Source organism: Balaenoptera acutorostrata, chromosome 1, assembly GCF_949987535.1.
Source record: "Balaenoptera acutorostrata chromosome 1, mBalAcu1.1, whole genome shotgun sequence".
Taxonomy (NCBI): Eukaryota; Metazoa; Chordata; class Mammalia; order Artiodactyla; family Balaenopteridae; genus Balaenoptera; species Balaenoptera acutorostrata.
In genome coordinates this window covers 197,098,361-197,164,892 of record NC_080064.1, presented here as the reverse complement: position 1 = coordinate 197,164,892, position 66,532 = coordinate 197,098,361, and the positions used below count along the sequence as shown (strand labels likewise).

Sequence of the window (66,532 nt, the reverse complement as noted above, 5' to 3'; positions counted from 1 at the left end):
TGGGGCCCTGGCTTGTTCATTTGTGGAGCCCAGTGTCCACCCACATATGGTGAATGGATGGAGGAAGAGATCTTTCTCACCCAGCCTGTCTGGTACGGGATTTGATCATCTGAACATCACATATTGACGGGGAGGGAAAATAAAGCAAAACCATTACATTATAGCTGTACTAGCCTGTAGAGTCAAAGCACTGAATCAACCCCAAACAACGGAAACTAGAAGAACAACTTTGATCTTGAAAGGTCGAGATGTTCGCCTCACTCATGTGACATCCGTGTGAGCACCGGGTCTGACTGATGACCAGTCTTTCTACCGCGAGGCTCATCCGTCCTTCCGTGAATCCAACTCACACGCAGCGAGCACAGAGCCTAGGGCAGGTAGTGACTGTTGTCAGGGTCATAACTGGCAACAGGGCAGGTGCTCCAGGTCTTCAGAGACCAGGGAGAGAGAAAGTAAACACATTAAGCCAATGAATAGATAGATACTAATATACAGATAGAGGTATGCACATGTACACACTTAGACACACACATGTGGAATGTGGGAGCCATGGCTGGGTGGGCACCCAGAGTGAACAGGGGTCCACAGAGGAGGAGCGTGGAGCTGCCGGGAGCAGAGGGAATGCAGGGCAGGGAGGTTGGTGCGATCCGGGGCCTGAAGGAGCCAGGCAAGAGGAGGTGGGAGAGGAGTCGGGGAGGCCGGCAGGGTCCTGGGGGCCGGGGCAAGGGGGTCGATTTTCCTCTGAGTGTGATGGGAAGTCACAGAGGGTTTCAGGCAGGAGGACACACTTTGGTTTACGTTTCAAAAAAGATCACTTTGGCGGTGAAGCTGCCAGAAGGCACGTGGGGAGACAGGTGGGAGGCTGTTACCATGGCGACAGTGGGGCAGCAGGTGGGGCAGGTGAGGTCCTGGCTGGGGGTGGAGGAGATGAAGAGATGGGGTCTGAGATCTGTTGGTGTAGAATCTTGTAGCGAGAGTGCCCTGCAGGTTGCTTTGTTTCCAGTGCGCAGGTTCTGATCCGCTCCCCAGCCCCGCCTCACCTGGTCCTTCCAGCATCACCCCAGACCCGGGAGCACCTGGTGGGAAGAGCAGTCTGCCGCCCGAGGGACATGCCCCCAGACCCGGCTGCTCTGAACCAGAGCTGCTCAGAGACACACCACAGCGAGATGGGGATTTGCCCCAGGAGTTGAGCCCGTGCAGGTTCCTTCACCAGGAAAGTCTTGCTACAGGAGAAAAACACACGCAGTTGGGCTCAGCCGTGGGCTCTGGGATGCAGCCATCCTGCGTTCTGCCATGAGGGCTCCTGTGGCCCAGGACTGGAAACAGTGCCCGCACTCCCACCACTGCTGCTCTAGCCACAGTCAGGGTGCCTGGCACCCCGGCTTCCTGCCACGATCAGGGCCTGCGAGGCCTCTACCCTGGGCGCGTCCTCTGTGGGGCAGACCACACCACCTGTGTGTACCCCGGACACCCCCAGACCCAGGAGAGGGCCCAGGGGTGACTGCGTGTGGCCGGTGGGGCTTGGGGGAGCTTGGACGGGGGGCTGTGATGGGGCTCAAGGTCCTCCCAGAGTCAGAGGAGATGGGGTGGAAGAAACAGGTTGGGCCACTGGCCAGGGCCTCGGCTACCACGGCTAGGGAGGCCTGGCCTTTCCAGGGCTTCTCCCGTCCACGGAGGCCGAGGTGCGCGTAGGGCGCTGTGGGACCAGCTGCAGGGGACAGGATGGGGAGGGCTTACCGTAAGCTCTAGAAAGGCTCAAAGTAGCTACCCCTCCCCCAGGGCAAGAGAAGGCGGTTTGGGGGGCTTGACTGTGGAAAGCTGGGGGGCTGGGAGCGTGGGGACCCGGGGCGCAGTTTAGTGTCCCTGAAGAGAAGTGGGTGCATCACAGCATGGCCCAGAGCTGCAGTCCGGCGAGTCTGCCGCTTGGACTGTCCCCTCCACGACCCGCCTCTCGGGCGCCCTCCGGCCCCTCTGAGCCTGCGGACGATGAAGCAGAGGACCCGATGGAGCCTCTACGTGGAGGGGAGGGGAATGGCCTGATACCCACGGGACGAGGTAAGAGCTGCCGTCTCCTTTCCCTGGCCCACCTCCACGAGTGAGGTCCGCGTGGAAAGAGGCATGGGGGATGGCAGAGCGCAGGCCTGTCCCCCCAAGTCTATGCGTGCTGGCGGAGGGGAAGGCGGGGAGCTGGGAGTTGAATATGAAGCTGGCGTTTGAGGTGGATGAGGATGGAGTCTTCATAACTAAGATGTGACAGTTGAAAGAACCAACACGGCTAAGTTCGGGGCCTTGACCCACCACCCTGCAGGGAAGGGGCTTCCCTGGGGCACGGCTGTGGCCGTTACTGAGATAAAAATGAGACTTTCATAAGGAAACCTCATCTCCTGGAGGTGGGCATCCCTGGCACAAAGGCTAACCCCTCTGTGCCCTCCCCTCCCCGTGGCACTTCCGGCCCCTTTCCTGTTTTATTATTCATTGTCTGCATACTGTGTGTTTTCAGTTTATCTTGTTTTTCTTCTGTCTCTCTCCATTCACTGTAAGCTCTAAGAGACCCAGGATTTGTCTTTTTTGCCGAATTCCCATCTGAATCCCCAGCATCAAGGGTGTGGCTGGCACACAAAGTGTGCAGTAACTATTTGTTGAATGAATGAATGAATGAATGAATGACTGTTTATCTCCAGGGACTTGAGGCTTGGCACTGGACGGGCCGCCCATCCCCAGTGCTCTAAAAAGGTCAGAGAGAATCTTGCTGCTGGGAAAGTAGCAGAGAGATTCGTGGCCCTGGGGCCAGGGCAGTTGGATATTTGACACTCAGAAGAATTTATCACTGGAAGGGAATTCACAGAGTTTTCAGCTGGTGGCAATGGAGAGGCCAGGGCTGCAGGGCCCTGAGTGAATGGTTGGGGGGGACCAGTAGGAAAGGAGATTTTTCCCAGGAAGGAGATTGGGCTGCCTTGCCGGCCGACAGTGGGACCGTTGTTCTGGCCATCAGACCCCATCCTGCACCTGCTGGGCTGGGGCTGGGCCGGGGAGGGGGGCAGGTGGGGAGTGGGGAGCCCATGGGTGCCCCGGAGCCCGTTGTTAAGAGCACAGCCTCTGAAGCCACCCGCCCTGGATTAGTCCCAGTTCTATCACAGACTTGCTAAGTGCCCTTCCTGTGCCTCCGTTTCTTCGTCTGTAAAACGGGGTGACGTGACCACTGGGTCACTGTGAGGATGAAACGAGCTTATTTAGATGTGAGAGCTCGGAGCAGCGCCTGGCACACGGGGCAGGCCTGGGAGTGTCTGCTGGCAGCTCGGATACTGTGTGTGTCCCCTGTCCTTCTCCTTCCCGGGGGTGCCCAGCCCCCCTCTGCCTCCCCTCAGATTCCCCCAGCTTAGGCTCCCCTCACCCAGCCCAGGGCACAGGGCGGGCCTTGGCCGCCCTTCCTTCCTGCCCTCTCCTTCCTGAGTCAAGCCTGGGACCGCTGGTCATGGGAAGACGGGCCCACCCTGCCCTGCCCTGCAGCCCCCAGCCGCGGGGGAGCTGACGGCACTCCCCTCTTCCGAGGAATTAGGGCTTACCTGGGTGGGGTCCCCAGGCCTTGTGAGTGAATTACTGTCACCCTCCCTGTGGGGCCCGGGGCAGACTTGGCCGGCTGCTCGGCCTTGGCGTCCACCTTCTGGGCCTCCTCTGGGCCTCCCACCCCGTGCCCGCTTCAAGTCCGGGCCCCCAAAGGGCTCGTTGTCAGGCTCTCCCCACTTTCCTATTATTCTGCAGCCCCAGCTCTGCTTCCTGGTATCTTTTCCCTCCGGTCTCCCCTCTCTCGTAGGTCTGCTCTTCCAGGGAGCCTTCCTGGACTGGCTAGGACCTCGCTGCTAAGTGTGGTCCACAGACGGGCGGCAGGAGCACCCTCGGGGGCTGGCGGAAACGCAGCTCAGAGCCTGCATTTTAACCAGATTCCAAGGGGCCACACGCACGTTACAGCTTGGGAATTACTGAGCGAGGTCACTCTTGCTGTTCCAACCCCGACAAGATGGAGATTCTGGGAATCTGGGTCAGCTGGTCAGGCTGACTGGGGACAGAGGAGGGGGCGTCTCAAATTCTGTAAATAACGACGCAGGTCTGCTCGGGCCCCATCCTGAATCCACCTTTGACAGCAGCCTGCCCACCAGCCTCTCCTGTTGGCTGAAACCTGGACACACCAACTCCCCTGGGAGGCCGCCCCCGTGGGACCCGCTCAGCTGAGGCAGAGGCCCCCTCAGGCCATGCCCGGCTGGTCTGCCACTAACGTGCTCCAGGGGGATGTCTGCCTGGGGCCCCAGAATCCCCCTTCACCTGGGCTCAGGCAGACTGTGGCCCAGACTGGCTCCCTGCAGGGAGACAAGGTGGGGGCGGGGGTCTCACGTCACCTCCACCCTCTTTCTCGCTCTCTCTGCTCCCACGTGTGTAAGCACTTAAAGCTTCTGGGAGTCCTGAGTGAAGAACGCTAACTGCTTAACCTCATTTAGCCCAGAGTCTCCAAAACTTAGACTTCCTTTGTCACTTAGCACCTAAGAACGTCCTGTGGGAATAACTTAGGGAAATGCTAATCTGATTCCTTTCTACAGACATGCACACATGCATATGCACGCACATGCAACAATGCACACATGCACATGCACACCCACGCACACATGCACATGCACCCACATGCCCATGCACACACACGCACATGCACACCCACGCACACATGCAACAATGCACACATGCACACACACGCAGGCACACACACACACACGTATGCACATACACCAGTTACGAAGGCTTTCATGTGAGGCTCTCTGGCGCTCAGGAACCCTTGCACCCTCGGGAGGTAGGAAGCTGACTCCGGGGGAGCTTCTCCCCACCGCCCTCTGGACAGCGGCCGTGGGGTGGAGGTGACGTCGCCTTGCCCAGGGTCTGTGGGGCAGGTTGTCCTCACCAGCTTTTGTTTTGAGTCCCAAATGCGATGGTTCTCTCAAATCCACCAGCCTGGCCTGGAGCTGGCATCCCTGCTGGTTGTAATAGGGCGGAGGGAAGCACCCTGTCTCACCCACCTGTAGGGTGGGTGGCAGCCTGGGCTTCTGCTGACACTGTGGTTGGATAGAGGTAGAGCTGGCAGGGCCAGTCCTCACCGTCTGGCTTGCCAGCTGTATCGGCCGGGTCTCCCGCCTCGGGCAGACGTTGAGGCGGGAGGCTGTAGGGTCCGGGCACCAACCCTGGGTACCCCCCCTCCTGCCTGGCCAGGAGCTGGGGTGGGCGGGGGCCAAGGTTCGGGCTCACACAGTCCCTGGAGGGCAGTGTGGGAGTTGGCCTGACTGTGGGCAACTGCTGTCTAGATGCAGCTAAAGGGGGGAAGAGTGGGAACCTGGGCCTCAGACCACGTTCAAATTCCAAGTCTGCCACCTACTAGCTGTGTGATCTTGAACAAGTTACTCAGCCTCTCTGAACCGTAGTTTCTTTATCTGTGAACTGGGAGTGGTCATGCCTACCTTGTGGCATTGATATAAAGATGTAGGTGATTAACGTGTGGTCATTGCTCTGTACGTCTACCTGTCCCCACGGCCCAGCTGTCCCCCAGGACAACTTCAGGCCCCAGAATGCAGGGGTGAGAGGCTGGGGAGGTCCAGAACAACACACTAGGCTCAGCGGGGGTCCCCTTGGTCATGGAGACCCAGGTGAAGTTTTCTTTCTGAGAGAGGTGCAGAGGGTGGGATTTTAATGGCCTTAAAAGTGGAAAGGGTGGCATTTATGGCCCAGAGATTCAGAACCACTTGATAAATGCCAAAGTGCTTTTTTATTAATTCACCAGTCATGAAACTTCCGAATGGTTGGCTAAAGGGCATGAAGTCCTTTCTTACATGGGGTCCCTGTTGATCCACCCTCAGGGGGCTCGTCGGCATTGACGTGCGTCCCCGAGAGGGCTGACATGCTGGTCGGTGACATTAGTCCTCTGCTGAGCCAGTGGCAGTTTCCGAAGGATGACCAGTTAGGCTGGGGGACGCTGGCTGGGGTCATTGAGGCCTATTTTGCCCCGTGGCCTCGCTCTCATTAGCCCCATATTCTAACCAAGCTAACCGGCCGGCACCAGATGGGGTGATCTTCACAGTATTTCTGGGATCTGATCTTCCAAGGATCAGGACTTTCTCTTCACCAGCACGTCGGCCCAGCAGCCCTGGCGCCAGACGTGAGATCCTAGGAGGCCTCAGGCAGCACGAGCGCCCGAATCACTGAAGCTTGAATGACACACAGCGGAGCCCCCGTGTCCGGCCGTTCACGGGGTCCTCAGCTCTGACACTGGGATGTCCCCGTGGGCTGGGCCCCGGGAGGCCGGGTCCCGCCCCGCTTGTGTCGCGGCCGTGCCGTGTGGCTCTGGGCCAGCCTCCCTGGGCCTGTTTCCTCGTCTATGAAGTGGGCGTTAGTGCCCTGAGCTCTGCCTGCCTCACCAGGGGAAGAAAACGAACACCCTAAGGCTTTGCAAGGTAACAGGGTTATTTTGTGGTCCCTCAAGTAAAAAGCCTGTGGCTAGGATGAATAAGTTCCGTTCACTCTTTCTCTGGGGGTGCTGGGCGGCAGAACGCCCTGTGTGCTAAGAGGTGATGAGTGAGGCCTGCAGGGTCTCCAGGGCAGCCTGGGCTCTAGGAAGAAACGGCGTCACTGCTCGGGGCGGACGGGCTGTGGGCAACCTGGACCTGGGGTCTGGGAGACTCAGGCTCAGGACTCAGGAGACCCCTCCTCACAGTTCAGGCTCGCAGCGGCTCCTGGCGCCCCCGCTCTGCGCTCCCTCTGCCCTGGGACCCCCGAGGCCTCCCACTCCCATCTGCAAATCCTCTGAGGGGCCAGAAGGGGCTGCGCCCTCTTGACCAGGGACGGCTAGATCACGTCCCTTCAGCACCTGTACACGCTAAATGCACCACTGACCATACAGGTCGGAGTTCTTTACCGTCAGTTATACTTTCTCTGTCACCACATCACCTTTGGGGACGACTGGGCAGGGAGACAACGAATCCACACGTGGTTTCCACGTTCGTAAACGCTGGACGTGAGGACGGTGGGGACGGAACATTGTATTTTGCATTGTAGGGTCGTCGCGAAAGGGCTGCTTCACGGCAGTGACCGTGACTCGGATCAGCAGGGGACGAGCCCCAAGAACATTAGCTGCGGGGAGGGCAGAAGGGTGTTCCGACTCCGTTTATAAGAAGCGCAGGTCAGTCAGGACAGGGGCTGACCTGGAGAGCAGGACAGGCACAAGCGGGGCCTGAGGGCCACTGGGAGCCGGTCACTTTCTGTTCCTGATCTGGGGGCTGGCGCTCTGCGCTCGGCTGGCAGAGATTCAGAGCCGCCCGCGCTGAAGCCGTGCGCTTTCCTGTGCGTACGCTCTGGTTAAGTGACAGCTTACCAATTCAACGCTTATTGATTTTTTTTTTCTAATTAAGCAGCCATTTTTTAAAAAAATAATTAATTTATTTTTGGGTGCGTTGGGTCTTCGTTGCTGTGCGCAGGCTTTCTCTAGTTGCGGCGAGCGGGGGCTACTCTTCGTTGCGGTACGCGGGCTTATTGCAGTGGCTTCTCTTGTTATGGAGCACGGGCTCTAGGTGCGCGGGCTTCAGTAGTTGTGGCTCGCGGGCTCAAGAGCACAGGCTCAGTAGTTGTGGCGCATGGGCTTAGTAGCTCCTTGGCATGTGGGATCTTCCCAGACCAGGGCTTGAACCCGTGTCCCCTGCATTGGCTGGAGGATTCTTTTTTTTTTTTTTTTTTTTAAACATCTTTATTGAAGTATAATTGCTTCACAATGGTGTGTTAGTTTCTGCTTTATAACAAAGTGAATCAGCTACACATATACACACGTTCCCATATCTCCTCCCTCCCGCATCTCCCTCCCTCCCACCCTCCCCATCTCACCCCTCTAGGTGGTCACAAAGCACCGAGCTGATCTCCCTGTGCTATGCGGCTGCTTCCCACTAGTTATCTATTTTACATTTGATAGTGTATATATGTCCATGACACTCTCTCACCCTGTCACATCTCACCCCTCCCCCTCCCCATATCCTCAAGTCCATTCTCTAGTAGGTCTGTGTCTTTATTCCCATCTTGCCACTAGGTTCTTCATGACCTTTTTTTTCCCCTTAGATTCCATATATATGTGTTAGCATACTGTATTTGTTTTTCTCTTTCTGACTTACTTCACTCTGTATGACAGACTCTAACTCCATCCACCTCATTACAAATACCGGCTGGAGGATTCTTAACCACTGCGGCACCAGTGAAGTCCAAATGCTTATTGATTTTGAATCTGCAGTTTGATCTCACATTTTGGAGGCCCCAGACCTGGTGTATCAACAATCTGGGCCACAGATAGGCCGTCTTTCTCCCGCTAGGCTGAGGCAGAGCCCTCCTCCCTGGCCTTCCTGACCGTCACCAACTGAGGGATGACCCAGAGGTCAGGGCCATGGGCTCTACAGAGAGGTCACTGCCCTCCCAGGCTGAGAAGGGTCCTTTCCAGCCTCCTCCATCTGGAAGCCCACAGCCATACGTCTGACCACCACTTGGGAGCTTATGCCCTGTGACTTAGAAAGTTCCATGTGCCTGTCGTGTCTCTTACGAGCCTCTTGAGGCAGGGGGCCCCAGCCTGTCCTGCAGGACCCAGGGAGAATATGCTTTCAGTAAACGCGCGAGCTCCTTCTATAGCCCTGAAGCTCACGTCCCCCAGGTGCCTGCCTGGACACGTTCCCCTGGGGGTGGCTTTCCCTTTACGAGCTGTGGGACATTGGGCTTGTCTATCCCCTCCCTAAGCCCCGCGTGACTTATCTGTAAGGTTAGGGCGGCCACACCAGTGTCCTGGAGATGAGGACGGAATGTGGGACTCGGAGCGGGTGCTGCCCCCCCATGGTGACCCCAGTCCTTGCCTGGCGCAGGGTCAGTGAGGGGGAATCCCTCGAGGAAGTGAGAAGCCCCTCGGTCCTCAGCAGCTCCCCCAGTAATCCACTGCTCGAAAATGTTCAAAGAAAGGCCAGCAATTTATTGATTTCCTGTATTTCCAAAAAAAGCAAGTGCATAGTGTACCCCCCAGGGAAACGGGCCTGGCCAGCACTTGGTTCCTCCGCAAACTTGGAGCGGGGTGGGACGGGCTGCAGAGCGCCCCACCCTCCCTCCCTGCCCATCCAGAGCCCCTTCCTCACTGTCCCAGCTGCCCCCGCCTCAGCCAGGCTCCAGGGTGGATGGGAGCAGCTCCGCCTCTGCGTCCCGGGACCAGCTGGGTCTGCGCTGCTAGGCCGGCCCCGCTGCACTGGCTGCTGGTGGCCAGTGTGACCAGGTCTGTGTTAAGCGCAGGAGGCCCTGGGTCGGGGCAGCGACAGGGAGGACAGGGTCCTCCCCCACTCGGCGTTGGACTGTCCTGTTCCGGGTGTTGAGCCCGGCGGCGCACGGCCGACGTGTACTTCACATCCTGAGCTGGGCCTCAGCAGACCCCGTGCTCCTTCTGTAGGAAATTTATCCACAGGCCCCTCCAAGGTCTGCCTCTTCCAAAGTGACAGGCCCAGCTGGCTGGCCTCAGAAGTCATGAGAGAGGTGACCAAAACCAGGCCCGGCCTGACTGTCCACCTGGCCCACGGGGGTCTGAAAAGCTGCCCATCCCCAGTGCAGAAGCCGGGCCCCGGCTCCTCACCCTGCGGGGGAAGGAAAGCCGAGGGAAGGGGCACCTCCAAAGGGTCATCGGCTAGTTCCCTCTTGCCCTGACTGGACGGTCCTCTCACACTGGGGACGCCTAAAGCCAGGGACCCCAGGGCCCCTCTTTCCTCCAGGAGAACGTGAGACAGGGGTGTGGCCTCTCCGTTCACTGATGTATCCAGAGTTCTTACAACACTGCCTGGCTCTGCACGTGTTTCTTTGAGGAACCAGTTCCTCTGGGCCCTGAGGGCTGGCAGAGGGGACAGTCTACTGGGACCAGCTCCCCACGGGCCCTGAGAGAGAGGCAAGCCGCCACCACGCGGGGCAGGGAGGACGCAGCACAGACCCAGCAGCGGAGCACGCCTGGCTGCGGGGCCCGTCATCTCGGGTCTGTTGCCCACCCCTCCCCAGTCCCGTCCTGCTGCCACATCTCTCATCAGGAGGGTCCTCAGTGCAGAGGCTCTGACTGCTGGGGTGAGCGGCGGGGCTGGACGGGGCGTGGGGGGAACTCCAGGCGGGGAGGAGGGAGGAGGGAGGACCAGAGCGCCAGCTCCCCTTGATCACCACCAGTGCCGCTCGGCGGGGACGCTGTGTCCTGCCCTGTCCTACAGTGCAGACCAAGGACCATTTACACAGCCCTTCTCCGGAGGCCCCTCCTCTACTTCTCATCTGAAATGCACAGGCGCCTGGGGTCTGGGGTGGCCAGTGTCCCTGGGGGGCCTCTTATCACATGCCCTGCGGTTTGCACAAAGTACAGACAGAGGGCTGGGGTCGGGGAAGAAGCGAGCGGCCTCTGGCTGGGACGGGGGCGGCTCCCCTTCCTGGTCTATCCAAATTCCCTTCCTGCAAGTCTCCTGGGACCCAAAACACTCCCTCGCTTGGATCTTGGCAGGCGCACTGGGCAGGACCTTCCTGGCTGACTCCCTGCCCAGCCCAGCCTGCCCCTCCGCTGGGAATACGAGGACCAAGCTGCCATTCCCTGCACAGCTCCTGGGCTTTGAGCACCGTTCTGCCTTCTTTCTCCTGCAACAAGTGGATTCCAAGCCCCCGGAAGACAGGAGCTCCCCAGGCTGAGACTGCTCTGACGGGTACGCAGCCCGCGACAGTGGCCAGCCCCCTCTCTGGCACCTACCCTCGGGACAGCCCTCACACAGCAAAGCCGGTGTGCCCGTCCCGGCCCATCTTGCAGACGGCCCCGTGGCACCGCGGGCTGGGCCACACAAGTGTACAACTACATCTTCCCAGGAGATACACCAAAGCCCACCAACCTCCCTTCCTGCAGAGCTGCCTCTTAGCGGGGGTTGAGCCCCCGGGCCCAGGTACTCCCCACCGCGCCCCTCCCCCTGCAGCGGTCCCCGTGGGCCTGGCGCTGGCGTGGCCCCTGCCCTGGCACACACAGCTCAGGACGACGGGGATGCTAAACCCAAAGCACACAGCGTCCGCGCCCGTGAGAGCGGGTCCCTCCACCACCGCGAGCTGCAGTCCGGCAGCTCACACAGCTCTTTGCAGTTTGAGGTCCTGCTTTCAGCACATGCACACGCACGCGTGCGCGGCAATACACACACACACACACACACACACACACACACACTATACACATGTATATGTACCGTTTCTCGGCAAAAGAAGTATTGACATCAGACGTAAGCTCCCTTAACTCAAGAAAGTCCCCCCAACCCTCCCCAACCCCCATTGCCTGTCAGTTCCCCCAAGGAAAAAAAAAAAGAATCTAAAAGTATTTTTGTCGTCCACGGCGTCCCGGATTGCTCTCAGCTGTGGTTAAACCTTTCCCAATACTGTGCAGCTGGACAGAATACCCCTCCAGCAAGGCCCAAGTCTTCTCAGCTGGATCGTATCACGTCTGCAAAAGGACAAGGCCTCTAGTGAGTGCCCACAGGGGGAGAGCCACGCCGCCGGTCTCGCCAGGGCTGTCCCCCTCTCACCACGTCCGCACAGATGCGCCCAGGCCTGAGCCCGGGGTCAGGGTCACCCTCGACACATTCATAGGTCGCTCCTGTTGGGTCAGAGCTGCCCCCCACCCCGGGGGCCAGCGCAGCACCGAACGCCGTGACTGCGCGCGTCAGGCATCTGCTGGTTTTGGTCTCCTCTCCTTTCCTGTCCTCATATTGTTGGAGCCCATTTGCCAGGAGTGGGTGTCTGAGGTCTAAGGGAACCTTCATCTGGACTGAAGTTATAGCCCCTCCCCCACCAGGACCCTCCCCGGGTGCTGGGATTGGGGTCCTGGCGATAGCCGGGGCACTAGGAAGTCCCCTTCAGCTCAGAAGACCCTGTCCTCACCCCTGGCTCTTTGCAGATGGCTCTACCCCAGGGCTGCCTCTGCCGACCCTCGAGGGTTGACGAGGTCTGGTTTGAGCATCTAAGCGTGGTCCTGGGCTCATCTGCATCAGAATCACTTTGGATGCTTGTTTAACAATGTATTTTCCTGGACCCCACTCCGGAGCCGCTGAGTCGGAACTGCTGGGGCTGGGACCAGGAGTGTGCAGTTTAGCAAGCGCCCCAGGTGAGTCTAATGAAGGCTAAGGCTCATGAGCCTTTGTCACAGATACTGGATCTGAGGCTTTGGTCCCTAGAATCATCAGCTGGAAACAAGCCTGTCCACGCTAGGCATGCTGCAGAGACTGGAAGGTGGATTATAAAAAGGAGAAGAAGGTGAGCTGTAGAAGCCCAAACCCAAAACGACACATGGTGTCACTGCAGGGGCGTCGTTCACACTGCAGTCCACGTGAATGGTACCACCTGGGCCGTGCAGCGTGCAACGCACACGGCTGCACCCGGCAGCTCTGCCCAGACCTCTGGCCTGTCGGTGCTACCAGGACATTGCACACCCCTAACGTCCTGTGTGGGATGGTCACCGGCCGGGCAGTCTACACGGCTGTCCTCACAGACAGCCTCACCGTGCGTCAGCTGGACTGAAGGATGCTTCTGCATCCCTGGGGAGCACCGCCCGGCTCCCTTCTCCGGGACTGGCTGAGGCCGCGGTAGGGGTCCTGGGGCGCCCCCTGCCCTGGATGGGCCGCCTCTTACCTGCAAGCCGAACTTGCTTGGGCAGCCTCTGCTTAGAATCGGGAGGTGAAGCTCCGGAGGCTGCTGGTCCCAGCTAAGGTTCCCAGCATGTTCCGATCCAAACCTTGCTGTGGACGAGAAGCACCAGGTACGGGAAACATCACCGGACGGACCAGTGTGGGCATCCACGCGGTCAGGGGCTGCCCCCAAGCATCCCTGAGCTCGCGCCAAGCTCTCTGGACACACTCTGCACGTGTGTCGGGGCTAAAGCCGGCCTGATTAAACGTGTGACCAAGCATGAGGTCACTGACACTCACGAGTGAGTGAGATGCGTCTGGCCTTCCGCACAGTGGAACATCCTACTTGCCATCACAGAAATCTGAATCAAGGCGTGAGGGTTTAGCTAGTGCTTGTCGCTCTAGAAACAGAGCAGCCACCGAAATCAGATTAGAAAAATCGTCTGTTTCTTCCTCTGACTGGCCCCGCTTTTTAAAAAAATAAATCCCGACAAGAGTTCTTGGCAGGGAGGTCATGCCCGGCAGGGCAGAAGGGTCATGGGCTCTGTCTACCTGTGTGTTCTGCCACCTCCGGCCTCACCAGCCCCGAGTGCTTGCTGAGCAGAGACTGAATCTTCCTCCTGTATATCTCATAGCAGACAGCAGGTGCTCAGTAAATACTCTGGAGTGATTGAGGACGGCCCTTGAGAAGGGGCGCCTGGCTTCAGCCCTGGCCTCTGAGAGCCTCGTCGGCGCTCACCGACCAGTGGGGGCGCAGGGGCCCAAGGCAGGCGGTTCAAAGCCCCGGTCCCACCTGGTCTGGGCATGGACCACGTGATCATCCCCACCCCACCCCCACCCCCGTCCCCTGCAGGTTTGCAGGCTCTCTCCTGCCAAGCTTGGCGGGATGTGGTGGAAGGTCCCAGGAGAGACGAGTCCTGGGTCCGAGCCCCGCTGTCCTCCAACTGGCCAAGTCAAGGCTAACTCCGGGGCCCCGTCTCCCTGGTCTGCAGGAGGGACCAAGCCCATGGCGGCCTCACTGGGGATGCAACAACCCCGTGCAGATGGCTGAGCACTGAAGCACCAGCCCAGTCCCTTTGGGGCTGTGGTCAAAGCTGGCTCCGACTGCACGGCCCAGGAGAGCCTAACGAGGGGACTCTCTGTGTGTCCCGGGCGGGTGCCGCCTCCCTATCTGGGTGAGCCCAACCTTCGGGCCACCTCGGAGCAGCTGGAGGAAGCGCTCCCTGGTCCTCTCACCCACCTCCCCTCCACTAGGCCTTCCTGGCAGCTGTCACATGGCCAAGCCCACCTGCCCAAAAGAGCAGGACAAGGGCCAACACCGGCAGTGGCTTCACACGGCCCCGGCCACCCTTGACCACGGTGGCCCCACGGCCCCGTCTGTCTCCCCACTGCGCTGGAGGAAGAGCCGTCCTCCTCCTGCCCAGGGGGCCGTCCTCCCATCCCCTCCCCTGCCTGGTCAGGCAGTTCCTGACCCTCCAAGACCCTGTCACCACCCCCCACCCCCCGCCTTCCTCCTCCTCCTCCTCCTTCACTTTTCCTGCAGAAATGTCATTAAACAGGCAGCTTTTTACCCATTCTTTTGTCTCCCTTCCCTCTGGCCAAACTGAGGTGATCAGGTCCCCTCCCAGCTCCCCGCCCTCCCCCCTGCAGTGGGCCCCATGGGGTTCCCCCTCCCCCCTTTGACAGCTGTGCCCTAGAGTCACCAGAGACTTCTGGATCCCCAGATCCAGGCCCTTCCTGTTCCCATCTCCTTGTCCATCAGGAGCCCCGGGAACCGCTGCCTGCCCCCCCCCCCCAGCAATTCCTCCTCCCTTCCTGCCCCCTCTCCCCTCGGCCCCCAGGGAGGGTCTTCTCCCTGCTTCCGCCTTTGTCCCCCAAGACTTTTCTGCAGACGTGCTGCCCGTGCCCGTGGCTTCTCCCACGTGGACACGCAGCTGTCTGCACGCAGCCTGGCCTCTCTCCCCAGGCCCCGCACGCAGACCCCAGACTCCACCTCTCCATCAGGGTTCCCCTCCCTCCTCCCTCAAAAGCCCCTGACCCTCCCCCCCTTCCCTGGCTGATCCGTTTCTAAACATAAACACAGGGTCTCCAGCCGGAAGCCCGAGCTTCGGTAGCCCGACCCGCCGGTTTCCTCTGCCCCTGCCCTTCTCGTCCACCCTCACCGCTGCTGACACCTCGGTCTAAAGAGCGGCTGCCCCCGAGATGGGAAAGGAGGTCAGGCAGCATGAAGGGCTCCTACAGAACTGGACCTGACCGTGCGGCTGGGGAGGGGGGAGGTGTTGGGGACAGAGGGGCAAGGTTGCCACCGGACAAATCCAGCAGCCTGGTCTCGTGTCCACTCCGCCCTGCAGAGTGCATGAAAGGAGCCTTCCTAGGGCTGGTTTCAGCATGTAACCCTCTCCTCCAAACCCTCAATGGCTCCCCAGCGCCAAAAGCAAACCCTTTAGTCTAAACTTGATGGGGTCTCGTCATGCAGCCCAAACCCGCCTTCCCAGCCAGCGTGCACACGTGCCCCAAGGGCGTGACGTGACTTTGGCCCGCCTGCTTCTCAGTTCGTTCCCAGAAGACGCCCCGCTCCCAGGCCTCTGCGACACTTCCTGGGCTTCCTCTGCCCTCCACTCCCTCAGCACCTTCTCAGGCCCTGGGCTGAGATGTGTCAGCGCCCGGATCCCAGTCACCGAGGGGCCGGCCTCTCCCTCCCTGAGCCGCACGGACCCGAGTCAGTGCCGGGAAGGAGCGGGAAAGCCTCGCCGGCAGGGGTGAAAGGTGTGGGCCCTTACCTGTCTGAGGACCCCCTGCAGCTCCCTGTTGGACCTCATGTCAGCCAGGAGGAGTCGGGCGGCCTCCGTAGCCTTGGGGGAGGCACTGCACGGGTGGAAGTTCATCAGGGGTGAGACTCCAGCAACTTGAGGATGAACGAACACCCCCTTCCGTCCCCCCCTCACCTCCTCGTGGGGCGGCCCCTGGGTGCCTGAGAGCGCAGCCCCACTGGGGGTCACTCTACACAGCGGGCACAACCCCAGGCCCCTTCCCGCCTAGAGGTACCCGGGACTCTCTTTGGGGCCCCGGTCCCATCCCCTGGCCTTGTCCTCGGAGGAGGGAGGCCCGTGGGTGAGAGAGGCTGGGTCTGCCGCTCCGTGCCTCCTGCTGGCCCACGAGGACTCAGTGTCCCTCGGTCCCCTGGCCGGGAAGCGTGCTGCCCGAGGCCTGGATGTTACAGCTCAGCTTCTGAACTTCCCTCCTGGTCAGCCTCCCCGCCACCCCCACGCTGCACCGCACGGCTCCCCGGTACCACTCGGCCTGCTCAGGCTGCAGTACTGCTGCCCCGCGGGGCCGGGAGGGGACGGAGGGGCCCCAACCTGCCCACCTGCTGCGACACAGGTTGACGACGTTGCTGATCATGCCGCTGGAGAAGTGCTGCTTGGCCATCCCCGGCAGCGACGCCATCAGGTTCCTCACGGTGTAGCAGGACGAGGACAGGATGTCCTCCGAGTTGCTGGTGTGGCCGGTATGGCTGGTGAGGAGTCTGGTCACCTCTGGGAACACTTGGTTCCCTGGGAGAGAAAGGAGGGGAGGGCACGGGGTCAGGTGACCGAGGGCTCCCATGGGGCCCCAGGCCTGGCGGCTCCAACCCAGGGCTTGGGACCGTAGGGGACCTCGCACACCTGTGTCCCATCCTCAGGTGACCTGCCCCTTCCTGTGCCCGAGCCTCTCTTGGGCCAGCTCCCCCCCACCCCAGGGAACGGTCAGAGGGTAACCTTTCGGTAGGCTCTGGAAAGCGGGGGTCCCTCTCGAGGGGGTGGGGGCTGGCCTGAGCCACGCGGAGCTCACCCATCACCCTGTGCAGCGCGGGGTGGCGGGACATGTTGCTCAGGAGGGAAGCTCCGGACCGCACCACATCTGAGTTGCCCGACTGCAGGAGGTTGGCGATGTGAGGCAGGCCCTTCTCCTTCAGCCCAATCAGCTGGCTCATGCTGCTGGACATCTGAGAGAAGGGACGGACGAGTGAGGCCTTGGCTGGGCTCCCCAGGCCGCCCGGCAGGCCGGAGAGGGCCAGTTACCCCAAACCGAGAGACCTCAGAACTTTCTCTCTTCCATGTTGGAAGCAGAGACAGACACACATTTGCTCCCACCTGGGTGACTGCAGAACAAAGCCCCGGGCAGACATGCACCTGCACCTCACCCGGGGCAGCCTGGAGCCCAGGGAAGAAGGGAAGTCTCCGGTCCCTCATTCACGGTGGGAGGGGCCCCAGAGTCAACTTCCAGATTGAGCCAGTGCCAGCGGCTGCCGCTCCGCCTGCCTCACCCTTCCCGGCACTAACTGCTCACGTGAAGCCTCTGATCGAGGGCACCTGTCACCTGAGGAAGTGCCCACCATCCTCTGCCAACCTCCTTGCCTTCTGTGGAGTCAGTGCGTACTTGAGTCAAGGATGGATAAGAGCGGGCCTGTGCCTCGTGGAGATGCAATCCAGGTCGGCCCATCCGGGCCGCTGGCAGCAAAGCCATCCTGGCCGTAACCTGGTCCAGGCTGGTGTGGGGTTCTCGAAGACCCCCGGCCTATCCCCTCACAGTGGGGGTTCCTCCTTTACCCTCAACTCACCCTTGTCCTCCTTCCGCCCGCCCCCTGCTGTCCTGAGCAAACAGGAGGGCGGGGTGGCTGCAGACGTGCCTCCCAGGGCCCCACCCAGCCCTGCCTGTGGCCTCAAAACCTCTCCCGATCCTGTCACATCTTCCTCTGGACCTGCCCACACCCCAGACCCTCTATTTCCACCCGTCAGTTCAGCAAAGAGGAGACTCCTCTCCTACCACAAACACGCCCTTCATCCTGTCCCCCATCCCAGGCACAGCCCGAGGCGAGCCCAGGGCCGGACACCAGGAGGCAGATTCTGCGGCACAGACAGAATCCAGGAGAGCTGGGTTCCACAGCCCCTGTCCTCCACCTGGGCGTTCCCAGGGGCTGAGGATGTTCCCTCCACACGTCCCCAGTGCCTGGCCCAGAGCCTACGCATGCCAGACCCTTGACTCAGGCAGGCCCCGGTTCACGGGGACGCGGAGAGCTGAGCCCGGACTGCGGGTGGAGAGAGAGGCGCGGGGCGGGGGGCGCTCACCAGCCCCTTGCTGGCGGTCAGGTTTTGCAGGGCGCCGGCGCAGGCCTCCAGGGTGGCGTCCTTCTTGCTCTTGCCCATGAGGTTCAGGTAGGTGCGGATGGCGTTCGAGTGGTACAGCCAGCTGCTGCCCTTGGGGTTGGGCTCTTCCTCAGGAAGGGGGCAGTTGTAGTTGTCGTTCTGGGGACAAGAAGCGAGTCGAGAGGAGCCGAACCCACGCATTCCGCTCCCCCAGCCTCAAGGTCATGGTCCCCAGATGAGCAAGCGCCCGCTGCCCCCTCCTCTGTGCACTGCAGCTGCTCCCCGGTGGGGGAGGGGCAACTGTGCCCTCTGCCGTCTCCACGGGGCACACAGCATCCTCAGTGCCCCAGGCCAGCTCTGCCCCCACCTCCCAGCTATGAGGCTGCTGTGGGTCTCACGCCCTGACGCCTCCACCCCTCCCAGAGTCACAGCCTGAGCTTGACCCTCCCTGGGCCGACAAGGGTGGTCCGGGGCCTGGCTTCCACCGCCGGCACGGTGACGGCAGCCGTCCTCCCTCCGCAGCAGCCCCCCGCTTCTGGGGAGACCTGGGGGGCTCAGGGGGCGGTGAGAACCAGGCTGCCCCCAATCTTCAGGGGTGAGATGAAGAGGGGGAGACTTTACTAGTCACACAGCAAGAGACACGAGGCCTGCAAACAGGGGGCTGGAGCTCTTGGCCTCTGGGGGTCTGAGCAGCCCCCACATCCCAAGCACACACACCCCCAGTGTCATAAGATGCCAAGGTCGGGCAGGGGTCCATCCCCGGGGACTGGTCTCAGGCTCCAGCAGGGCAGAGAGGTGGGGTGGACGAGGCGGTGGGATCCGGGGGACTCAGCGGGAGCAGACGGACAGACGCACGGACAGACACGCACGCTCACCATCATCCTGTCGTTCTTGTTGCTGAAGCAGCCAGTGGAGGACTTCTCGGTGTAGGCGTTGCGGGCGTCGTACTCCAGCTGGCGGTAGGGGGTGGACACCTCGGAGTCCAGGCGGTAGGAGAGGTTGTGCAGGATGCACATGCAGTTCTCCACAGACTGGGGGCCGAGCAGAGACGGCGCTGAGCCTCTGCTCAGCCCCCGAACGCCTGGCTCAGTCCCTGCTGCCACAGCCCCTCCAACGAGAGGGCGGGCCCCTCGGGCTGCCCTGGGCCGGCACAGACCCCGCCACGGTCCAAGAAGTTCCCAGTGGCAGCTGCTCCCAGATCTTTGCTGCTTTCCTTCCGTAAACCCTCCCGGCTCGGGGGTGAGGCAGCAGATCTGCCCTCCTGATGTCCAGCCCTGCTGGGGTTTGGGAGCCCCTGACTTCCAGGGCCCGGGGTCACCCAGGTGGAGGGGGTGTTCCACCCAGAGCAGAAGATCACGGTGCTGCTGGGGCCAGTCTGAGCAGTCAAGTGACAGGCTGTCTCCTGAAGCCGGTTGTCACTTCCAGGGGAGGGAGCAGGAGACAAAATCCCTCCCCAGGGAAACCGTGTGCAGGACCCAGGGGCCGTGACGCCTGGCCAGTCCCCTGGGGACGGCTCACCAGTCTCCGTCCTGCTGTGCGGAAGGACCTCAGCCTCCAGTTTATCTTCCTGCCCTGATTTCCCCTTTCTGTCTGTCTGGGCAGGTGTCCAGAGTCCTGGGGGGTGGCAGGGCGGCTCCACCAGGGCCTTTGGGGGCGGCAGCGGACGCTCACAGAGAGCTCACCCTGAGCCAGGAGTTCTCTTCGTGTTTTGCTTATTAACTGAGTCCCTAGAACAACCCCCGAGGTAGATACGATGTGAACTGAGGAACAGAGAGATGAGGGAAGTGTCACAGTCACAAAGCCTCTAAGTGCGGGAGAGGACCTGCCCCTGTAACCACTGCTCGGCCGCCACCCGCCAGGGAAGGGTCGAGGTGCTCAGCCTCCAGACGTCCCCTCTGCTGGCCAGGCTCTGGGTCCCTTCTGGCCACCAGGCCACGCCTTAAAGGCTCCCAGGAGTGCAGACCTGCTCTGTGGAATCTGGGAGAGAAAAGTACCAGGACCTGGAGTCCCAGGCCGCCCTCACTGACTGGAGACAGAGAGAAGTCTGGGTTCAGGGGTGCCACCTGGGGGCGACGCTCACCTTGTCGTCATAGCAGCTGGCCGCCACGCAGTTCTGGACATAGGCCATGAGGGAGTCAATGAGACCCGTGTAGCTGCGCATGGTCTGGCGCCCCGTGTCCACGGAGCTCAGGTTCCTGGTGGAGGACATGGGGTGGGTGGGGAGGGGTGGGGGGGGGACAGGTGGGAGAGGAGGAGATGCAGGGGGGGGAGGGGAGGGGGGGAGAAGAGGAAAGGAACAAGCGGGAAACAGAAATGAGGACCAAGGAAGGAAAGAGAAATCGTTCAGCCAATCCTGCTCAGTCCTGGCTGAGGCTGGGAAGGGGTCTCACTGGAACTCGGCTCTTTTCACCCTTCTTGCCCACCTGGTTCCCCAGGCCTGTAACTTTTATGTGTCCAGGGCTCCGGTGCCGCTGGCAGCCCAGGCACACACCCTGCCCTCGTGGCACTTGTTGGGCAGGGGACTGGACGTCCCTCCCCGCGGAGGCTGTGTTCTGCCCCCAGCAGTGGGCTCACTCCCACCCGGGCAGTCTGGGCCCCTCTGCCTCTCCACAGCTCCACCTCCATACCGCCCACCCCCCTGGAAGCAGCACGCCTAGGTCCCTCCGCCAACAGCCTCCAGGGCCTTTGCCACACCCTGGGGCAGAACTCAGGGAACTCTGGGCAGAGCAGTGCCATCTTCACGCCGAGGAATACGGCAGATGCTGTTCGCACCCCAGCCGGGAGCCCGTCAGCAGACCTGTATCTAAAAATGCCCTTCGAGACAGCACAAGAAAGGCATATTTTGTGGGGTGGAAGAAGGGGAAACAGCTGAGCCAGTTTAGCTATTCAGATCCAAGCATTTCCACTCAGATTCCTAAGGAAGAGCCCCTCAGCAGAGATGGTGGGGTCCTGAGCCTCCACCAGGCCCAGGGAAGCTGGGGCGCAGCCGCGTCTGGGAGTCGGCCCAGGAGGCCCGGCTGGCGTCAGCGCCCTGCCCCGCTGAGCCTGGGCTGAGCCAGGCTGCGCCCCCCGCCCTCACCTCAGGCAGCCGGAGGCGTTGAAGAAGACCTCAGCGTCCACGGCTTCCTGGGGCAGGCTGCTGTTGCCATCGCACCAGCCGGAGAACGGGATGATGACCCGGTCAGCCAGGATGGGCAGGGCGTCCGAGATGAGCTCCTCCTTCAGTTCATCGGTAGAGGACAGGTTCCAGAGCAGCCCTGGGGGTGGGGACCGCCAGGGTCAGGAAGACCAGGGACCCGGTGCCGCCCCCGGCTGGACCCCACCTCCCGGATGGGCCTCTGTCATCTGATCATCCCGTGAGCCCACTTGCCCACGTCTCAACTAGACGGCAGGCTCTTGAGAGCAGAGCGCCTACAATTCTCCGTGCAGGTCAAAGTTACACAGGGAAGCTGATCGAAACACATCAGACTCAGCAGTGTTTTCTGATACAAATGCTAGCACTCAGAATCTTCTCACGGTCTCTGTTTTCCACCCAAAAGTCAGCCCAGAAACTCTTACTGTTGCTCTGTATGTGGTCCCATCTTCCCCGTCCCACTCAAGGTCTCCTCGGTGACTTCTGTGCCCTGTGTCCCCACCCTGAGTGCTTGCTGGCACAAGCCTTGGATACAGGCGCTGAAGACCTGTTGACCTGCTCTCTCCCCTTCACCTGCAAATCCCAGGGTCTGCTGAGTACGGGTCCTGCCCGGACACCAAGCCTCCACCCCCGCCCTCTATCCCTCACACACAGATGGTGGATGGACGGACGGATGGACATGGACAGATGGAGGGAGGGACACGATACCCAGGGTCACCAGCTGGACACGACTAACCTGGCCAGCACCGGTCCCATGGGACTCCTGGGGTGTCAGCCTGAGGCCGCCCGCGCCCCACCCTGTCCTGGGCTATGGCCGCCCCAGCGCCTCCCAGACGCCCCACTCTCTGTGGCCGGGCTCCCCACCGGTCAGCTGCTTCTGGATCTCCGTGCAGCTGGTCCTCCTCAGGAGGCTGACGGCCTCGCGGATGCCGCTCTGCCTCTGAGTCTCCAGCTTGTTCGTGGTGCTACGGAACACCAGGTTGCGCAGGGCCCCGGCCGCGGCCTGCTGCACGTTCTGGTTGGGGCTGCGGAGGAGGCTCACCAGCTTGCAGATGCCGCCCAGCTGGTACACCTGCGGGACAGGGCGCCAAGCGCCGGGCAGGGCGGTGAGGCGGGCTGACGACCCTCCACTTGGAACAGCTTCACTCCGACCGAAACACCCAGGGCGGCCGAAATAAACAAGCAGCGCAGAGTGATGGTGACCGGCCAGACCCGGAGCGAAGGCAGGACTTAGCCGCCAGCTCTCCCGCATCCTAGCCGGGACTCCCTGAGCCCCCTCCTCCCCAGCCCCGCTTTCCTCCTCAGGAGCCTGGGGTGAGGACCAGACGGGAACACACTTCAGAACCCTAAGGCGGGGAGACCCCCGTGGAAACGCCTCCTCATACAGCAGGAACTGGATGCAGGCGGACCCCGCGCACTCTAGGAAATGCATTCACGGGACTGCACCCTTGGGCTGACAGCAGAGGACTTGAGGAGTCCTCCCTGCCAGCCACGCTTAGAGACACAGACAGCCCTGTTCTCCCCCACAGACGGCTGGTGAGAGAGGGCGGCACCATGGAGAGACAGAGACAGAGACACAGAGACAGAGACAGAGACAGAGAGACAGCAGCAGAGAGAGACAGAGACAGAGAGACAGAGAAAGAGAGAGAAAGAGAGACAGAGAGAGACAGAGGCAGGGACAGAGAGAGAGACAAAGAGACAGAAACAAAGACATAGAGAGACACAGGCAGAGAGAGACATAGAGACAGAGACAGACGAGAGACAGAAACAGAGAGAGGGGGCAGGGGGAGGAAGTTGAAGTGGAGGAAGACGTCCCTCCTTAGTGGAATCTGAGGAGGGGTCTCTTTTGAACCTGTGGCCGTCACCAAGTGTCTCTTCCATGACCAACAGAGGAAACACGGCCGAGTGGCGTCCCCTCCACCAGGGGCTCTGCTCCCACAGAGGGTTAAGATGCCTGTTCTGACCTCAGGCAGTGCCAGGCCCACTCCTGGCCGCAGGCAGCTGGGCTGGGGCAGAAGGAGCCAATGGCAAATGCCCCCACCAGCTCAAGTTCGGGGTCAGGCTGCCCCGCCCAGGCCCCGCCCAGGCCCCGCCCAGGCCACTCACCTGCTGCTTGGCAGGCTCATTCTGGAAGCAGGTGTGCTGGATGTAATAGGCTCCGATGGCCTGGCACTTCTCGTCCTGGTAGCTCAGGTACTGCACGGCCCTGGGGATGGTCAGCCCGCTGCACTCGATGTCCTCGCTGCAGATCCTGTGGGGACAGGCGGTGTGGGGTGTGGGAGGGTTACAGGGGCTTGGAATCCCCCTTGCGCGCCCGAGAGCCAGAATGAGGCAGCCCTAGGCCCCCCTGTGGGCAGCTCCTCCAGAGGAGGGGGAAGGCTCACCCCACCGCAAACACTTGCTGGGACGAGGCCCTGTCATGGGTTCATGTCCATGCAGCAAGTTACCTCCACCCTATTCCTGAGGGGAAGCTCTCCACCCACTCTGCCATCTCTCATGTCTGTGCCTGGTATTGGGAAAACGGAAGAGAATGGCTGGGGGCCTGTCCATCTATCCATGTCCTGCCATTATCCCTCCCTCCCTCCCTCCCTCCATCCATCCATCTATCTATCCATCCATACATCTTCCCTCCCTCCCTCCATCCATCCATCATCCATCCATCTTCCCTCCATCCACACATCCATTTATCCATCCATCTATCCATTTATCCATCTTCTCTCCATCCATCCATTACCCATTTATCTATGCATCTACCCATCCCTCCCTCCATCCATCCATCTTCCTTCCCTCCATCCCTCCATCATCCATCCATCCATCCATCTTCCCTCCCTCCATCCATCCATCATCCACCCATCTTCTCTCCATCCATTCATCCATCCATCCACCCACCCACCCACCCACCCATCCATGCATCCATCTCTCTCTCCTCCCTTCATTTCTAAGTCTAGCTAATTCTTCTAACACAAAAATTCCCACACCTACTCCTTCTTCCATCCTCATGGCCACTGCCTTCCTTCTAACCATGGTCACTCTCACTGGGACTACAGTGAGACCCCCGCAACTGGTGTCTTCTCCAAGCACTCCCATCCAAAATGTTACACCCCTTTCCCAGATGAGCAGTCTGAACACTCTGTTCACTGTGTTGTCCCCATCAGCAGCTTCTCATACTGCAAGTTCAAGTTCAAACTGCTTAAACTGATATCCAAGGACATGAGTTAGGTCGAACCACACGAAATGGCCGATAATCAGCTTTTCTGAGCCACAAAACTAGAACAACCATGTTCTAACCCAATAGTCTGGCTCTGCTGTGTCCTGCACACTCTCTAGCCCTAATGCGGGTCTGCTCCAGCAAGACTGCTCTCTGCACTGTGCCCTGATCAGGGCTCAGGGGTGCCTCTGTCCCTTCCCCTCACCATGCCCGTGACCCACTGAAGACCCACTGCCTTCCCAGGGAAAGGAAACCTCTCTTCCAGGGCCCACACCAGCTCCCAGGGTGCTGACTACAGGCTGCCTCCCCAGCCGCCTGTGTCCTGGGTCCCACAAGACAGCGGGGACAGCTCCTTCTTGGCACCCAGCCCTGCCCCCTAGAAATCTTCCCGGCGTTTCTAGAGGGAGAAGCACTCCTCATGTGTACCAGCCTCATGCCTTTCCGTAGCAGGTGCCCGACTCCATTTCTGGAAAGATCACCCACGGGGCAGAGCTCCCCAGTCTCCCCCATCCTCATTGAGAGACTGTCGCCCAGAATCTGCCAGTCGAACGTCACCTCCAAGTGGCCTGTCACTCACGCCCTCCATGGCTCACCTGACCCTCTCCTCTTGGGGCCTCCAGTTTGGGGCAATGAGCCAGGGCCAGGCGCTGCCCTGGTCAGTCTCCATGGGAGAGAGGCTTCTTAGTCCTTCTCGGGAGCATCCTAAATACCCCTTACGGCCTTTGAGTAGCCAGGAGAGGGCCAGCTTTATAACGCTTCTGCTTATGATCGGGACAGCATGGTGAGTAGGGGAGGGCACAGGGTGTGGCCTCGGCTGTGTGGTCTTGGGCAAGCTACCTAATGTCTCTGTGCCTGTTTCTCCTCAGGTTCTAGCCTGGAAGGGCTCTGAGGGTTAGAGATGAAGATTGCAAGGCTCTTGGGCTCCATGGAAGGGGGTTAATCCTGCAGCTGCAGGATGGCCCTGGGCTGTCGTTCTCTTCATGGCTGTCTCCCCGCTCTGACCACAGACCACACATGCTCAGTGAGTGTCAAATACATGAATAAAGGACCACTCAGTGGTGACAGAGGACAGCTCCGAGGTTCACTGGGCTCTGAGCCCTGGAGGGCAGGCCTCAAGACCCTCGAGACACCGTGGCCATCCCCAAGCCACCCCATGCCCACGGCTCTCTATAGGACTCCCACTCCATCTCCTGCATTCCCACCCCTGGCACTAGATCTTACCAGTTTTTATGTCTTTTGCCCTGTAAGATGGACCCGGCTCTTTCCCGTTGTTGACCCCAGGGCACACCCTTTTGCTCTTTCAGAACGTGGGGAGAGGTTTACACGCCCAAGCCCAGGGATTCTCAAACCCTGGCAGGGTCTCCATCTCCTGCAGGCTGGTAACGCACACACCGCGGGCCCCTCCCAGGGTTTCTGAGCTGGAGGTCAGGGAGGGCCTGACAGGAGTGTTTCTCACAAGTCCCCCGTGATGCTGGGGCTACTGGCCAGAGGAGCACACTTTGAGAACTGCTGGCCCAGCTAGCTTCCGACTCTCCTCCCCTTGTTCATTCCCTGTGACCCTTGAAAACTCACACACTCGACAGGTTTGTTCAGCGTCTCCATGCTGAGAACTTCCCAGGCTAACGGTCTGTCTCCCATGCCCCACACCACCACCCCCCGCCCCACCCCGCCGAGTGACACTCACTTGGAGCTGGCCCTTGAGTGGCTGAAGGACTGGTCCTTGGTGCAGGAGGTGGGCTGGACGTACACGGAGTCCTGCTTGGAGATACAGGAGGCCTGGCGCACAGGGTACTTCTTGACCGCCTTCTGGCCGTTGCAGGTGCTGTAGATGCTGTAGCGGTTCTGGGGGGTCTTGTAGCCCTTGCCGCCCAGCGTGCCCTTGCGCAGGGTGCCGCGGGGGTCGCAGTAGAGGTTGGGCTCGCTGCGGCTGGCCTTGATCTTCTGCATGAAGCAGATGTCGCTGCCGGCGCCGGGGGGATTGCTGCTGCGAGGGTACTGCCGGCCCCAGCTCTCCATCTGGCTGTAGGAGCTGAAGCGCTTGTTGTCTGCCCCCTGCTTAAGGGTCCCATTGTAGATCTGGCCAGAGAAGGGGAGAGAGCCTCAGCCGAGGGTCCCGACCCGGGATCCTGGGTCCAGCCGGCCTCGGGATATAGCCCCCCGTGACGATGGTCAGAGAATCCCGGGATGTCTGGTGTGGAGGGAACCCTGGTCAGCATCTCAGACTACTTTTCAAACTGCAGGCTGTGACCCGTTATCGATCATGAAATCAATTTAGCAGACTGTGACCATCATTTTTTTAAAATGGGATTGAATAATATATACTGGAATAAAAAATATCAGAGTGCAGTGCAGGTAGAAAGGGCTGGGCTATAATGTAAAATGTACTTCATACTGTGGGTTGTAGCCAAAGAAGTTTGACAGCCACTGATCCGGTCCCAGTGGGCCCGGTCCAGGAGGGGAGTCAAAGGCCCAGGGAGGAGAGGGGCCTTCCTATAGAGGGAAGGGCAACAGTGGGACTTGAACGCAAGCCCCCAGGCCCTCGCCCTGCCACCCCGTGCACTTCCCAGACACTAGCAGCCCCCGATCGCCTTGGCCGCCTGTACTCAGCACAGGGAAATTCCTCCTACTCTGGCCAGGACTTCTTTCCACTGTTACTTCTCTGCTAAACTCCCCATCTTTGCCTCCTGTCTGCCAAGTCAAGAAGCAAATGGCAAGAGGCATTCCAGGGGGACCCCCTCGAAGGCCAGAGGGGGAAAATATCCTGCGTCCTGGGCCTCCTGCACCCATGGAGGCTGGCCCGGGGCTGCAGCAGGGGTGCAGGGCGGCCTCCTGGGCTGCACCATCAGGCTGGCAGCAGGGGAGAGGTGGGCAGGGCTCAATCCAGCAGGAGACTTACAATAATGAGGCGCCCCCAGGGCTCTGTGCGAGCCCAGCTGGGGAGTCAGGTGCCCTGGGAAGAGCCTGCAGAGCCGGAGACTTGGTGGGAGCGAAGCCCTCACATGGCCGTCCGAGGAGCTTTCCCAGGAGCTCACGGGCGGTGGGTCTGCCTGCTCTGACTTGTTCCGAGACTAGAGAATCAACATGCAGCCTGAGAAAATGTCTCCGCACAGGTGCCGACCTGGGACTCAGCTTTGCCAGGATGAGCTGGGGCCAGTCCAGCAGCCCAGAGCCTGCCCGCCCCACCCCGTGAGTGAGTGTGTGTGTGCGTGTGTGTGTGAGTGCCCACACACAGGGGAGTCGTCGGGCGGCTGGGAACTCCCCTCCACTCCAGATCTAGCCCCCGGCCCTTGGCCGGGCCCCGTTCCTCTCTGCAGGGAGAGCCTTTGCGGCAGGCGACCACCCGTGGGTCACCTTCCGTCAGCAGTGACACCCAGCGCTCAGAAGCCACCCACTGTCAACCTTGGCCAAGGCGCTCTGGTCAGCTCCGCCCACGCGTGCAGCTACGCACTCAGGCGGGCAAGGCATTCGCCCCCAAACTGGGTCAAGCCGGCCAACTCCAAAGGGAACTGGTGTGTGGGGCACGGCAGGCACACGGAGAGGCAGAGGTCAGAGGAGAGGGCCGTCGTCTGACCATCCTCAGCGGGCAACCTGCACGGCGCACGAGAACCGCGCAGCTAGGCCTCCAGGCCTCAGGCTGGCGGCCGCAGCCCGCCCTCCTCCGGGGGAGGAAGATGGCATGGCGTCGTGGAGGGAAGGCTGGGCCCCCCTGCTCCTCAGGGATGACAGTCCTGGTCGTCACCCCAGGCAGTGACGCCGGAGAGCCCACACGCTCCCCCGGCCCAAACCCAGTGCACACGCCGTCCTGCTGGCGAAACTCAGGGCTTGCTCTCCTGCCCTGGCCAGGGGTCGGGGGGCGCTGCCCACAGGGGCCGGGGTGCCGGCCGTGCTGCGGGAAGGCAGGTACGGGGGAGGCAGCGGCCCCGTGGGGCAGCATTTCTCAGCCACAGCCGCGTCGTGCACCCCACCTGGTTCCTGTGGCACGGCCTGCTGGCGGGCTGGCGGTGGCCAAGCCAGCTGTGGACGACTGTCCCGCCCTCAGGACCTTTGCTGTCGCTTTGACAAGCGTGAGCAAGGGTTCCTCTCGGCCGGGCACCATCCCCTCCTAGCGCACAGGGGGCCTGGGCTCCCCTCCAAGGCGCCGACAAGCCCTCCCAGAGCAGGCGGCCCGTGGCCTAGCTGACGCCTGTGCCCTTTGCCCTTTTCTTCTATCTGCCTGAAATGACAGGGGCATTGTGGGCTCGGTGGGCTGAGACTTCTGCAGCAGAGGGAGACTCGGGGGCCAAGAACACAGACTCAGGAGCCAGATGGCCTGGGTTGAGCTCTGCCCACGTCAACTGCCTGATGGGTGGCCTTGGGCTTGTGCGTCTTGGTTTCTTCATTGGTGAAGTGGCATCATTGTGCCCAGCGTGCAGGGCCGTTGGGAGAATTCGGTGCACGGATGTTTGAGAGGCGCTCAGCTCAGAGAGGCGCTCAGCTCAGAGCATGACGTTAAGTGTCCCTCTGACGCTCAGACTGGGGCCAGGCTGGCTGCCTCTGGGTGTCGCCGAAGGAGCGGCCGCGTGGGCACAGGAAGGGGGAGGGTCCCAGGCAGCCAGGACGGCCTGGGAAAGGGGCGCACGCTGGCTTCCAGGGCCCAGGCTGCTCTCACCCCACGGCCGCACAACAGCCTCCATGGGTTTCAGAAAAACAGAGGAGACCAGTCCGCCCAGATAGGTGGCTTCATGATGAAACGGCTGGTGTTTCTTCGCGTGGGCTGTGTCGGCCTTCAGGCCGGACAATTCTTCGCTGTATAGGATGCCCCAAGCATTGTGGGATGTTTGGTGCCCTGGCCCCCAGGCCCTAAGTACCAGTAACGCCTCACAGCCACTCTGACCAGGGAGAACACCCCACACGCTTCCAAACGCTGCCTTGTGGGTCCCAAGCAGCCGCCGGGCTGGACCAGGGAGCAAGGCAGCGCGGGGTGGTGCTGGCCAGGCCGGGGCTCCGGGCTCATCCCCGCGCCCAGAGAGTGGTCTGCCGGCAGCATCCTCTGCTGTGGCTACAAAGGACAGTCACGTGCGCGCGCGCACACACACACACACACACACACACACACACTCACACTCACCCACTCACTCACACTCACACGCGCGCACACTCGCACACACTCACACCCACACCCACTCACACTCACACACTCACTCACACACACGCACACTCACACTCACCCACTCACTCACACTCACACGCGCGCACACTCGCACACACTCACACCCACTCACTCACACTCACACACTCACTCACACACACGCACACTCACACACACACTCACCCACACACACGCGCGCGCGCACACTCACACACATGCACACACTCACACCCATACCCACACACACCCACTCACTCACACTCACACACTCACTCACACACACGCACACACACACACTCACACGCGCGCGCGCACACACACACACACACACACCCCCCACCCCCGTGGTCTGGTCATCTCCTGCTTCCTTGGGAAACTCTGGCCTCGGGTGGGATGGCCCATGGATCAAAACATGCCAGAGGCTAGAAACTTGATTTCCCGGGAGCACAGCTGACCCCTCGGCCAGAGAGCAGGCTGGGCCGGGCAGCCTCAGGGATGCCTGGGCAGTGTGTCCAGAGAGACACGTTTCAGCGCCTGGAACCATCCAGGGAGCCTCCCAGAGCCCCGCCCTGCTCTGCTAGTGACCCAGGTCTTATAACGCATTTTCTCTCCCTCTCCCCTTCCTTCGTGGAAAAGGGGAATTTTGCCCCCCACTGAGTGCTCTCACCCCCGCCCTGGGCCCTCAACGTAATCTCTCTTTCCATTCCTCCTGAATTCAGCAAGCTCGCGGAGGCCAACCCTGTCATTTGCAGGCAAGGAAGCCAGTCCTACAGGGCGACGGGGCCAAAGAAAAGCAACAGAAGCCCGGGACGCAGGGCCTCAAAGCACCGAGTGCGGGCGGCCCCCCGCGAGCCCCCCGCGGTCTGCAGCAGCCAGGGGCGCGCCAGGCGGGCCCGGATGAAAAGAGGGTCTGTGTCCGCTGATGAGCCCTTTCTGAAACCAAGCTTCGCCAGGCAGGCGGGGCTGGACAAACCAGCTCTGGGCGGACACGCCCGGACCCTCCTGCCCAGGCGCGCTCAGAGAAGAGTCACCTCCAGTGTCCTCCCGTGAGAGCCAGCGCGTGGGCCGCTTCACGGGGTCCTCGCCCTCGTGGCCCAGGGAGGGGGCTCCTGAGAAAGGACCCGGATTAGAGACGCCTCAGGGACAGACCCCATCGGCCATTTCCCTGCACCTGCCACCCCGCTCAGCACCCAGCCGGGCCCCCGGGGCAGCAAGCAGACAGCAAGCCTCCCTCCTCCCGGGAGTGCGGTCGGGGTGACACCGCAGCCGCTCACAGGCAGCAGGGGGCCTTCCCACGCTGCGTGGTGGCCCGGGGGGGTCTGTCTGGAGGGCACAGGTCCCCTCCCAGCAAGGGCTCCCGGGGGGGAACTTAGGGCCCAGGGTGTGAGGAGGTCCCCCGGGGATGGGGTGCTGCTTACTCGGCAGTTTGCATCAGCGTGGGAACCACCGGCCTGAGTCACCAAAGGTGGGACCTTGGCCGGGGGGAGTGCCGGTCCCTGCCCCCACCCCCGGGCACTGCTCCCTCTCTGGCTAGGAGCAGGGGTCCCGCCCTGGGCCGGCCCTCCCCTCCTTCCCTGGCACGCGGCTTCGTGCGGAGCGTGGAGGACAGGCGGAGCAGCCCCTCGGCTCGGAGGCCCTGCCGTGTGGGCCCGGAGGAGGCTATGTGGGTACGCCGGCCAGGCAGCCCCTCAGGGCGGGAGGAGCTGCCCCCGAGAGTCCGTCACCCGCACCCAGTGACCAGCAGTGCCCACTCGGGGGGACCCCGGCTTGCGAACTGGACCACACTGACGGAGGCCCGGCTCCCAGGCTCACGGGAGGCACCACAGAAATCTGAAACTGAAATTCAATGCCGGGGGCTGGGCATCTTTTATCACCTGAATGTTTTTAATGTGAAAAAGAAGAAAGTTTTGATGTTCATTCTGAGAGCAGAGATTTCACCAGAGAGCTGGTTAACACTGGCGTGTCCCTTATAACTTTGTAAGGTCAGGACTGAACTCCCAGTGACCAGGGCAGGAGTAAGAACTGTCGTGCGTAATTCAGAAAAGTTTTCTGAAGTATCTGGACCATGAAGCCCAAGTAGAAAAGAGCCTATGACGCTCCGGACTGTAGCCTGTGGGTCTTTCACGGAGGTGCTGCTCTCTCCAGGGACAGAGGTCACAACTCTGGGGAGAGAAGCCACCTGCCCTCCTGGGCTCCAGGCTCCAAGTCTGCCTCTCAGGCCGGGGGCAAGGGTCAGGCCCACTGTGGCCCCTGCTGCTCCTGGCGACGGGGCAGGAGGGGGGGGGACAAAGTGCGTTTGTGTGCCCCAGCACCTTGCCGAGAGCTGGCCTCCATGACATGTGATGTCTGAAAAAACAACGGTGCCAGTTCCAGCACCCAGCACCCAGCTGCTCCAGCATCCAGCACCCACCTCCAGCACCAAACTCCCAGCTCCAGCACCCAGCTCCCAGCTCCAGCATCCAGCACCCAGCTCCCAGCTCCAGCACCCAGCTCTAGGACCCCACTCCCAGCTCCAGCATCCAGCATCCAGCACCCAGCTCCCAGCTCCAGCATAAGGCATCCAGCACCCAGCTCCCAGCTCCAGCACCCAGCTCTAGGACCCCACTCCCAGCTCCAGCACCCAGCACACAGCTCTAGCATCCAGCTCTGCCTTCACATCCTGCTCCCTGTTTCATCACTGAACTGTGGGAGAAACTATTTTCTGAAACTCTGTTCTTGGACCTCTCCCCCTGCACACCTGAGACGTGGGCTTTTCTCAGCTCCTGACCCGCCAGGATGGGTTTGGGGAACAAGGACCTCAGGTTTTGTACGTGGAAACCTCAGGTTTCACTTTGGGAAGTACCCCCTGGCAGGTGTCTGCCTTTCAGAGGCAGCTCTCAACAGTCCCAAGAGACAAAGGATCCCTGCACCTCGGCCACCTCTCATGGGCTCAGAACTGTCCGAGGCACGGTCCTTCTGCCCCCCAGGAGCCCCGTGTTCTGTGGTCACTTTTGAACCCAGAGGCCGACCCCTTCTTCCCCGTGATGGTTCATCCTGGGGAGGGAAAAGTGAGGGCCCCTCCAAGGTTCCCACGTGAAAGAACTCCTGAACCTCGAGGAAGTGCCAGCTTCCTGAGACAGCACACCTGAGCGTCAGGGAGATCCCACTGGCCCAGGCACCCCACCCTGTGCAGGGAGACTGGGGGTGCCCCTGAACTGCCACCCGAGCCCTGAGCCAGGAGGCACTTGCCAGCCGTAAAAGGAAGGCCAGACGCTGCAAGATGGCAACATCCTGAGGGGCAGATTCTTCCTTGGCCAAAAAAGAGCTCCTTGGAGATTCCCTGGTGAAAAAACCATTCCCACTGAGGAGACAGCCAGGAATTTCACAGGAAGGAAGGGACGATTGGCCGGACCCTCCAGGGCTTGGTGACAGAGCCCCGACTGGAAGACGAGCCTGTGTGCATGTGCACACACACACACACACACTCCACATGCACACCTGCCTGTGTGGGACACACATCACTTGGCTGGGGGTCGACTCAGGCGGGTAGGTCCCTGCAAGTGCCTTGAGCTTATCCTGAGAACCGCAGAGCAGGCCTGGTACTTCACAGATGGTGAGGCGCCCTCCCATTCATCCTCCCGCTGGAACCCCACAGCCTCCGCCTCCCGCCTGGCCGAGGAGGGGCCAGGACAGGCAGCGGCACCTGTATTCTCTCGGAGAGCACCTCTTAAGCTCGGACAACTTGAGGCTGGGCCAAGGCCATGAGGCTAAGACGGGGTAGACCCTGAACCAGGACTCAGGCCTCCGACCTTCCTGGTGTTCGTCCTCCAGCCGCTTGGCCACCAGGGTCTGGTGACATGAGTGAAGTCTAAATGGCCCAGTGCTTCTGCAGCTAGGGGCGCTCTGCAGGACAGGCTTCACCACCACCTCGGGCTGCTCGCTGGCCATCACCTAGAAACCCCTCCCCAGGGCTCCAGACACAAGAGAGGCCTGCTCCTCTGCTTTGGCCGATGGTGGGAAACGCTTAAGAAGAGTGCAGCTGACCGGCTGTGTGACACGCGGTAAGGCTCTACTGCCCACAGAGCCCGGCTGGAAGGCCCTCTGTCCCAAGGGACGCCTACGGGCGAGGCGGCCTGTGATCGCAGCAGGGCTGGCCGGGGGGGGGGTCTCGAGAGGGAGGGCACGGAGGAGTGAGTGCGGGCCCCCATGCCCTGCACCCATGCTTGTTCCTGGTGCACACAAGCTGCCCTGAGAAATCAGGACATCACTTCAAGACTGCTGACTGAGGCCGAGCCCGGAGTCTCCTGCAATTAGCCGAGTCTTACTGAGCTTCTTGGGTCTCTAGAAGCTGAGCCACTTCCCTCCCAGCCTCGGGGGCAGTCAGAGGGAGGAGAAGGGCCTGCCCCGAGCCCCCCAGCTCCCTCCAGGCCTCCTCCCATGGCACCTCGCCCTTCCCCCAGCTCTGTGGGCCTCCCAGAGCTGCTTAGGGCTGCGGGGAGATGGGGAGAGCCTGGGGTCTCCTGCCGACCCTCTCCAGGAGCAATTGATCCTGCAGGGCTTGGTGCCCGGCGGGCCCTGGGTTAGTACAGAGGGCCACAGACCTTGGCCAGAAACCTCATCTTCAAATGCTCCATTCAAGGGATTTCCCTGGCGGTCCAGTGGGTAAGACTCTGCGCTCCCAATGCAGGGGGCCCGGGTTCCATCCCTGGTTGGGGAACTAGATTCCACATGCATGCTGCAACTAAGAGTTTGCATGCCACAACTAAAAAAAAACAAACAAAAAACATGCCGCAACGAAGATCCCGCATGCCACCACCAAGACCTGGCACGGCCTAAATAAATAAATATTAAAAAAAAAAAAAAGAAAGAAAAGAAAATATCTAAATGCTCCATTCAAAAAGGCCTTCAGCTGGGCACAGGGCAGTCACTGGTGAGGGGAGGGAGCGCCACCTGGTCACCTTTCTCCTTGACCCTCGGCTCTACCTGACCCGCTGGACCAGCTTTGGGAAAATTATCCTGCATGATGAGCTTATGACCCGGAACCTCCCCAAGTGTGCGCCAGGCTCCACCGGCAGTCGTGAGGTGACTTTAGGGCATTTAAGGGCACAGCCAATAACTAGCACTGAGGCTCATAGAAAACTCTTTCTTTTTCACTTTGATTACCGTGAGGAGAAGGTCCAGGTCGGTGCCAGGATGTGTCTTTAACATTTGCCAACCTCCCTTCTGAGCAGAAAGAAAAAAAGCCTTACCCATTTCGGATTAAACAATGATTTGTTTTCATTCTACTTATTATTATTGATTCTAAATTATGGTTAAGCCTTCTTTTATGGCAAAGGATACTTTTTTTTCCTCTCAAGTTACTGATATAAAGTTTCTTTTCAAAATGAATGCACTGAAATTTAAAAGGAAGTGTATTAAAAATAAGTAAATAATAGTTGGTGTGATGATTTTGTAAAAACTCTGATAGCAGAGATCAGATGAAACTCTGCTGCCTCCAGTGGCCAGGGTCCCCTCCTGTGACAGTGTGACCAGGAGCACCGGGCAGGGGCACCAGAGGTCGGGCTCTAGTCCTGGTTCTTCCCTGAGCGGCTGTGCAGCCTTGGGCAGTCACCTCACCTCTCTGAGCCTCTCCGTTTCCCCAACTAGAGCCAGCCCTGTAAGGCTTCTGACTTTCAGTGTCGATTCAGCCCCACTGGAGTCACACTCGCCCTTCTCCCCAGCCTAGCTCAGAGCTTCGGAACAAACCCAGGAGGCTGTCTTCACCCCACTCCGGGCCACGCCCTTGTGCAAGTGTGTGTGTGGGGGGTGCTTCCTGCTAGAGCCCCCAAAGCTGCATCCCTCCCCAGCTGTGTCTCCACCTCCTCCCCCCACCCCCGCCCGCCCCCGCCCCGATTGGATTTTCGTTTTCAGCTAAGATTTGCTCTCCTGCAGCTGGAAGTCCTTGGTAGAGGCATGCCAGGGTGGGGCCCTGGGGGAGGAGGCTGAGCCCCACCCTAGGGAGGGGTGAGGTCCTCATCCACCTACCCGGGAAAGGCTGCTGCATTTGTCACCGGAGCCTGGTGACAAAAGGCAGTTGCAACCAGAAAACAGGCACTGGACGACCTGCCCAGGGCTTTGTTTTGGCGGCCTCCTTCAAGGCCCCCTCCTCCCTCCCGGCTCTGGAGCCCTTGCCACTCGCCCGTCGGGCAGGAGACAAGGTCCTGACCCTTCCTCCTCCTCCTCGTGCCCCCGACACCCCACGCAGAGCTGACCGGGCTCTGGACCCAGTTCTGCCCAGTCTACCTGTGAGGTACCTCCTGGGCCAGCCCCTGCACTTCTCCGTAGCCTGACTTCCCTGCTAATAAAATCGGAATAACAGGAACCAGTTCACCCGTCCAGATCTCACAAAGGTGGAAGGATCAGGTTGGGAAGTGGAAACAGGATTACCTTGTATACGTTCAAACCGCTCCAAAATTCAAGGGGTTCTGAGGATTGGACTTCCTCCCACTGACAGCCCACCAAACATGAAGGTGGTGGTCCTGGCAAAGCCGGCACTTGCCTGCTAACCCAGAACCCCAGGGCTCCGTCCCCAAACCTCCAGGACCCTGGGGACCAGGGCTGGTGCTAGGAAAGAAGGCTGGGTGGTCACCTGGTCCCACCCGCCGATGACAGACCAGGAGACTGAGGCCCGGAGAGGGTTAAGGAGCTCGTGCTGCAAACCCCAGCATTTCATCACACCCTCTCTCACGCTGGTGTTTCGTCTGTTAGTTGTTGTTGTTTTCTTTTAAATAAATTTAATTATTTATTTATTTTTGGCTGTGTTGGGTCTTTGTTGCTGCACGCGGGCTTCCTCTAGTTGTGGGAGCGGGGGCTACTGTTTGTTGCAGTGTGCGTGCTTCTCACTGCGGTGGCTTCTCTTGTTGCGGAGCACGGGCTCTAGGCGTGCAGGCTTCAGTACTTGCGGCTCATGGACTCAGTAGTTGTGGCTCACGGGCTCTAGAGCGCAGGCTCAGTAGTTGTGGCGCATGGGCTTAGTTGCTCCACGGCATGTGGGATCTTCCCGGACCAGGGCTTTAACCCATGTCCCCTGCATTGGCAGGCGGATTCTTAACCACTGCACCACCAGGGAAGTCCCCTGTTAGTTGTTTTTAACTAGAGTGTTAGGGCTTTAAAGTCTTGTTGGCTCAGTCGATTAGTTCTTGTCAGGACTTAGAAAAAAAAGGCAAAACTAAAACTCACTAATTTTCTTCTGGAGCGAAATAAAGAAGTTTGCAATTGTCCTTGATTCTTCAAATCTTCCCTCTAAAGTTTCAGCGGCTCTACTGTGACTCGTGTGTGAGAAGGAAGGTAAGAACAAAGGCAGATCACGGGGGAGCCTCCTTCTTGGGGAAAGACGCTGACCGGAAGTGACAGGTGGATTAAAGCCAAAGGAAGATGTAAAACCAGGCTTGGTCCTCTCTCAGAGGAGGGGGAACTGCTTCCTGAGCCTCATCTGGGAGGGGCCCCTGCAGACTGTCCAGGGCTGGCAAAGCCCAATGCTCCCACCAACCACACAGTGGCCACACTGAGTCCCCTGCACGGACATGTCTCTCTGGACATTGCGACCAACTGCCTGCCTCCCTCCCCCACAGGGGTCCACCAACTGGGACAGTGACAGGTGACATCCTGCCTTCTCCTGGGCCTGGCCTCTGGAGCTGCCCTTCCCGGAGCACTCACAAAGGACAGCCCAGGGGCTACGGTCCCAGCTCCAAGCCTGGCAGCACCCCTCTGCCCCCTCCTGTCGGCTAAGGGCAGCCCCCAAGCCCAGCTCCCCGCCTGGAGCCCGTCCTGGGACTCCGCTTGCACTGATCTGCGGGCCAGGTCCTCTCCCTTCACAAGCCCACGGTGCCGACTTCTCTCCACCCAGGGAGGACACACAACACAGGACGTCAGAGCCGAGGAGACAGTCTGATGGTGCACCCGGGGCCCGGCAGGGATGGAGGGCCAGCAGCGGTTGCTGGGCAGTGCTGGGGAGCCCCACGCCCAGGCCAGTGGCCTTTCCTCCACCTCACTGCTGGCCCCTAAAGAGTCCCTGCCCCCGCAAACCTGAGCCAGGAAGAGCAGCCTCTCCGAGAGGCTGGAGGCAGCCCTCGGTGAGAATCAGCCCCGAAGGAGGCTCCGGCCCGGGGGCAGCAGGATCGTCCGGCACAGAAAGCAGGGCCCCCCCATGCACACAGCCACTCCAAGGGACACCCCAAGGGACACCCCGACATGGGCGTCTGAGTTTGAACAGAGGGGATGTCTCCAGCCTCAGCAATGCCCAGCCAGGCGCTGCTCCTACAGGGAGGGGAGCCCGGGCGCGGGGCAGTGGGCCGGCCCGGGGACCCACCCGCTCGCCTCCTCCTCCGTCGGACAAATTCCGTCCCCCGGCAGCAGCATCCTCGTTGGGGGAGAGCCTGGGGCCCGCGGGGCTGGGTGGGGGTGAGTCACTGCTGGCAGGGGGACGCCAGGCTGGCAAGCACGACGATCACTCCCTCTTGGGGCAGGAACCGTGTCCGCGTGGGGCAGGAGCTTGCATCCCCTCCATCCTTCTCTCCTCAGACTTTCCAAACAGACCAGGCCCGGCAGGCACCGCCAGAGAACCCAGATGAGAGAGGGGAGCAGGGCAGGAGGCGGGGTGGGGCTTTTAAGCAGTGGGCGTTACCGGCCCGCCTCCCCTCTGTAAAGCTAAAGGAAATGAGGGCCTACCAGCTCTCCATCCTGCTGCAAGGGTTAATTACCTGCTGTTTCCCAGGTGCCTGGAGGTGCCCAGATGAAAGCGGGGAGGTCATACAGAAGCCCTCACCCACCTGCAGGCCGGCGGGGGCGGCCCGCCCCGGAGACCACCGTGAGGCCCAGGCTGTGGGTCCCGCAGCTGTCCAGAGGAAGCTCTCGAGCCGCACAGAACCCTGAAAGGTCGGGGCTGAGGGAGTCCTTGGCTAGGTCTAGTCCAACAGCCTTGCTCCGTGGATGAGAAAAGGTCTCAGGAGGTGAAGACCCCCCAGGTCCTTCCCTCCGCTTGCAGCAGCCAAGCTGAGACCAGAATCCAGGCCTCCTACCCGATCGATCGGGTGTGTCCTATCTGCAGCCCCGACTACCCTTTGAGATAGGAATTCTCACCTATTTCAGAGATGGGCAAGCAGCTGAGGTTAAGAATTTGCCGAGGGTCATCCAGCTAGCTGAGGGCCCAGGGCTGGTCCCTCCACACCACCTGCCATGGGAGGGGTCTGTGTTTATTGGGACCTTTCTCTGCTTCAAGGGCGAGAGTCCTGCCATTTTCTCTCCGGCAGCCCCCTGGCCTTGGGCTCTGCCGCCTGCAGACCCTGCACACACGTGGCTCACCAGAGCCTGGGCTCCCTTGCCCCACGGGGCTGTGCACAGCCTCAGCCCTCTCATCTACAGAAGAGGGCCACCCAGGTGTCTCTGGGTCTGGGGTGGGCAGGACCAGTCCCCCTCAGGGAGAGGGTCCCCAGCACGTGGTCCAGGAGACCCTGTCGTGATGGGATCATCAAATACTGACACATCAGTTAAGCAACTACAGCTGAGAAGAGGCCGGGAGGAAGATTTGCTAGCGAATCCTGGATTTTTTTTTTAATAATTTTTTTTTTGGCCTCCCCGTGCGGCATGCGGGATCTTAGTTCCCCGACTAGGGATTGAACCCGTGTCCCCTGCAGTGGCAGCTCGGAGTCCTAACCACTGGGCCACAAGGGAATTCCCTGAACCCTGGATTAAAGTAGAGAAATGGGGTCAGTGACCAGGATGAAGGCAGAATTTCCTCTGGCCGTTCTCCTGGGGAGTCTTGGCCTGCCCCCGCCCCGAGTGCCGGGCTGGTGTAAAGGAGCACGGCGGAGGGATTCAGCACGATGCCCCCACGGGATACCCTGGCCCAGACGGCCTGGCAACTGCTGCACGCATGGGATCGACTCCCGGCAGGATGCTCTAGGCCCGTCCACAACCAAAGCACATTTCACTCCATGTGACGCCCAGAGGGACGTAAGCGCTCTAGATGTGCTTCTTGATTTGTAAATAGGAAAACCATTCGGGGCTGGAGGCGGTAGAAAAGGAGACCCTCCTCTTAATCTAGAACCTTCCCTGGAAGCTAAACTGTCCACTTGCCACAACTTCACCCAGGACAAACCCACGTGACAGAAGCCCATGTTCAGCTTTGGCACAGAAGGGCTGTGCCTTCAGTGCTTCCTGCTCCCTCCTCCCTCAACCTGCTGTCAGCCGACCCAGGGGACGTGTTCAAAGTGCCGTACAAGGACCTCAGGGGGGCTGTCAGCCTCCCTTTGCTCCCCTAAAGTAATTCTGCCTGGGTCCCCAGCCTGGGAGAGGGGCGCTTAGGGAGTCTTGTTTTTATTACAGGGAATGAGTGTAAATACACGGTGAGCTGGGGACGCCAGATCCAGCAAATAAAAATGCAGGACACCCAGTTAAATTTGAATATCAGGTAAACAACAAATAACATTGCCGGATAAGTGTGTCGCAAATATTGCATTTCTTTGTGTTTTACTTGGTAGCCCACCCTGACCCCCACAGCTGAGTGGCTCTAGCTTGAGTCTCGGAAGGCAAAAGGGGCCACTGCCCTGCATCTTTTGTGTGAGGCTGACTCCTCAAGGAAAGAGTAGCCTTGGCTGGGGGACGGAAGGGAGGAAATGAAGGGATCTGAACTCATGCGTCTGTTCCAAGTCCCCAGAACATGCTATAGTGTTAAAATATTGAGATTGCAAAAAAAAAAAAAAAAAAAACCCACCAAAAAACACCCCATAAAATGACCAACAAAAGAGTGCAAGTGTCTGGAGCGATGAAAGGAAACTCCATCAGGTTAGGAGGCCAGGGGTCTCGTCTGCTCTCCCATTAACCAGCCGTGTGACCCTTGTCTTTGCTGGGCCTGAGTGTCCTCAACTATGAAATGCCAACCATGTTGGTCTCTAATAGTCCCCGAGTCTGGTTCTGAGAACTGGCAGAGTCTGCTCATCTGAGAAACAGGGCTGGATGTGTCCCACCCTTTGCCCCAGCTCACCTGCTCCTGCCTGGGCCTCTGGGCCCCAGTGGTGCTGACCAGCAGATACGGTCTCCGAGGACCAGGAGGCTGGAGCGGCCAGAAGAGAACAGAGAACGACTGGCCAACGACTTTCTCGGGACCAGTTCTTCTTTTCCTTAAGCCCCTTGATGCTTTTTGTGTGTCAGACTAACTTTGTTTCATTCTATTACAAGACCCTCTATATTCAATTTTCTTATCTTGTGATATGAGTGATCATAGATTATAAATAGTATGATGAGATATATATATATATATATAATCTGTTTTTTTAAAATTAGAAGACTATTGCTGAAATAAGGTAAAATCATAAGGTAACACCACTGCTTTTTAAACATTTTTAGAACTTTCTTTTTGGAAGTGCCCACAGATCCTTTGCATATTTAAATAAAATATATAGTCAGTGGTGACCCATCTTTGTTATTTGAAGTTGATTTGATATTCGAAACTGAAGACAAATCTGAGGAGTGAGGCTCTCAGAGGGCTTAATATCATTTCTGCTCAGACACAGGTCCTGACAACACAGAAATGGGGCTGGTTTTCTTAGATGGCCCCTAAAATGGCACTAACAACAATTATATTTTATAAAAAAACAATTTTTTTAGAGGTTCCAGAAACACTTCCGGCAATGGCAGCACAGCTGGACTCCTCCAGCTTAGCAACTGACACGTGCATTCGATTTGTCTGCGGTCCTCCCAGGGCGGATGGAGGCTCCTCCTCCGAGGGTCCGCGTGCCCTGTTCTCTCCCCGTGCCCTCTGCGCTGGTTTCTTGGGAGGGGGGGCACTGAACTCCCCTGGCTCATCCGTGCCAGCCCTGGGAAAATCCCACGGCACCGCTATTGCCTTGCCCCCTGCTCCCCTTCCCCTAAGTCCTGACTAGCGGTTCTGCCATCACGGCTGACGTGCTCGGCTCCAGCATCAATCCTTCCACCCATCCCCCTCCCTCCACCAAATCCCCGTCCCAGAGCCCCTCCTGAGCTGAGCGAGCCAGGACGTGCCCAGGCAGCTCCTGACCTGAGTCACTCTGAAATCCCGGCGGCAGAGAGAAGGAGTGAGGAGGGCTGGGCCTTGGGGTTCGGGAAAGGAAGGAATTCTCACCGGCGTCAGAAAACAGTCACAGGGAGGGTGTAGGGGCAGCTGGGAGCCGGTGAGGATCGAGCTAATGGCCCAGAAGCAATGCTCAACCCAGCCGCACACAGGTTCTCCCAAGAAGGCCCTCAGAATGAGTGCCCTGCAGGTTCCGGTTACAAATCTCCACATGTACTAACCCCTCACTGCCCATCTGATGACGCGTCCCGGTTAATTTAACACGTCAACCCCTGAGTGGAGGTGAAGCACGCGCAGATGAGAACACTGATACCCAGAGAAATCAGAGCTTGATCTGCAGTCACAGAGCCAGAGAGCAGCAGGCCCAGGGCGGGAACCCAAGTGCCAAGTTCTGACTGGGCAACGCAACTTTGTAAAGACACATAACATCTGCGCGGTCAGCATGATGACTCATCTGACTGCTGGTCCCGTCCAGGGACCTGCCCTCCTTGGGTCTCTCCTAATCCTTTTCACGGCGTTATGAGGTCATCTTCTCAGATTCTGCCCGGTCATCAGTCTTTCTGTCAAAGCCCTTTACTCACACCTATGCCTGGTCTGGCAGCCTACTGGGCTCAGTCAACCGTATTTATCAGTTATCGGCACTGAGGGTATCAACTGACATCAAGAATCAGGGAACAGGGAGGGAAATAAATTCACAGCAAACCTAGTTAAACCTGTACCATGCAAGAAAGACAAATCCTCCCAAATCAGCCCCAGTGAGAACTTAGGTAGGAGGGAATCAAGCGGATGACAAAGAACACCTAACTCATAAACCACCCACCTCTCTCTTGCCCGGGACCCCAACATCTGTGAGCAATGTGGACTCAAAGCAAAAGGTCCTAAAACCTGAGGCCCAAGCAGACGGAGCCCAGAGTCCCATGGAGAAGCAGCCTTTATCCCCAGCTGCACAGGCCTGAAGGGCCTCCCAGAAGAATTTCCAGAACAATATAGGCTAATGTTGAAATTAGCAAAAATAAAGGAAAGTCACAGAATTTGCAGACTGGGAGAAAACCTGGGCATCACCTAACCCAACACCCCGATTGTGGGGTAGAAGAAAACTCCTGCGTGGGCTTGTATGGTTGAACCAGGGCATCTGCCCTGGTGCTTGGTGGAGAGTTAGGGCTAAAGAAATATTTGTTCAGTAATGGGTGGATGGGCATAGTGGGATGAGATCACACAGAAAGACAGTGGCAGGGCCAGGATTAAAGGATCTAGGATAATCTCTACTCATGCTAATATTTTTAAAAAATTCTTAAGAATGATTACAATCAGGTTTTTTTTAATGCACATTATTTCGTTTCGTCCTGACAACAATCCCCAGAGGTAGACTTTGTTATGTCCATTTTACATGTGGGGGAACTGAGACCCAGAGGTAGAAGAATCTCGCCCAAGGTCACACGCTCAGCAGTAACACAGCTAGAATCTGAACGCGGGTTTGTCCAACTTACAAACTCAAGCCACATTCCCCCCTGGGCACACATCCTTGGTCATCAGCACATACTGAGGAGAGGGATTTTTCTATAAACATCTAATCTATACATGACTGGACCATGAGAATTCAAACTTCTTTCAAATCTATGACCAAATCAGATATATTGGGAAATGGATTTTTTTAATATGATGTTTTCTTTACGCTTTTTCTAAAATGTTCTCATCTGAGACATTCAGAAATATCCAGTCAGACAGGAGGCTGCAGTAAGAGCCACGTGTGAAATGATGGCCAAGCAAACGGACCCGGTCAGAGCTGGGGGGCCTCCCCTCGGGGACCGTTCCCACCCCGCATCACTGTCTCGGCAACCAGGACACGCCTTCTCCTCCACAAAGCCTGAGCCGACACCCTGCGGGAAGCAGCTCCTTACCGGATAACCCCACGAGCCGTTCCCCGCCTGGAACGTCGAGTAGTAGCTGCTCCGGCTGGTGGTCCCGCAGCTGTTGTAATTGTCATCATACATGGAACCTTGAGGACAGGGGCAGGGGTTAGGCCATTCGCTCCCCCCAGCCCTCCTCCCCATGGTGTCCCCTCTGCATCTGATGCCCTGCGGACCTCGGAGGAGACCAGGGCTGAGGCCTTGGAGGAGGCGGACGGGGAACCAGGCTTCTGCTCGCCTTTCTCCCGCTCTCCACCCGCCCCTCCACAGCCAGACGGCTGCAGGGTCAGCTCCGAGGGCCTCGGCCGACCCCTTCCTGGGGGTCTACCCCTGTGGCCGGGGGTGGGCTGACACCTACAGGTCAGGAGTTGGCCTGGAGGGCCTCAGGCCCCCGTCGTCCCGGTCCAGGGAATCACAACTCCGAGTTCTACAAGGATGACCTTCCCACTCAGGGACGACAGCCAGGAGCTCCACATGCCAGGTCCAGAGCCCCAGGGCCGCAGGGCAGCTCCGGAGGGTCCCAGGCCAACGCCACGCAGGACTCTGGCTCCCGAGCCCAGCCTTCCGCCCCCTCCTGCATCTCCCAGGTGCCCCAGCTGCTGAAGGGGGAGCGGCCACCAACCTCAGAGGCCCGGTGAGGATTAATTAACTGTTTTCCGAGTGCTTGGGGGCCCACAGACGACAGGCTCCGGGGAGGACAGAGTGTCATTACTATTATGGAGGGTAAAGTGGCTTTGGATTTCAGAAGGCAGCCTGGACGCTAGGCTCCTTCACCGGATGGCTGGGGAACCCGAAAGGACAGCCCAATTCTGCCCACTGTCCTGCTGCCCTTGAAGCGTGGCTGACAGTGACCTGCCCGGGGCTTTGCTCACGCCGCGTCTCGTGCCGAGTCTGCCTTCCTTCCTCGGCCGCAGCCACTGAATCGCAACCGTCTGTAAACCCAAGTTCAAAACCTGTAACCGGGCCCCGCCCAAGAGGCTGTCCTGCTGTCCGTACCCCAGGTCACAACCTGCCTGGTGCCCCATTTCCTAGACTAGGAACCATGGCTCTATGGCCTGGGCATCCGGGGCAAGGGTGGTCCTACCCTCGTACTAAGTGATGGCCCCTGGGGAAAGTCGACCCAGGGAGAGGGGATTGACCCCAGCATCAGGGCAAGGGTCTGGCCGGGATCCCACCTGGCTCAATTCACCCCTCCCCGTCGGCTGTGCCCCCTCAGACTCCCAAGCCTTTGGGGGTGGGCGCTGGAGCATCTGAGCTGGGGGGAGAAGACAGAGCAGAGGGGCAGCTTTGGGTTGTGGCAGATGTCCCTGCCTGGTGCTACCTCCTCTGTCCAGAGCCCCGACAGCTCACAGGAGGGGCAGTGCCCTCGATTCTCCACACCCCCCATCATGGAGGATCAACTGGCCACTGGGGCTGCCAGCTGTGGCAGAGACCCCCTGCCCTGGGCGCCTAGTGGTGTTGGAATTGGTCCTGGCTCTGGCGTTTGGGCAAGGCACTTGCCTTCTCTGGGCCTCGGCTTCCTCTTCTATAGAGAGAGGGGTTTGGCCTCTCTGTACCCCAAGGTCCCGTGGTTGTGTGATTACAGTGACTCGTGCCTGATGGCATTCAGGGAAGCCTGACCTCTCTTCTCTAGAGACAGGGTTCAGCAAGGAAGAAGTCTGGGCATCAAAGGCTACATCACTACCTCCTTTGCTGCCCCCAGAGGTGTCCCCACCCCAGAAAGCCCCAGGCCCAGGCCTGGCTCCAGAAGGGACGCCCCTGCGGCTCTGATTACTCCAAGCTCCCAGCTGAATGCAGGCAGCTCGTGCCTCTTCCTTTCTCCGGAAGCTCTGGAAAAGCTGCCTTCGTCAACCTCATGGGCGTGGACCCCCAGAACTCGCTCTCACCGAGAAAAGGGGCTGCAGCCAGGAACCCCGGTGGCCGACAGCCAGTGTCCCGTCCATCTCCCCTCCGTCCAGCCCACTTCTGACACCCCTTCCAGGGCAGGGCAGGGCAGGGTTCACTTGGGGATTTCTCACCCAAGGGCAAGAGTGGGTCAGCCAGCTGCTTTGGATGGAAAATCTGGGGTGGTGACAGACACAGAGTTCTGGGAGAGGCGTCCCCAGGAGGCTCTGTGGAGGGCAGGCTCTCACGGGGCCTCCGCCCTGCTCGGGAGGGAGTCTGTCAGCAGTGATGTCACTCGCCCTCTTGGTCATCAGGTGAAGCATATCCTCCCCCACACCCTGCACCTGCCCACCTCCCTCTCATTCTCCTTTGTGTGACAGGTGGGGAGTTCTCTGCCATGGAGGCAGATGACCTCTGGAGTACCCCATCATTCCAAGGCCAGTCCCTGTGACCCAGGGGGGATTGTGGTGATGACAGGTGTGGGTTGTAACTCTCACTTCTGGTTGGGCCAAGGCCTCCAGGCCCTTCCAGGCAGCTCCTGAAGGCATCTCCCCAAGATCACCTGCAACTGGGGGTCAGATGGCCTGACTCCCACCGTGAGCTGTTTGGTTTGGCCTCCTTGTGAGAATGAGGCTGCCATCACACCAGCCAGCACTGCTTCTCTGGCAGGAGGCAGCTGCCCTTGGGCCGAGGTTTCAAGGGTGGGGAGTCCAGAGACCTTACACACTTGCAGTCACACCTTGCAGTGTGCCAGATACCCAGAGGGGTGCAGGCGGGAGGCGAGCCGTTTGTGAGACTGTTGCTCCCACAGCAGAAGCGAGCACTCCCTCTCCTGACCCTGGGGGGTCTGGTTGGGAAGTACCACCCTCTGAAAGTCAAGTTCAGCAGGAAGAACAAGGAGCTTCTCACTGAGAGTGACGGGACAGCTCTGATGGCCTGCACTTCTCCACTGGCCCCTTGACCTCTCTGGACGTCACTTCTAGGAAGCCTTTCCTGATGACCCCCACCTGGTCCCCGTGCCCCAGGCTGCCTGTCCTCTCAGTGCAGGGTACGGTGAGGTACGGTCCCCCTGCCCGGCTCTGGTGCCTTGAGGCTCAGTGTCCCCATAACCGCAGCAGGGGACTGGGGTCCTTGACTCCACTCAACCAGGCCCCCCTCCCACCCAAAGTGGTCCCTGGCGGGTCGGTGAACCGGGGAGAGACTGGAGCCAGAACGCCCAAGGCTATATTCTCAGGGAGGATTCTTGGCCCAGGGGTGGGAAGGGAGGGGAGTCCCAGCACCAGCTTGCCCCACAGTCACCCCACCTCCCGGGGAGCACTGCGCCTGCTGTTGTCGCTGGAAGGGCCCATGGGCCTTTCCGTGTGGCCCAACTGCGTGTCTGCCTCGAGGCATCTGCCCTCCCGCAGAAGCCCAGGGTCAGAGAGCAAAGGTCTGCCTTCCCTGCGCACCAGCATCGGGGTCAGAGAGCAAAGGTCTGCGGTCAGAGAGCAAAGGTCTGCCTTCCCCATGCACCAGCATCGCTGGCCGCTCCCTACGCTGCAAGCCTCGCTCCGGGTCATCGCTCCGAGTGACAAGCCATCTCAGAAAACCCACCCTGCACACGGCAGCACCCCGGCGCCCCTTCCCTTTGGCCTTGCACGGTGGCCTGACTCTCCCTGTGTCACTGGGCAGCCCTTTGTCAGGACGCCTGGGACCCCTTCCCCACTGGGACAGGTGAACCTTTGCAGGGATGACTCATCCTTCCACCTCCCAGCTTTCCATGGGTCACACCCACCACGCCTGAAACATTCCTGCTCTCCTTCTCAGCCAAGCCTCTCCCTGGAGCCCAAACTCTGCACCAACCCAGCTCCTCCTGGAGAAGACCCACCCCACCCCAGCGCCCCAGCTCTCCCTCGGAGCCGTGTCAGCACTCGGTCTACCTGCTCGACACACTCTGTGCTGTACATTCTCTGTGTGTGTCTGCTGGGGGCGCTCTCCACCCACCCCGACCCAGGACCAGACTCCACCTGGACAAGGCCCTCGAGGCACTGGCCAGCCTGGCTGAAGGGCTGCCCCAGGGGCAGAGGTTGTCCGAAATGCCTCTCCTCCACCCCAGTCTCCCCACACCCCCGTCCCTGCTAGCCACAGGCCCGCACACAGAGGGGTGTCTGTGAACCTGCCTCTCACAAGGCTCCTGCCTCTTCTAGCTGCTTCTGCACTTACATCTGTTCCTTAGCACAAAAAGCTTCAGAAAGGAAGCCCACTGTCCCTCGGCCTCAGAAACCCCTTGACTTCACCCCCTAAATCCCTCCCATCCAGGGTGCCCAGCAGGGCGAGGTCCACAGCAAGAGGAATTTAAGTTAGACAATAAGAAGAACTGTCGGAAGAGAGCATGGAGATGTCTGGGCCCCCGGACTGTCCCGCAGCCCAGCTCCTGCCCCTCGAACATCGCAGGGGATGTTCTGCCCTCCACCCAGGCCAGCGGGGCGCTCGTGCACACGCCGCCCTTTCCTGGACGGGAGGAGTTCAGCTCAACCCCACCTGACACTCTGGCGCAGTCTCTGCCCTTTCCTGGGCACGTGTACAGGACAGAAATACCAAAGCACACTGGGGTGTGTTCAAACCCAGCTCTGCTGGAATCCTGCTTCTTCTTCTTCTGATCTGTGTGTGGCCACCACTAAGCCTAAGTGTTGGACTGAGGGCGGGAGCATGCTGGGGCCTGGGCTCAGCCCCCCGAGGGGGGTCCAGGGTAAAACATCAGCAGCAGCAACTGCCACACTAGATGTCCATCCCTGTGTGTGTGTGTGTGTGTGTGTGTGTGTGTGTGTGTGTAGAGATGTGTGCCTGTGATGGGGGTGGTCCCCACAGTGGGTCTCTGTGTGAGGGAGGGTGAGGACGAGAACAAGGATTCTTGAACTTTGCTGCATATCAGAATCGCCTGGGAGCCTTTAAAAGTCCACGCTGTCCCCATACTAACTAAACCAGAACCTCTGGGGGCTGGACCCAGGTGCTTGCATTCTTTAAAATTCCCAGACTATTCCGATGTGTAACCATGCTTAAGAACAGTGCTTTGGGGGATATTTTTTGGTGATCTGATGCTTCCTGGAAGGAAACCGTGAGGGCTGTGTCTTGAGGGGAGGAGCTTTTTTGCAGCTGCAGACGGTTTGGGGAAACGGTCTGCAGAGGCAGTGAGTTATGCATCTATTTCCAGTGAAATATCTGGAGATGATCTCACCCCACCTCTTACAGTTGCACAGACCCAGAGTGGGGCAGCCACTTGCCCAAGATCACACACCAGCTGGCAACAGATCGGAGAGAACTCAAGCCTCCTGACACCAGCTGGACTCCTGCCGCTGCACAAGCTGCGAGTCGGGCTGTGTGTGAATGTGTGTGTGCGTGAGGACACGCGTGTGTGTGTGCACAGCGGTGGGTATACGTGTGCATACGTGCGGGCCTGTGTGGTGTGTGCCTACAAAGAACCTCACATGAGGCTACCTTCCATGGAAAACAGTCCTCCATTTTGTTTTGTTCAAACATCACATAACTTCTACGGGTCACACCCTATCGCAGAAGTAGCTCCCAGAGTTTTAAACCTAGAACAAGTGGCTTATTGATATTTACAATTCCGTGCGTGGGGAGAGGAATTTCTTTTGTTTTGTTTATTTGTTTTCTAATCTCTGTCCATGAGCTTAGCAAAGGAGCAGGATCCAGGGGGAACACCCCGGAATACTCGGCATTTTTGCATGTGTTGTAACAGGCCGGTGGAAATTCTGGCTAAGCCCTCAGCTCCGAGACGAGAGGCACTGTCAAGAAATGAGAACTGGTCCGCTTGAAGTTAACGAAGATGTTTCCCTGCTGGGGCAGGCCTAAGCACAGACGTCACGTACCTCCTCCCGTCTCAGCTTTGGTCCCGAGGAAATAACCCCAGAAGAGACACCTGTGCCCAGCCTGCGGTCAGGGCAGGACCCTTCCAGGAGAGTAGAGAGAGCAGAACCTCCCCGGGGGGAGGCTCACGCCGAGACACAGCCCCCCACGAATCCAGGGAGCCGGCCAGCGGGGCCCTAAGACGGGGTCTTGGCTCCCCTGGGCACAAGCCTGCCCCCAGGAGGGCCCCGGGGAGCAGGACACCTGCTCAGCGCACCCCACCCCCACCTCTGACCATCACAGGTGGGAAACGGTGCTTCTGAGAAGAGTGGAGAAGGAACCCTCGGGCCCAAGGCTGATGCTGGCTCACGGGGCAGTGGGCAGAGCGCGTGGGTTAGGACTCCCTGGAGTGATGTGCAGAAGGCAGCCAGTTCCACCGAGCTGTGTGTGTGTGTGTGTGTGTGTGTGTGTGTGTGTGTGTGTGTGTGTGTGTGTGTGTGTGTGTGTGTGTGTGTGTGCGCGCGCGCGCGCGCGCGCGCGCGCGTGTGGCAGCGGCGGCTTTGGACTTGGATCAGAGGAGATTTGGGTTCAGCTTTAGGAAGAGATTCCAAGCGGAGTAGAAAGGACATGAATATGGCAGCGTCTCCTCTCGGGCCAGACGACAGTGCACCAGTCCCCCACCCCACGGTCCGCCCCGCAGGGACTACCCGCCGGCCACAAGGAGGTCGTGTTTCCCAGCCCCGATCTCAGGCTGGGCAGCCAGGTCCCCACGTTCCTCCCGCTTCCCACGTGGTCTTACCCCGCTGCCCACAGGGACCCTCAGGAAGCGTGGGCAGCAATGCTCAGGGGCCCCATTCAGGAAAAGATGGGTGGGCAGGTCCCAAGCAGCCTCCTCCTGCAGGGTCTCCGGCCCCCGAGAACCCCTCCCTAACCGGGACTGCCTGACAGGGTGGGCCATGTGTCTGGGCCCGTGTTCTGGGGAGGGCACGGCAGAGACGGGCGTTCATGCCAGGCTTCTCCCACGGGGTCCCACACCCAGCCCTTGGAGGCTCAAGGCCCCTCCCTGACAGGATGGAAGGCAGCCCTATGGGGCCGGCTCCGAACAAAAGGCAATCCTACTGCCAGGACCTTGGGTGGCTGATTCCTGACTGTCCTCCGCGGGCTACAGGGAGAGGCAGCTCCTCTGCGGGCAGTGGGGCGCGCCAGGCCTTCTGCAGGGCGGGGGCCCAGGAGGATCAAAGACCCCAGAGAAACCTGCTCTTCTCTCTCAGGCAAGTGAAAGAGAATTCGAGTCTGTCCGGGGGGCCAGGGGGATGGCCTGGGGTGTGGTCCTTCCACAGCCGCCAATCACCCCTCCCGGGAACCAGAGCAGACACATGGAGTGAAATCAACAGGACAAAGAGGGACCAAAGCGGGGAGAGGCAAACCGGGGGACGCTGGGGCAGCGCTGGCGAGGAGACAAAGCCAGATCAACCAGAAAACCAGATCAACCAGCCGCAGGTGGCCTGACGGCCTCTCCCAGCTACAGTGCCGCTGGGGAAACTGGTCAGAGCAAAGGGTAGCGGGGACACGCCTACAGGGCCAGCCCTCGGAGAGGGACGCACTAGCCACCAGAGTCCACCCCTGCCTGCTGACGCCCCTGGAGGACCTTGGGATGCAGAAGTGGAGAGAAGAGGGATGGATGTCACCCACTAAGAGAGAGGCCAGGCCACAGCGCTCAGCCAGCGCCCCATTGGGGGGCACCGGGGCTGGTCTGAGACTTTTCTGGAGCTGTGAGCCCCAAGCTCAGGCCAGGGACGGAGCGGGTGTGGGATGGGGACAGGTGAGGCTTCAGCGAGGGAGAGAGGAGGTGGGCTTGAGCTGTGACTGGGCTGTGGTCAGAAGGAGGGGCACTTTGTCTCCCAAACCTACTTCCAAAAAAGGCTGGAAGCAGCTACCAAGGCACCAAACAAAAGGGAAGGAGGCAAGCGCTCTGGAGGCTGTGGCCTTGAGCGGGGGTCTGGCAGGAGAGGAGTAGGGGGCCCAGGCCAGGGCAAGGGGCACAGCCGCACAGGCCTTTGGGTTTGGGGTGCAGGGGAGTCCTCGGCCAGCCATTTTCTCCCCCTCAGCTCTACAGTGGCCACTTGGGCGGGGGCACAGAGGTTGAAATCGTGAGCTGGTGTGTGTGTGTGTGTGTGTGCGCGCGCGCGTGGGAGAATGGGTGAGGATTCATCTCCTTTGTCCCCCCCTCTTTACTAACCCCATTCTCCCCGCTCTCTCATGAACACCTGACTTGATCAATATATCTCTTTTTTTCAATAAATAAATTGAAATTTTGGTTGACCTGTACTGGTTGACCTGTACTGGTTTGGTTGACCTGTACTGGTTTGCAGTCTGCAGCGTCTTTATTAGCATTTAACTAAATTTAGCTAAATAAATAAATAGAAGGTGCCCTGATTTGTGTGTAATTCTCACTGGGAATGCTCTGTATGAAAGCGTTTGGTCTAAAAATCCTCCACACAGGGCCCTGTCAGGTATCATACCTTCCTCCTTGCGTTTCAGGGGTCCTACCCCTTTCTCCTGGCCGCCCCCAGGTGGGGGACCTTACCGTGAAGAGGAGAGGGCTGGCCAGGCCGGCACCTAGATGGACAAGTGCCCACCACGAGGGCCCAGCAAGGCGGGGGTCGGGGGCGGGGGATTCCCAACCTTGTCCACCGAAATTCCCTACTTCGGGGCACTTGTTTCTAGGCAAGCTGCGTGGGGCAGGGCAAATCCCGTGGGAAAGTGGGTTTCTCTCAGCCACGGGAAAGAGGGCATCCTGGACCCCTTCCCGGCCTCAGTCCCCAGGGTCCGCACTGGCCCGGGGCGACCTTGGAAGCACACATGCCTCTTCCAGGTGTGAGGCTCCCGCTACCACGCCGCGCAGTCACAAGGGCTTGTCCGCTCCCTGCGCCACCTCCCCGGCCGCCCGCCCCTCCTGGGCCTCCACTCGGGTCTCCGTGACTCCCTGCCCGTCCGGCAACCACGCACCGCCCTCCCCCCAGAACCCCCCAGGCACTGGGATCCCGCAGCTAAGTCCGGGCAGGATGGGGCGGGATGAGGGAGGCGCACGACCCCGGGCGACCGGGTAAGACAGGACGCGGACGGAGACAGTTCCCCGGAGCAGGCCGCGGAAGAGAAAGCCCTGGGCCCCGAGAACGGCCCTGACTGCGTCTCCCACCACTCCGCCACCCCCCAACACCGTGAGCACGCCGCCGAGCGGCTCGGGCCGCGGCTGCACAGTAGACCCGGCGGCGGGAGGGAGCGCTGCTGTGGTCTGCGCGCGCCCCGCGCCCCACCGCCCGGGAGGGGCGCCGGGGAGGGGCGCACGGCCACGCGCGCATCCGGCCTTTACCTCGGTTGGAGTGGCTCAGGGTGGACGACTGGGAAGACTTGGGCTTCTGCCGCTTGACGGTCATCATCACCTGCTCCTGCACGCGCTGCCAGCCCGACGTGCCGGTCTTTATCTTCTGGTCCGACGGCAGAGCCAGCGTCGAGTTGTCCTGGAACTGGAAGCATTCGTAGGCCAGGGCGGTCTTGAGCGGTGAGTGGTTCATGGCGGCGCGGGGCGCGGGCCCGGAGAGCGAGCAGCCAAATGCGAGGTGCGGGGTGTGCGGGGTGTGCGGGGTGTGCGGGGTGCGCGGCGTGCTGGGCGGCAGCGGGAGGGGGCTCTTCCCGTGCTCAGCGGCTCCCTGAGCCATCGAGGGACGGTGCACGCGCGTGACGGTTCCCGGCTGCTGCTCTCGGCTGCTGCTCCCGGCGCGTCCTGGTCCAGGCACTGGCGGGCCCGCCCTCCGCCGGACTGGATATACCGCCCCGCCCGGCGCCGCCCCCTCCCCGCCGCGGCCGCTCCAGCGGAGCCCCGGGCGCTGAGCTGCGGGCCGGGCGCTCTGGGGGCAGGGCTTCAAGTCCCGAGCCTGGACCGTGCTCTCTCTTCCTTTGTCCCCCTTCCCTCTCCCCGCGACCTGCCGATGTGAGGCCTCCGCCCGGGGAGCCGCCCTCTGTCCCGGTCCTGCGCGCTCAGGGATAGAGTGCGTGCTCAGCTCGGGACTGAGAGAGACTTCTCTCTAGGAAAAAGGAGTCTTTCTCGACTGGGCCCCCTGCACAGCCAGATGCCCATCTGCCTCCGTGCAGAGGTCACTGCGGAGGCCAGCCCTGTGGATGGGGGCTCCCAGGTTGACGGCAAGGAGCACAGCCCGGTCCAAAGGCTCTGCTCTAAGACAGCTTCCAACCTGCGGGGAGGGGGTGAAGGCCTGAAGCCCACACCAGGATGAGACTTGAGATGCAAAACCACAAAGTAGTAACCAACCCCCCAGGGCATGGGCATGCCAGGGGAAACACCAGGTAAACAGTGGATGTCTCTGAAACTCCAGACTTAGCCCCTAAAATGGGTGCCTGGTACATCTTAGGGGCTCAATAAAAATATGTTTTAATGGATGAATAAATGAAGACTAGCTAATTTAAGGTAAATTAAGTCTAATTTGAATCCTACCCAGATCCTTACTGAAAAACCGTAAGGTAGCCTACCCCTTAAAAGTACCCGGTTGTGGACTTACTTTATCCTAGGACGTTGTGTGCACTCTCCCATACTCCCTGGGGCGTGTGTAGTGATGCTTCATTCTTGTAGCATTGTCCTCAGGCCCCGAGGTAGCTGGGGCCAGGGAATCTGGTGTGTAACAGGAACTGAATATTTTAAAGCTATGTTGATGGAAATCTTTCTAAGGGCAGCACACCCCTGCCTTTCCCCCTTTAGCAAAAGACCCTGAGCACATTTATGCACTTCTTGACAACTCAGGGTTCCCACGCTGGACATGCAGTGCTGAACTGGCAGTGCAGTCCGGTCCGCTTCTTTGTGTTCTGGGTTCCTCCAGCCATCGCCTCTGCTGTCCTTTGTAGCTGGCACTCACAGCTCACACCCTTCACTTTCAGCTTGCCCTTCTGTTCTGCAGAGGAAGGGACCCTCAGAATCTATGCTCGGTGGGAATTCTGTGAGGTAGACTTGAGAAGCCCAGGGATGGTCTCAGGGACCACATGCTGGTCACTCGCTCGCTTCCTGAGACCTGGATGTTATATGCAGGAGCCCAGCTGTTCTCCGTAACGCATTCCTGGGAGCCACGTGCAGAGCAGAAAATCGTAAAGCACATCATGGATTCAACAGAAATAGTTTTATAATTGAGGGTTATGTCCCTAAGAACTTAGAGTCAAATAAACCAGAGATGTGACCAACAATATGTCATGGATACCAAAGTTCAACCCCTGTAGACCTTGATTATCACTTCAGATTGTAAGATTCTGCTTTGAGCCATAGTCTGTCAGGGCTGGACAGAGCCTTGGACATCGTCCAGCCCAGCCTCTGCAGTTTTCTGACTCGAAGAGGAGGTAGCTTGCCCATGGTCACCAGTTAATACGTGGCAAAGCCTACATTCCAGTGGGGCCTGGTGACTCCAGGGCTGGTGCTCTCCCCTCCGCACTATCTGGCCTCCCTTATAAAAGTCCTAGAAAATGGGCCTTAAAGTACAGTGCACACCGATGGCAGAAGGGCCCCAACATCCTATAAAGTATACATGACAGCACGTAAAAATACAAGTCCATTGTATCATGCATTTGGCCCATCTACAACCTAATATGCTAGCCATAATAAATGTTAATTACATCTTTAAATAATGATAATTTTGCCACCTTTAGGATGTAGAAGGGCCCTGAAGGAGGTGACAGGAGTAGCCCATATTGCTATAATAGGCCATACTTAGCCCGTGGAGGTTGAAACTGATTATCTTTAAAATGGTTTCCAGATATGAAGTTTTTCTAGATGCTTCTCTATTATTTTGATATATTGATAGCCACAGCAAGTATTTGCTGTGCTCCTACAAATCAGGCACAGTCTGGGCCCTTTACATAGACCATCTCATTTGAATCCTTACGATCATCCTATGAGGTGGGTACCAGTATCATCATCTTTCTTTTTCAGATGAGGAAACCAGCTCAACAAGGTCACAAGGCTGGTAAGTGGCAGAGGCAGGGCCGAGCACAGGCAGCCTGGATCCAGCGCCTGGGCACTCGGTGACGGTGCCGGGCTACCTCCTTGAGATTTCCCTGTGACGAGCAGTGGCTAAAAGCCTTCCATGGACCAACCTTTTAACAGCATCTGTTTCCATCACAAGGCACGAAAGCCAGGCCACCTGGGATCCAGTTCCAGCTGTATCCCTAACTCGATTCATGATGCTGGACAGGTGCCCTCCTCCATCCTCCCCACCAAATCTGTAAAGCAAGGAGGTAGATTTGATAGCTCCCCAAGTCCACCGTAGCCCAAACACTCTATAATTCAGCTGTCAGTTATGGGGGTTTTTAGAGCAGGAGAATCTTGAATCAGGTCTTCTGGACTTTGCCTCTCCTACCCCAATAACAAGGTGAAGCAAAGTCTGGATGTGGACATGGATGGAGGGAGGGCCAGCACCAACAGTTCGTCCACTCTGCAGACACTATTTTATCTCCCAGTAACCCCCCAGGAGGTATTGTTTTGCAGATGAGAAAACACACTCAGAAACATGAAGTCAGCGGCGCAGCCGGGATCTGAACCAAGTCTGATCCCCGACCTGGGAGAAAGAAAGGAAGGTGACTCAAGCCACAGGTCTGGGGCCACAGGGAGGTTTGTTCCGGCTGGTTAAGATTGGTCTGGGCCACAGCTTTTCCTGTCACCTCTCTCTCCTGCTTGCCCAAGCCCCGCCCCTTAGGGGCCCTGCCCCTGAGACAGGCCAGAGGAGAGGGTCACAATCCCCAAGTGAGGAACAGAGGTCGCAGAGGCCCCGGAGGTGAGCACACTCTGAACGGCATGTCTTTAGATGGTGAAACACCCTAGTGGGTGTGGGTGGACTTGAGTTTACAGGGTGTGGGGTGGTCTAGGGAAAGCGTCTCGGAAGAAGTTAATTTTGACTTGATTCGGAAACAAGATGAGTCAATTTCATCTTCAAAGACATTGGGCTGATGAGTGTGGATGGGGGTCTTATCCTCTGCTGCCTGCCCTGCAGACTGCCTGGGACCCAGATTCCACTCTCAACACTCAGGGCTCTCCGAGAAGCGGAATACGGATTCATTCATTCAATGAGTATTTCGTGAGGATCTCCCACGAGGCAGGGCCCGTCCCAGGACACGAGGCTGAAAGAGACAAAGCTCCTGCCTCTATCCAGCTCACCTCCTAGAGGTGGGGGAGGCAGGGGCGGCTGGGCCGGGTAGGAGCACTGGCTCAGGTGGAGGCTGAGAGGACGCCTTTGGGGCTCCTGCTGCTTCTAAGGGTTGAAGCTACTCCTTGCTGTTTCCAGCCCCGCAGCTGAGGGGGCCGCCTCCACCTGAACCCCAAACGGAGCTGGAAGCGGTAGCTTCCTGGGTGGACCCCTTGTGCAGCCCAGGTCTTCCTCACCTGCCCCCTCCCTGTCCCGGGCAGCTTTGGGCTTTCCAGCTGCCTGGTCTCTTCCAGCTGAGTCCCCGGTCAGCTAGTGGGATCCCCGGTGGCAGCCCAACTCAGGAGCTGTAGCGCCTTCCCTGGGGGACCCCGCCGCCCCTCCCCCACCTCTCAGTAGCCTCCCTTCTCATTTCGTTTCCTGCCAGCCCTCCTGACTCGCCCGGCGCCGATGCCTCCCCCTGTGCCTTTGCACATACGTCCCTCTGCCGTGCGGCTCACTCAGGCCGTCATGCAAGTCTGTCCCGAGTGCTAAACGGCTACGCGGCAGGCCAGTCCGCACGGACAAAACTGTGATGGATGGCCGGGTCCGCTCTCACTCACCCTCTGAGCGGTGGTCAGGGAGGGGTCAGAGAGGGGCGCGCAGGCCACCCATCGCAGCAGTGGGGGAAGGTGCCACAGGTAGAGGGGACCATGGGGTAAAGGCCATGAGCCTGGCACGTCCTCGGGGCCCACAGACCAGTGTGGCCTCGGTGTGCACACAGGTGGACACAGGCGGGCAGGGAGCACTGTCCTGCGCAGCTCTGCGTGGAAATGTTCTGTGTCTGTGCTGATCGAACCCGTTACAGCTAAATGAAGTAAGGCGGGGCAGGATAAACGAGGAGCGTGGGATTAGCAGATACAAACCACTATACATAAAACAGATAAACAGTGAGGACCTACTGTCTAGCACCGGGAACTCTACTCAGTGTCTCGCGATAACCTATAAGGAAAAACAATCTGAAAAAGAATATATATATATGTATACCTGAATCACTTTGCTGAACACCTGAAACACATTATAAATTAACTATACTTCAATTTAAAATTTTTTTAAAATAAATTTTAAAAAAGTAAAAAATTCAGCTCCTCAGACACACCAGCCACATTTCAAATGCCTCAATGTGTGAATACAGTGGCCACCAGCACAGGATCGTGCCGGACCCTCTAGACCTCTATCCGGGGTTTGAATCTTATTCTTAGAGGATTGAGAGGCCACTGAGAGGCCTGAAACGAGGGGGACAAGACCCTCCACCCCTGCCTCCTGCCACCTGTCAGCTCATCAGTCCTGTTTATCCCTGCCGAGGAATTCCCCAACAATGAATGAATTCAGTGCCCTCTCCTGGGACACTTTGTAGCAGGTGCCTACCTGTGTTACGGCCCACCCCCCCCCCACCCCGTCACCTTCTTAGCCTGAGGCAGGGGCTGTGTGCTATTCGTTTCTCTTTCCCCACCGTCCACACCGCTGGTACACACTGGGTGCTCAATAAATGCTTATTGCGTTCAACCGAGTCCACCCTCTTGCTCCAGAGCCAGGTCTCTGGGATAATGGACGCTGAGTGCAGCCTGGTCGAGCCTTTGCCTTTCTAAACACTGATTTCTCTCACGACCTTTGTCTCACCACCTGCTGTCAGGGTTACCCCGGGGATGCACCCGCGGCCCCAGCCCATCCCCCCACGCCTCCAGGGAGCTCAAGGAGCCTGCCCCCCTGCCCTCGCACTTCCTGAGGGAAACCCACATCAGGAAGTCAGAATTCCCTCCCCACCTGCCCTGGCCTGGTCATCTTGGGAGAAACCATCTAGGAAGTCATCTTCCCACGGATCTGCATGAATGGACTTTGTGCTGACCCCTCGCAGAATCCTGGACCCTCGCTGCCCTCGGGGGAACAGGGTAGGAATGGACAGACCCTGGACCTGACTCCTGGTGTTACCTCACGCCACCCTAGGTGTGGGTGCCCGCAGCCCTGTCGTCCAGGGTCATTTTCCCCGGAGGGTCCAGAGGGGCCGCAGAGAGGCTCCCGGCCCCCACTGAGGGTACGGAAAACGGAGGGGCTGGGAACGGCAGAGGCCACGCCCCAAGCCCTTCGCAAGGACCCTGATTGGACGATGAGAGCACGTGACCGGGCCCCCCATGCCCGAGGCTGGGACAAGAGGGGCGCCTGTGCCCATTCATCCGCCCCTGCTGTGCTCAGCCCAGATGAGGGGGCGGGGCCGGCAGTGGAGGGAGAAGGAGCAGAAGACTGGGTGCCGAGGCCCGGAGAGCAGGGGGAGCTTGGGTGAGTCCTAGGCGGCTGGGCCGGGGGGCTAAGGGACAAGGCCAGGGTGTGCGCTCCGTCCCCCAGCACCTCAGAACCCTTCAGAGCTGCAGTTCTGGTCTCCCTGGGTGCGGTGGGTGGGGCGGCGGCCGGGGAGGCTGGGAAGGTGATGAATAACCCAGCCGTGGTCCAGCCCGGCCCAACGGGCTGCTGTCAGCACTAGATCTGCTTGGGCCCCGCGCCTCTGCCAACCCAAAATTCCAGTTCTGTGCTCCCCACGCCGGCAAACCCAGCACCCGCCTTTCCAGCTGCCCTGCCCCCTGGCCAGCAGTGATGTTTTGCAAACCTGCGATAGGACTTGGGCTCGGGCAGAACCCCAGCCTCAGGATTGGGGGGCGGGGGCGGGGAGGCACATGGCTGTGCAAGACCGGAAGCCGCTGGAGCGCAGACTCCAGGGCCTTCCCAGGAGGCAGCCTGGGAAACAAGAACAGGGGCTTTGGGGACCACTGCTAGCTGTGTGACCTTGAACAAGCCACTTGACCTCTCTGTGCCTCAGTTTCCTCCTTTGTAACATGAGGTTAGTCACACCCACCTCACAGGCTTCTTTTTTTTTTTTTTTTTTTTTTAAATGAGGATCTTGAATCAGATGCGTATGTTTTTTGATTGATTGATTGATTGATTGATTTTGGCTGTGTTGGGTCTTCGTTTCTGTGCGAGGGCTTTCTCCAGTTGTGGCAAGCGGGGGCCACTCTTCATCGCGATGCGCGGGCCTCTCACCGCCGCGGCCTCTCTCGCCGCGGAGCACAGGCTCCAGACGCGCAGGCTCAGCAGTTGTGGCTCACGGGCCCAGCCGCTCCGCGGCATGTGGGATCCTCCCAGGCCAGGGCTCGAACCCATGTCCCCTGCATTAGCAGGCAGACTCTCAACCACTGCGCCACCAGGGAAGCCCTCACAGGCTTCTTGTGACCATAAATATGTATAAAATATTTATCAAACCTGTAGCCTGGTGCCTGGTATACTGCAGGAGCTTAATGATAATCAGAGCGTCCTTCCCTCTTCCGGCAGCACCTCCTGTCTACCTGCGCTCCCCTCCAGACCCTCCCTCCCCTGGTTCTGCTCCCACCTCGAACTGCCCCGCCGCCCCCCCGCCCCCCCCCCCCCCGCCTCTCCTCTCCTCTAGCAGTCGTGACTCCGTCATCACCGACCTTGGGAACCTCAGAACATCAGAGGTCGAGGGGGTCTCAGAGGCCATCTGGTCAACCCCTTGCTTCGTCGGAAGCGAGCAGAGGGGCCTGGTGATCCCGCCTCACAAAGGCCTCCCACACCCCGGGGGCCGGGTCGCTGCTCCCTTTGGGGGACAGTGGGGCTGGGTGACAAGCCTGAGGGGAGTCTGAGCGCGGGTTCCTGTGCTGGGAGAATCGTGGCATTTGGGAGGTGGAGCTGCAGCCCCAGAACTGCTGTGGGAGGTGCGGGGCTGGCAGGCCGGGGATGTGAGCACCCCCCCCCCCGCCCCCGGCGGGCCCTGCACGCCCCCGGGTCTCACAGTCACCTACCCCGGCCGCAGCCCTCGCCGCCTCCCGATAATTGGGTGCGTCACCCGCTGGCGCCGGCAGATAGGCTACCACACCCGGGGCAGCTGGCATCCCGGCAGTGTTCCTCTTCGGAGCTGCTGGGCTGCAGCCTGCCAGGCCACGGGTGCGCACCGGTGGGAGCCAAGATGCTCGGGCCTGGGGCTGGGCTGAGATCCTGCCGGGAGGCAGAGCCGGGTCTGTGTCGCCCCTCGCCTCGGCCCGGACTGCCCGTCTGGGTGCCTTCTCATCAGGAGCCCCAGTAACAAGCAGGCCGGCGCCTGGGCGTCTGTGCTCCGCGGGGCCCCGGGCTGCGGGCTGCTCCCACAGCGTCTGGCATCTCCCCCTGGCCCGGCCTGAGCTGGGAGCCACGGGGGGTCACCTGGCAGGGCTGCTGCTCCCCTCCGCACTCAACCCCGCGACAGCCACGCCCCCCCAGCCCAGCTCACACGCTGCCCCCTCCCCACAGGTGTCCTGAGCTGGACGTACCGCTGCCCCCGCACCTCGTGCCACTCAGCACATCTTGCGTCCCCCAGCTCACTGTAAGGTCCCCGCGAGCCATCACAATGGCTCGGCGAGTGTTCGCCCATCCAGCGACATACCACGTGTTCTCTTACGACGTCCCGCGGCCAGAGGCCTCTTTGGGCACTGTGTTGTCCCCCCACCCTCCTTCCAGGAGGTACTGTCATCCCAGAGGCCCTGCTGGGGTTGGAGCTGGACCTGGGCCCGTTGTGACAAGGAGCTGGGGAGGAACCCCAGGGCCAGGGGGCCGGGCTCCTCTCGCTCCTTCCCAAAGGCGCCTCTCCACACACTTCGCATCTGCCAGTGCTGGCCCCCTCCTGCCCCAAGGAGACCCTGGGCGGCCTGGCCTCTGTCATGGAGGATTCTGTCCCCCACCCCACTGTCTTGGAAACTGGTGACTTCTGAACTCTGCTTAAGCCAGATAAACCCATTGCAACTGCCCTCAGCTCAGATCTTGGGCAGGGGAGGGTGGGCAAAGTGACATAGAGACAAAACTTGAGGCCTTTTAGGACTCAGGGAACAGTGGGGACCGCAGAACAGTGGAAGGCAAACGTGTGGTCCAGGATGAAGAGTTTTGCTCCTAGGCCTGCAAAGGGAAATCATAGGTGGCCCTCAGGAGTGAGTACTTTTTGGATCACTGGCTGGCTTGGACGGTTTTTGCCTCTGCTCTTGTCTTTTTGCACATGGATTCATGACCCTGTTTCATATTTATCTAGTTCTTTAGTCTACAGAATGGTTTCCTGTCCTGATCTCTTGGGACCTGCCCATCAGTTTCCCGAGAGAAGTGTCCGCCCCCGTTAACACCCCCATTGTGAGGATGGGGCCCAGAGGGGCTGCAGGACTCAGTGGCCGAGCTGAGTCTCAGAGGTCCTTCCTGCAACGCCGAGCCGCGGGCTTTCCCTCCACGCCCGCCCGCCACAGAGCACGGGACAGTCTGGGGTGGACAGAGCTGCCGAGGCACACAGTCGTCGGGGACACTGTGGCATCCCCCAAAAGAGACGTGTCCATGACCTGACCACAGAACCCATGAAGGGGACCTTATATGGGCAAATGTAATTAAGGTAAGGATCTTGAGATGAGGTCACGCTGCATTTTGGGTGGGCCCTGGAGCCCATGACGAGTGTCCTTCCAGGAAAAGGCAGAGGGAGAGGGAACCAGAGAAGAAGGCACGGGGTGGGGTGGTGCAGCCACAGGCCAGGACGTCAAGACCCCCAGAGGCTGGAGCACGGATCAGATTCCTCCGCAGAGCCTCCAGGAGGAACCAACCCTGCCCAGACCTTGATTGTGGACTTTTGACCTCCAGACTGTGAGAGAAGGCATTGCTGGTGTTAAGACACCAAGTGTGTGGTGATGTGTGCGTCCGCCCTGGGAAACGGAGACACTAACTCCGAAACGCTCTCGGCCACCTGGCCTGAGCTGTCGGCCTCCCAGCAAGCCCGTGGGGCACCTGGCTGGGGGGGTGTGAGACCCGGCGCCGGCCCCTGAGGCTGGGGAGGGGCTCCGGGATGACACAGCCCCTCGGCAATGGCAGCACGCAGGGGCCAGCAGCTCCCGCCCAGCACTGGACGGCCAACCTCTCGCCCCTTGCCCTTTGCCACCGACTTTTTATTTGGTTTCACTCGTACCCAGAAAAGAATGTGCTCCAAGGGCTCGGGGAAAAGTAGCCACGGTGACGTCACCTCCCTGGGAGGAATTTACAAAGCCAGTTACACACCTCAGCCAGGAAGTCAGCCTCGTGGCCCCCCCCCACGGGGTACCATGGCTTCATGCATCCCGCTTAATGGGGCGTCTTCAGGCAGCTAACGCAGTGCAGCCACAATTAAACCCGACAAGCAAACAGAATGGGGCCCTGTCTGTTGATGGGCCTTTCACTCTGAGAGCTTGGGCAGTTTTATGCGTCCTGGGAGGCCCTGACGCCTCTTTTCAGGGGGGTAAACTGGGGTGCTTCTCTGGGAGGAAAGCCAGAGCAGGGCTCCCGTCCAGTTATTGATCTGTGATACTGGCCAAGAGCTTGGTTCCCAAGGTCCATCCTCATGGTAGGATGGTCCACCAGGCTTCAACAGGAAGCTTAGTTTAAGTTTTGTTTTGTTTTTTTCAGAAATTTCCTTAGGATTTGCTGGACCTTCTTTTTTTTTATATATATAATTTATTTAATTTTGGCTGTGTTGGGTCTTCGTTGCTGCACGCAGGCTTTCTCTAGTTGCGGCGAGCGGGGGCTACTCTTCCTTGCGGTGCACAGGCTTCTCATTGCGGTGGCCTCTCTCGTTGTGGAGCACGGGCTCTAGGCGCGCGGGCTTCAGTAGTTGCAGCACGTGGGCTCAGTAGTTGTGGCTCGCGGGCTCTAGCGCACAGGCTCAGTAGTTGTGGAGCACGGGCTTAGTTGCTCCACGGCATGTGGGATCTTCCCGGACCAGGGCTCGAACCCATATCCCTTGCATTGGCTGGCGGGTTCTTAACCACTGCACCACCAGGGAAGCCCCTCTGGACCTTCTTACAGACCGTCACACTGGGGCTCAGCTGGCTTGGCATGATGAGCAGTGGGAGTTGGATAGGAGAGGGGAGGATGGGTTTCGAGGGGGAAAGAGCACTGCCCTGGGGTCTTTGTCCCCCACACTGCCTGGTATGAAGCAGAGGTCTGGGCCTGGCTTGGCCTCCAACTTTCTGTGTGACTTTGGACAAGTCGTTGCCTCTTTGGGTTTCAGTTTCCTCACTTGTGAAATGAGGGGTTTGGAGTAGATGCTCTAAGTTGGTGCTTCTCAAATCTGAACATGTGTTGAATCACCTGGGAATTTCCTTACGATACAGGTTCTGTTTCAGCAGGTCCGGGGCTCTGCACTTCTGACAAGCAGCTCGGCAATGCCTGTGCTCAGACCACGCTTAGAGTGACGGGTCTCAGGCCAGGTCGCCTGACTGTGATCCCTCCAACATGCCATGGCCTCTCAGCCACCAGCTTCCCCAGGGCACTGTCTGAAGAACAGACAGGCTACTGGTGTGAGAGCACTTTGTAGGCTGCAAAGGCCTGAACTAATGTATGTGTTTAAGACCCACAACAGTGTAATTAAGACTCAATGTTTGGAGACAAAGACACCTCTCATCGGCTAACGACCTCTTGGGCAAACACGTCATTTCTCGGAGCCTGTGAAACGGGGGTGACAGCACCCACCTGGCAGGCTTGTTAGGAGGATTAGATAAAGCAAGATGGTTGAGGGCAGCGCCCCACAGAAGACGCCAGGCCACCAGCGCCCCTCTTGACTCCTGTCCCCTTTATGGATGGGGACGGCCAGGGAGCTGCTGCGGCCACCCTCGCCCGTGCTTTCCCCTCTCATCCTAGAGTCCAACCTGCCAGGTGATGGCATAACGTCCACCTGGTCCCCAGGGTCCCCCGAGTCCCACCCGGCTCCTCCCCTTTCCCCACTGTCCTGGAGGCGGGGCCCCAGCTCCTCTCCAGGTCCCCTGAGTGTGTTGAGTCCACTGGGAGCAGCTGGGGAGCCTGTGAACTGGGCCTCAGCTGCCGAGGGGGTCGGGGCAGGAGGGAGCCGAGGTTCATTTCCCTTGGGAAACGGCCGCCCCGAGGTGTTTGGGCGGGCGTGGCTGTCAGTCTCCATGGCGATGCCGTTTGCGGGTGAAGGCGGGCAGGCAAGGCGGCACCAGTGGATGCTGGAGGCAGGTTCAGAGCCCCCCACCGGCCGGCAGGGGCTTTTCCTTTCCCCACCCCGACCTCGCGTCCGCCCCGCTCTCCCTCCACGAGCCCTGGCGGGGTGGCCACTGTGACAGCCGGGACGGCAGCGGGCAGCCCTCTAGGGATGCTGCCAGATGAAGACTCTCTCAACCCTTGCAGTGAAGTCTGGTTACGTTTAAACAGAACAATTACCCTAATTGCTGTTGGTGCTGATTCTCCCGTCAGCATTGGTCTGACAATGAGAGACGCCTTACTCAGCCCACTGGCCACGGAGAGCCTCCTGCAGGCCAGAGCCGAGCCCCTGGGGAGGGGGCTCAGGGCACCTGGTGCCCAGCCCAGTCCTGTCTGAACAGCTGCTCCACGCTCCAGGCCAGGGGTCTCTGACCAAGACTGGGGCATCTCTCAGTTTCTAGGTATAAAGCTTTAGGTTTGTAGATGTGTAATGTTTACATAATATATTTAAATATACCAAAAAAAAAAAAAAGGAAACTACCTTATTGTCTATACCAAATTCCAGGGAACTCACTGGCCCGCTTTCTGATTCTGATCATGGTACAGACCAATAGCAGGAAACAAACCAACTTGCCCATTTAAGGTAACTGGGGTGCTGGTTTATAACAATCTGTCTTGTCTTCTTTCACAGTCACTTGGGTGAGTGACGACTTCAACACTGAAACTGCACATCGGGGCTGTTACTGCTTATCTCAAGGGTGCCCGAGGGCACCCTCCTGGTGTAGGAGAGGGGGGGTCTGCCCTCCGCCTTCTGTTCGCAGGTCCCCCTGCCCCGTCCCAGGTGAGGCCCTGGGGCTGCTCCTAAGGGGGCGGAGCCATCTCCCCGGCTGGCCAGGCGCCCCCCCACCTCAGCTCTCCTGGCCCCAAAGATGCCTGAGTCCTGGTCGTGACAAAACCTCCTTCCCAGCCTGGGTGTGTGGCACCCTGCAGCCTTGTGGCTGCTTTGCCCGCTGCAGCTCCTTGGCAAATGTGCCAGGCAGCACTCTCAGCCCCTCCTGCAGCTCCATGGGGGAGGGGCAGGACCTTGGAGAAGCCCCACATGCCTCAGCAAGGCTGTAGGGAGCTGGGGGACAAGAGCACAGGACCACCTCTCCAGACACCTAATCTGCTGCTCTGTCCCTTTTTGGATGTCGCCCCATGGGGACCACTGGGCTTTCCTAAGGGGCCTGCCATTCGTGGGTCCCTATACTAACAAGCTAGGAGGGTGACTCCTGCATGGGGACCCCCACCAAGCTCTCTGGGTGTTTCTACCCTTACCTTACACTTCTTCCTTCCCCTGAATGGAACCCGGTTGGGGGGGGGAGGGCAGGACCCTCATGCCTCCCCTGCCCTCCTGTGCCCACCCCGGGTCTCAGGAGTGTCTTCCTTCTCCTTCTGTTGGGTGGAAGGCTCTCTACATCATCCCCTTTCTACATGGACAAGATGTCTCCCAGATTAGTCTAATCACAGAGGAACTACAGGGAAAAGAAGAAAAAAAGCCTGGACCACATCAGGGGAGATTTGAAAGCCAGGCACCGCTTTACACAGAAAACTCACAGCAGCCTGGGGGACAGAATTGGGCTAGGACTTGGAGCCAGAAGGACTGGTTTGTGTCCTGGCCCTGCTCCTGCCCAGCTCTGCTCTTCTGGACAGAAGAGCTTCTGCAAAGACAGGGATGTGGGAGCCGTTTGGGGAGACGGGGTGGGTGGGGGAGAGCCTGGGGGCTCCTAGGTGTCAGCACAGCATCGCATGCAGATCAGGACCCTTGGAGCTCCGCTTGTGTGGGAATGCCCCCCTCCTCACATCAGTTCCTGGGATGTGGTAGCAGCGGGGTCCCAGAGCCCGTTCACAGGTTTGGCCATGGTGGACCGATCCAGGAAGAGTAACCCTGAAAGTGGGGCTGGGGTGCTCTGGGTGCTGGGGACCCACTTGTCAACCACGCTGCCCAGCAGGCAGAGAACCCGGGTGCAGAGACAGAAAGAGAGTGAGGCAGGGCCCCGGGGAGGAGAGGGGAGGAGGGGAGGGACCCCCAGCCCCTGGTTCCGGAGGGAGGCCTTGCAGTGCCCTCCTGTTTGGGATCCCCGATAACTGAGAAGGGGCTGTTCTGGGCAGGGGGTGGGCCTGGTCCACGGGGAATAAAAGCAGCGGTGACAGCGCTCCCCTGCAGCCAGGTGATTCCACTTGCTCTGGCTCACGTGAGCGCGGCCCTCAGGCTGCCAGCCAGTGTCTACCCGCTCCCAGACGCTTCCCGCGGCCACTTCCCTGTGCATGAAACTCTCTGAACAGT

At 59.6% G+C, this 66,532-nt stretch overlaps 1 protein-coding gene across 1 annotated transcript; it reads right to left on the bottom strand.

Moving 5' to 3' along the window:
- Positions 1-8,090: 8,090 nt before the first annotated feature.
- Positions 8,091-52,779, bottom strand: PKP1 (plakophilin 1). Its single transcript, XM_007167245.2, has 14 exons — positions 52,374-52,779; positions 43,265-43,362; positions 25,859-26,250; positions 23,073-23,217; positions 21,831-22,038; positions 20,913-21,090; positions 19,914-20,028; positions 18,709-18,864; positions 17,816-17,992; positions 16,539-16,692; positions 16,075-16,261; positions 15,488-15,572; positions 12,712-12,818; positions 8,091-11,527 (listed from the first exon to the last, which is right to left on the bottom strand). The coding sequence occupies exons 1-13, from the start codon at positions 52,717-52,719 to the stop codon at positions 12,744-12,746; spliced, it is 2,316 nt and encodes a 771-aa protein (XP_007167307.2). The 5' UTR covers positions 52,720-52,779; the 3' UTR covers positions 8,091-11,527; positions 12,712-12,743.
- Between the last annotated feature and the right edge of the window lie 13,753 nt (positions 52,780-66,532).

What these genes read in the sequence shown, in the direction of transcription:
- PKP1 (XM_007167245.2), bottom strand. Translation starts at nt 52,719, where the DNA reads ATGGCTCAGGGAGCCGCTGAGCACGGGAAGAGCCCCCTCCCGCTGCCG. An exon ending in ATGAGCCTGCCAAGCAGCAG is followed by an intron (nt 22,039 to 23,072) that starts GTGAGTGGCCTG and finishes CCTGTCCCGCAG; the next exon opens with GTGTACCAGCTGGGCGGCAT. An exon ending in ACAAGAACGACAGGATGATG is followed by an intron (nt 17,993 to 18,708) that starts GTGAGCGTGCGT and finishes TCTTGTCCCCAG; the next exon opens with AACGACAACTACAACTGCCC.